We start from the raw sequence: 72,089 nt of genomic DNA on the forward strand, positions 1-72,089 counted from the left end.
TGTTGTCCCTTTGGGGCACACATCCAACAATCTTGCTGAATTTCAAGCTCTCGAAAGGGGCATTCAACTAGCTATTGAGATGCATTGCTTTCACTTGCTTATTTTAAGCTACTCGTTGTTTTGATGCACTCCCTTCTCGGCTGCTATAAGTCCCCCCTGGAATCTTTAACATTGCGGCAGCAAACTGCTCTTATCACCTTATTGGTCCATCCCGAAAGTATTATAGATGTTTACCGAGAAGCCAATTCAGTGGCTGACCGCCAAGCCAAAGAAGCTGCAAGTATCTATGAGGCCTCGATTTGGTGTGCCCAACTACCTAACTTTCTTTCTTCTGATATAGCAAGGACTATACATGAGAGATTTGTATCATAAACTTTATATTTTTTGCAATTTCTTTCTTTATTAATAAAAATGGGTAGAGGCCTATATCCCAACTGATTTACTCAAATATAAATAAAAAGTGTTTAGAAATGTAGGGCAAAGTTCTTATTTTTCTCCACACACATTATCTGTATGTGTCTAGAGACATCCAACTCTCTATATTGATCAAGTAGTTAGTTGAGCCGACAACAACATCATGTAGACATATATTATAGATTGATAAATGCAATTGGTGTCAACCAATTAAATTGTTCTTGACTAACTTTCAGCCATTCAATTAAAGATGAAATGACTATTAATCTAAGTCATAGTTGTCTAGACATGATAAATTACATATCCCAAAAAACCTTCCTCTTTTTATAAAATTATGAGTCCATACTAAAATAAAAAATAAAAATTTGTAAAAAAAAAAAAATCTTCCTCTTCTTTCCAAAAAGCCTTCTTCTAAAATCATAAGTTAGATGATTATGAATTTATGACACATTGATTCTTTAGTCTCATCATATGTTTAGCAGCCGCCACGGGAGACTTTATTGTGATATTTGACAAATATACCTATCCTTTTTAAAAAAAATCTACCAAAATAATATTTTGGATTTTTTTTTTCTAACACGATTTTTCTAATGTATTCGTTCTTAACATGCAACAAGTTATCAAGTGGAAGATGATTGTTTTGCCAAGATGAGGGACACATCTTCCACTAGTCTCCCACTACCTGAAATTCAATAAATATGATCCCTTGATAGACTTTTGTGAAAAATTGAAGGTTTGAACCTTGGCCCACTTGGCCCAAAAAGGATTTCATACCACTAGACCAAAGTTTGAGGAATTTATATGTTACCAAAGTTTGAGGAATTTTATATGTTTCCTTTTTTGTGTTTTTCTTCATGGGTTCCACCGTTAAATGAACTTGGATTAGAGGCTCAGACAGGTTCGAGGGATATTGTCCAATCCGTTGTGCTAGATTTTATTTATTTTTTAATATATATATATAGAAAGAGAGAGAGAAAATAGTATAAAACTATAATTATATTTAAAAAATGCACAACTTTATTTAACTGGTTTGACGGTTCAAAACTAACCATGCCCAAATCTTTCAAACATTCATTTGACCGGCTTTAAATCAAATTCAATTTTTTGATTTGAACAGGACTGGGCAAGGCACCAGTTGATAGTCTAACTGGTTCGACCAACCAGTCCAATCCGGCCATGATAACTTTGCACTAAACTACTTGATGTAAACGGCTTGGATTGGACACCGGCATATACTAAACATGTATACAATACATACAAGATTGTTAAAATTATCTGTAGCAGTCAAATGCGAAATAGGGTGGTTAGGGGTGTGACACTAACCACACTTAAAATTTAAACAATAATTTTTAAAAGAAAAATGACATACTTCTAACCACCCAATTTCACAATATATGCATAGGGGTGAATGTAACTTTCTTGCATCAAAATTAAATAATCTTGTAGTCCACAATCCCTGCTAGATAGGTTGAGGCTCGGTAGAAAACAATAAGTTTGAAAAATGAGGAAGCTCTTAGACAACAATGACAGATGATGAACTAGTTGGTGGTTAAAGAAACTTAGTGTTTAAAGTTGCACACTCGAACTCGAACGCTTACCCCTGCCAAGCCTGAGTGTACTCAAGACTCTATAAGTCAAAAAACAAGTATGAATGGCCAATTTTTTTATGAAAGTTACCAATAGGGATAATTAGGCTTTTGAGACTCACCAAAGTCCCGATTTACGTACAAGTGAGCGATTCTTAGGTCGACTTGACAAGTTTTTCATCACCGGAGAAAATGGTTGTCCTATGTCTTAATTAATCTAGACCCATTTTATTAAGGCAAAGCATACAATTGACAAGAAGTGATGGCGCCACAAGTCAACAAAGTTGTGAAATTAATGGTCATCGATGTTAGGCAATTATTTAAAAGGAATTTTCGCTTTGGATCTAAGAAAGGAATCCATGGCAATTTTTTTTAGGAAAATTATCAGAAATATATCTTTATTTTTGTTTAATTGGAAAAAAAAACCTTCAACTTTCATAAACCACACTCACCCAATTTTTTGGTATTTTTTTATCGAAATAGCATTCACAATAGTCGTTTTATTGTAAAGCCCTAGCATTACGGTACTTTAAGTACCGTAATGACTACCCCATTTTATACTGCTTTTAAAATGTCGTGATAACTCAAAGTATTTTAAATGCCAAAACTGAAAGAAAAAAAAAAAAAAGTGTGGACGAGGTTTATGACAATTGCGGGATTTTTTCTAATTTGTTAAAAATTAAGATATATTTCTGATAATTTTCTATTTTTCTTTTATATTAAATTAGAAGTCATGATCCTATGGTCCTTGTTATTTGGGATGAAACTTCTTGAGAAATGTGTGATTAAAAAATTTAATCATATATTTAAACATTAATCAATACTTTTGGAATAGGAAAGTAGTCCTCAAAACTGATGAACCAGTGATGCTTATCCAAAGAGAAGAACAAAAACATACTACATTACATTAACTCAGCATGAGGCTGAGGCATTAAAATAGAAAGTAAAGTTGCACCTCCAAACTTCACAAGAAAATGCAAGGAAATGAAGTTCCAGTGTCTATCGCCCTAAGATATCCTCAAAATCAATTTATTCCCTAATTATGAAATTTGAAGTGTGAAGATATGTCCAATATATCAAAAATCGAAAACAAACAATCTATAGATAATATACTACAAGACATATTGTTTTAGGGTTTGAAATTCTTTTTAAAAATATCCATAATTTTCAAGGCCAAGATCATCAATTTCAAGATTATTTTGAACCTATGTGTAATCATGGCTGTGATGCCATGTAAAACTCTGAGGGTGGGTCAAAAATGCACTTCTACCTACCTAAATTTCATAAATAACAGTCGAAGCTGATTGTGATCATTTTATATTTAAAAAAAAAAATTCCCAATGTCTACTTCCCTTACAAAAACATGGGAAGCCCTTTTATTATAAAGCGAAAAGACCTTTCCTTGCTTCAAGCATGGCCTACTTCCCACTAAACAAGCTTTTAGCATGGGCTTTGAGAATTTTTGGTGGGGATGACTAAAGTTGGCTTTTAGGTTTTAGGTGGATATAACTAAAGTTTGTTTGGCTTTGTTGATCAACTCTTGTGAAATACTCGAGCAATCAAACAACACCATCTTCTGTAAAAGGATGAGGTTTCTATTAGGCCTAGGCTTTATGAAAACAAAACAAACCCTCGTCTCAAATTCTTGTTTGGAAAGCACTTTCGGCAATAGAAATCTCCATGATGGTTTTAAAATTAATTTTCAACACCGACAATAAAATTTAAACTCAAAATATGGTACATATATTGTGGATCTATGAGCACTTATTTTTAAGGTAAAATAGACGATCTAGATAATTTACTACAATATACACTATTTTTAGAGCTTCAAATCCTCTTCTTTCTTTTTTTTCCACAACCGTAATGTAGCTCCCTCTTTAGTCGAGCACCGCCTACCAAGTGCGAGACCTGTGAAGCAGAAGTTGCGCCGGGAAAAGAGAAAATATAAAAGCTATTGGAGGCGAATTTCATCCAAACGGTGGACTACACCAAATGGATCTCTAATGTTTAAAACCAAGTTGTAAAGGTTTTCTAATATTTGAGTTGCAATTTTCAATGAGGTATGAGGTGAGGCATTATTTGTTTTGATAGAACTGCAGCCTTATCAAACCATTTTCCTCTGTAAAATGACCCAAAAAGCTAAGCTTCATTGAAACAAGGGAAACCCACATGCACAAAAAAATGCCTTTCATGCTCCATTTCTAAAATGCCCAAGGCCTAGGTTCACAATAAAGTGCGGTAGGTGAAATAGTATTATGATATTAATGCAACAAGAGAAGACCTAATGTTCCAAAAAACATAGCCAAGGATGTTTAGATATTTTTGAAAGGAAAATTACATACTTTGTAAGAACATTTAATATACGAAGGCTTATATTCACTCCCGACCATAGACTGTGAAATCAAGCAGTTGGAAATCTACTATTTACCGGGGTCCAAGTCTTACTTAGATAAAATTTCTGAAACTTTATGGCACACTGTTAGATTTCAGCATTTTGAAAAAGGTAAACAACCTTGTCTTGCAGCATGAACCCCTCTATATATAAAAGATGAGGTTTTTATAAGGCTTAGTCTTTATGAAAACAAACTAAAGCCTCACTTCAAATCTTTGTCTAAAAAGGTCTTTGAGCAACATAAATCTCTATGATGGCTTTAAAATCAATTTTAAACACCGACAATAAAATTTAAAATTAAAAAAATAAAACAAATCTTGTAGATCTATGAACACTTATTTTTAAGATGAAATGAACAGTCTAGATAATTTGTTACAACCACCAAATTTTTAAAACTTGTAATCTTTTCTTCTTTTTTCACGACCACAAATGTCCAAGCCAAGATTATCGATGTAGACGATTTCTAATGCTTGAATTATTCATGTAGAGGTTTTGCTGAATTACAATTTTCGACGAGTCATAATGTAAAGCTTTCCTAAACCATTTTCCATGGATAAAATATGGGTTTTCTATCATTGATTTTTTATTTTTTTACATGAAATGAATAATTCCCATGGAGCCCAACCAGCTGCAAAGTTGGAACTTCCCAAAAGTACCATTTATTAAAGCCAAGTGGTGGGCCTCTTTTATCTTTTCGCAGCCCTCCTTTTTAGTGTTTTTCTATTGGAAGCAACAAATAAAATAATATTTTCGAGGATGAACTACAAAGCTGAATGCATGCTGACATGTAATCCAGGGTGATCCAGTTGTATTTTATATATGAAAAGTAGAGAGAGAAAGAGAGGTTTTAAAAGTAGCTAGAGAGAGAAAAAGAACAGATTGTTTTGGCATTTAAACTGATCAGATAAAATAGGAGAGACAGAGAGAGAACAAAAAACAGATTGTTTTGGCATTTAAACTGATCACATAAAATACGAGAGAGAGAGAGAGAGAGAGAGAGCGGGAGAAAGAGGGAAGAGAGAGACGTGTTGGGTGCATGCCAAAATGTTGAATTGAGTTTGACTTGTAAATGCTTCTATTTTATTCCAAAATAAAAAACCATTCCAGTTTTAACTAAAAGCAACGCCAGCACCCCCCATCACCTACTTCGTACATCCAAAACCCAACCACATAAAAGCCTCTCTCTCTCTCTCTCTCTCTCTCTAGACACGAGAGTGCTTCTCAGAAATCACAGGCCAGCAGTGGGGTGCTCCCTTTTCTATTTTCTATTTCTGGCACTATCTCTGCAAATAAAACCTTGAGCTTGTTTCTCAGATCTGAGAGAAACCCATTCATCAGAAACCAGAAGAAAAAGAGATGGGTCACCCTTACTTACAATCAGCTCTACTGATTTTGTCAGCTTTGGCTCTCTGCTTCTCTCAAGGTAGAGCACCAACTTCTTTCCACTTCATGCATTTTATGGCACCTGGATTTCCTTTCTCTTTTCGCCACAAATTTATTGAGTCCATTTTTATTCTTTTTCTCTGTAATTCAAAGGATCTGGCAGAGTCATGATGCTCGATTCGGTTCCCAAATACGATGTTCAGGTATGTTTTGACAGTCTTAATACGTCATCCGCTTCTCTGTTTTCACAAGCAATCATGGGTATATGGGCTCTTAAACCCTTGTACTAGCTGTTCTTACGTGCTTAACTTCAGAGTTCTGATTCAATGGATAGTTTTTCTTGCACTTTGCATGCTTAGCTTTAGAGTTCTGACGCAGTAACTAAAGCCATATTTCTCGTTGATCCTTATTCCCCACCATGGTATTTGATTTATTGATTAGTTCTGTTGTTTTCTTTAGTAAATTTTGAATGAACACTTGATTCTGAAGCTAATTCATTTGTTTTGTTTAGTAGAACTTGAATTGTCATTTGATTTGCTTGACCTACTTTTATTAAGTAAACTTTACATGGGCATTTGATTCATTGATTCATTCAATTGTTTTGCGTTCTAAATTTGAAGGTAAACTACATGCATGAGATCAGAGCCCTATCTGGTGAAGTTTCTTCAAGAGGAAGGGAGACGGCAGAGTTCTTAATGGATTACAATGATCCAGGGGCAAACACCAACCCAAGAAGTGGAGCCCTATTCGCACCTCCACCACCTCTCCATTAATGAATATGTAAACTAAAGTTGATTTGTCTCTCATCTATACTTCCCCTTCACATACTGATAATAAAAATGTCACTAGAGATTACATTGTTCCTGTAAAAATTACTCTTATGAACTAAAGTTGATTTGTCTCTCATCTATACTTCCCCTTCACATACTGATAATAAAAATGTCACTAGAGATTACATTGTTCCTATAAAAATTACTCTTATGAGGTTTCTCTGCTGAATTTGCTTGTGCTTTTGGTTTATATATTTTCAATGAATGATTGCTTTGACACATAGACATGTCATCTTTGGTCTAACAAAGTGACCATTCATTTGTACATGGTAAGACAATGTTTGAAGTCTCTTTACCTACCAAACAAAATTAAAAAATATTTGAAGTTGGTTTCTATCATAACCTGCTACCAACCAAGAAACAAAAAGCCAAAGAAGAAGGAAAAGACTTTGGAAGTCAATAGCGGCTACCACCTACAATCTGCTTAAATCCCAACTGCCCATTACTTGGCAGGTCCCACCTCTCAGATTTCCCTATTTTGGGGAGTGTGTGGCATCGATTTCTCAATGTTTTGTAGTTCAATTGCTTTTGAGAAGCTTGGAATTCTATACCGTTCATTGACCTAATGCAGTTAGTCATAAATCCTTTGGTAAAATGTGAAATAAGCCAAAATAAGTTGCAAGTTCAGTCATCATAGAAGGATAATATCACTAATGCGCATCTTCTCTTAAAAAAAAAATTTACTAATTTGCATCACAGAGTGATTTCAAAATTTTCATATTAGTCACCAAAAAATATCAAGCTTTCCAAATTCAATGAGGCTACTCCGGATTTTTTTCAAACCTACAGATATTACAACCTCCAGAGTCCCGGCCGCACCAGACTCTCCTTTTTTTCAAACTTACTGGATATTACAACCTCCAGAGTCTTGGCCACGCCGGACATTCCCATAAGAAGACAGTTCAATAACATCCATGTCGCGCCCTGCATTTGGTTAATCCTCGATGATGATGGTGGTCATGATAATCATGATGATGATGGCAATGACAATAATGGTCATGGTCACATTCATGATTTATGCAAACAAGATGCGGATTAGATAATCTGTACTAAAAAATTGAGATACCTGAAACCCGACAATAAGCGCTCTTTTGAATGAGATCTGATCGAGATATCTCAGTGCGGTTCCCCTTTGCTCGATTCACAGATGCCTACATAGGATAGCGCGAAAGTTCATCAAGCACAAAATGACCCATTTAAATGGCAACTTTGTATTCATTTTTATTAAGAGAGAGATAGAGAAGGAAAGAGAGAATGGTCTCAATGCCATATTGCCAGAGCCCACCGACACACTTCACAAATTTATTTCCAGGACTATGAGAAGACTAGATCAGTATCGACATGACAGCTAAACCTCAATGATAACTTCCCAACTCTTCCTATAGTTGCACCTTAATAAGTGGTTGGAGATGTAGAATCCAGGAAGCATCCAAGAACTTGATTCAAAGACAGTGTAAATGTCATTTCAAAATGCGCACATGCGCATGAATAAAATGTGACATCAACCAAAATCCCCACGAGTATTATATAATCCAAATATAATGGCAGACATATTTCATTAAGGTAATTACCATTCAATGAAACAATGTCGGTGAGTCATACCATTAGAGCAGGACACACAACCAATGATATCTCAGCCTTTCTCCATCGCCATCCATCATTTCATTGGAATAGTGATGACTGTAATGGAATATGGTTCCTCTGATGATAGCACACCTTTCCTAGATATAAAATCACTGGAGAGCAGGACCAGTAATAACCCCAGACTATACAATGAAAGCAAAGAACACGCCTTAGCTAACAACCAAACCTCATCTCCCAATCAAAATGAATCGAACCGTCTGACTTGACTTCATACTGTCTAGCTTTGCACCAGGTATATGTGATCTGTTTCTTTTAATGATCTTGTAACTTTTGAGACTGAGCTTGGGAATAGGACAATTAAGTTTAGAACCATGATGCCTAATCTCATAGAGTTCTATCAATACTTTGGTATGTGTGAAACATGATCTACATACAAAATAAAATCGAAGTCATGATCTGAGGTCAAAATGACTGACAGTGCTCTCATGACCTGATGTACTTGTGTACCCCTATTAAGATATATACAATGATTAGTGGAAGGTGATTGTCCTAATGTCCAGTAGATGGTTCGATACATTATTTTTAAAAACTCAATAGATTGTTTAACCCGAGTCAACTTACTTACGCAACTCACCAAGTTATGATATAAAACTTAAGATCTGATAATGCCTTATATCTTAAGGACTCAGTCTCACAAAGTTAACCTAAGAAGGGACCAAGCCAATTCAAGCCGTCTCTGCATTTCAATACTCGGTGAGAATGGAACTCTAGACTCACATTGTGGCAACCACCACCCGGACCACCTCTGCCTAGAGCTTGTTCTTATAAGATTTTTCCAAAACCAACGATTGGATTTAAAACCTGTTTAGTAGACAATAGTAAATAGTCATAGAGGAATTAGAATGTCTTTAGTGAAATTTACACCAAGTTGAGGATAAAAAATAGAACTCAGCAATGCATAGGCAGAAGGAGAGAGAAATTAGGTGTAAGGCATATACATAAATGTAAGTTATCATCTAGAATCTCGAAATTCTAACTCCGATAGGAGATGATGACATAAATGTCTGAACCTTCAAACCAGTCTCTCTGGAAGAAACCAACTTTTGGTTTATCAAAAATTAAATAAACAACTAAAAAATAAATTTTTGATATTCTAGGGAAACCAGATCCAAGCCAAAACCTCATGCGAACCCCTTTGGTTACCTAAGCTAGGCGTTCAATCTGCTGAATCCCTAAGATACAAGTAACTTCCAAAGTAGATATAAGAACCCCCCCACCCCCCTCCAACAAGTAATGAAATTATGTGGCCTGAACCCAGAATCAAAACACGGGAAATAAACCGTGGAAACACCCATCTAAAACTTGTTGCCCAATTGATTCAAAACATGTCCTTGAAGTCCAATATAATTGGATACACAAGAGAGTTGTTCAGTAAGGAATGAACAATCAACTCATTTAAAAATGCAAAGAACAGAAGTACGCCATCCATAAGTTGGCAATATGCCATGTGTCGACATAGTTAAATTGCCAATTCTAGGACCCCGGACTAGATTTTGAAAACCAGCCCAGAGGATGCAAGGACGAGTCTCGAAGAAAAAAGACAGTGTATTTTTGCTTTGTTTTTCCTAAAATTTAAAGTAGAGAAGGTCTGACAAAAGATCTTTTATTGGGGTAAATACTAGCAAAAGAATTTCATTAGAAGAGATTTGAAAAGAGAGAAAGAGATAAAAGGATTTGGGAAGAAAATAAGAATAATTACTGTGGAGAGCTTGAGATGCATTTCAGCAAAACAGACTTGAATCCACAGGTGGGATTCATAACCAATTAGGACATCTCTAGCTACAGGAATCTAAGACCATATGTAGGCTTCTCCAGGGATATATTTCCATTGGTTTATCAGTTCTCCAAATGACAACCTTGGAGAAGAAATCCCAGCTATAATAACCCCCCAACAATTCTCATAAACAGGTGATTTTCGTGGGTTGTCATGCATTACAGAGGAGAGAAGGAACAGTAACCGAATATATACAAATACCTACATTTCTTGATAGTGTATCAGAATATGCAAGTATATTTGGACAAGGAAAATTTGTCTGTGAGTCAGCAGCTGACTCACCAACGTGTGCCCGTTGACTCACCAACGTCCATCTTTAAGATGGACATTAAAAAAAAGCCCGCCAGGCTAAAATAAATATAGATGTTGTACAAATAAAAAAGAACCATATTTAACACGTTGAAAATTTTATTTTTTCTTCATATTCCTGATTATCTTAACCTATATATGAATTCCTAAAATTTTGGATTAAGAATGCATCTTTAAAATAGATTTGAGAGGGGGGCCCGCATGTGTAAAATATGAGTCGGCTAACTCATAAAAACCCCATCCTTCGCAAAAAGGGATAAAAAATTATGATAGTCAAGACACAAACATTAAAGTTTATATCAGAAGACATCATCAGCATATAAATAAAGGAAATATCAGTTCATTCTTAGTTATTTTCATTTTTTCCATATGAAGGCATTGCAGCTCGACTTGGTGTGCAAACACATCCCTAATTTCCTAAATACTCGTGATTTTTTAACTTAACAAGTTAGATGATTTGTCTTTCAAGATTATGGTTCTTTGCCAACTTTACTTGGCCAGCTAAGTTTCATCCTCATTAAATTAATGGAAATACGCAATTACCTTGGTCAAACATTTAGACTACGAACAAATTAAAACAAATAAAAATCTGTGCAGCTTGTTTCATAGGTTGGTTATATGCCTTCTGTTTTCAGGTCTAGATTAAGTCCAAAGGGACAATTTGAACACTAGAGACTTTGATCATTGGGAGAAGCTACAACATCGATCTTTGAAATGGAATTTTCTTTATTTTTAATGGGGTAAACATAAACCTCTCATATTATGTGTCTCATGGGTGCCAATAAAAAAAAATTTCCCATATACTCCTTTGAAAATCTCAAATTGAGTTGTCACTTTAAGAAAAGTCATCATCATCAAAGATTCCGTTCAGTTCATCAGTAAAAGTCCTAATCAACATAATTTATAAGTTAACAAAGGCACTTAAAATCTAAAACATGCATTCCTACATCTTAGTTCAACAAATAATTTGAACTTTGAAACAATAGAGTTTAGGAAAAGCAATGCAGAGAACTCACTCAAAATCAAGCATTCAAAGACTAATATTGATCAAATACATGTGCCTTTTGATGTCTTGATCACGATGAGTAGTGATCTCAATGCAATAGACCATCTTATTAATCAATACATAAAACTCTTTGGATCTTGAAAAGCTAAAAAACTTTCTTGAAATCGAAATTTTCAATTTTCAGAGAATCATATCATCCCAATGTAACTGAAGAGAGCATCTTTTTTGGGATCAAACTCCATTGAAACTGTCATGAAGAACAAATTCATAGGCTCATTAAACAAATTAGGTGCCGTATATGATTCCATTCATACCCATTAAGAAAACCCACGTTACCAGGCGAGAGTTTCAACATAATTGATGCATTGGGCAAAGAAACCCACATTGTAAAGCAGCAAAAATCTTTTTTTTTTTTTTTTGCAAACTTGAATAAGCTAAAAAACGAACAAATAAAAATAGAGAGAGAAACAATAGTAACCAAAACACAAACCTGTAACACTTGACAATTCTCCAAAGCACTCTTACCACCCTGCAACAACAATTTTTGCAATGAAAAAAATAAAGACAAAACCGAAGTAAAAAAGAAGAGAGAAAGAAAAAGGACCCTTTAATTTCCAAAATGTACCATATGAGAGAGTATTAATTAGAAAGTGCGTGTGTGTGTTTAAAGTGAGCCAACGAGAGAGAGAGAGAGAGAGAGAGAGAGAGAGAGAGAGAGAGAGAGAGAGAGAGAGTAATCTTCCAACACTGCAACAATAAAAACTTACCAAAAAAAAAAAAGGAACCTCAAAGAACTAAAACCAAAATAAAAAGAAGAGTGAGAATGTAAAGGACCATCTAATTTCCCACTGAAACACAGAAATGAAAAAAATAGTGAGACTGGGTAGAGAGACAAAGAAAGTGTGTTAGAGAGAGAGAGAGAGAGAGGGGTGACCTTGGAGTAAGGAAGGATGTGATCATAGTCATGGCACAGGCAACCGGGGCATCCCACAAGCTTCCTGAACACAGTGTTACCCAGGGCATCGCGGCGCCACCGATCAGGATCTCGGCCCTTGATCTTCTCCGCCTTTTCCCAGCACTTCTGCTTCACATGGTACGGGAACGACCTAGGGTTCCTGTCTTCGCTCTCTTCCCTTTCTCTCTCTTCTTCTCCTTCAGTTGTTGAGAAGGGATGGTCGAAGAGAGAGAAAGCTGAAGGCTTTGGGGAAGTGGGTTCTTTTAGAGAGAGAGAAAGCGCCCTATCTTCGAAAAACCCGAACTCATGGTCAGTGTATTGCTTCTTTCTTCTTGGAGGGGAGGCGGGGTTTCTCCTCACCATTTTTTTTTGAAGCTGAGCTTGCGTTCTTTCTCTCTCTTCAAGCGGCCTTTTTTTAAGCTCTCTCTCTCTAGACCGCGCCTTGACTGCGGCCTCTCTTTCTCGTCTCATCTGATTCTCACTTACAAGCATCGTTCGTTGCTTACGTTTTGGAAAAAAGTTTATATGAGGTTGCAACCTTAAAATGTAGAACTACGGATGCACCTTAAAAATTTATTGAAAAATACGATTTTAATATTAAAAAACTCTATAATTGAGCATTTAGAGATGTAGAATATGGAAATAAAGATTTTAAGTCCTATAATTAATGCATCTTACAATATATTATTTAAATCATTTATTTTTTAATATTTAGCCACTTTTAAAATTTAAAATTTTATAATTAGATATAAAACTAGATTTTAAGATAATCTTAAAAATTTATTACATCAAAATTATATGTTATAACAAAATTTGGAGACATGCAACCTTATAGAAACCACACCATTATGTTTTTGTCCTTCATCTCATCTTTTTAAGGCGCTCTTTGAAGACCTTGCCTATATATGAGAATTTTTGAGATCAGTGTTCTGCAAATCGAACTGGACTCTGAGTGACTCGGCAACGGGCCGGTTTACGCAGCCTAACCGGATAAGCTTAGGACAGGCTAAAAATTATTAAAAAATTTGAAAAATTTAAAAATTATATTTAAGGGTGTGATTTGTACATAAGGATCAAATTAGAGCCGCCCTTCAAATAGTGTCGAGAATTATGGTTTCAATATTGGATCTTTGTGATAGACATAAAATGTATTTTTGTTTTTAATTATAAAATTTAAAGCTTTAAAAATATTGTAGATCAAGCATATCTATGAAAACTTGAAAATCTTGAAAATTGATGGTCCAAAAATACATTACAAGATTCATTATTTTTAAATTTTGAAATTTTTTTTTTCATGTTAATACATCTTGACGTAGAGATGATCAATTTGAAGATTTTTTAGCACTAAAATAACTTTTTTTAGGTGGGTTCTAATTTGATTGTTTAGAGCCACAGCTCTATATAATTTTTTCACCTTGTTCTTATATCCCGAGAAATTAATTTTCGAACGTATTCCGTCGTTCCCCATCTTCACCCCCTTCCCTTTGTCTCTCTAAAAGGCTCTCGCTCTCTCTAGAACTTCTAAGTGGACCGTCGGAGTACTTCCCGGTCTTCGCCGACGAAAAGAGCCTCTCTCTCTCTATCTCAGAGATCGGACCTCTCTCACTCACCAACCGTCCCTCTCTCACTCACCAATCGTCCCTCTCTCCAGCTTCAACGTGAGCGTGATCCCCTCTGCAATTGCTTGGACCACGCAATTCAGCTTGGAATCCTTAATCGGGTAGGGCTTTTGGTTGAATCTTTCATTTCGTGCTTTTTCCTTTGAATCTGTATCTTCTAATGCTTTTTCCTTAATTGCTTGTAAATAAGTTTGTGAAATTGCAGCTATTATTGTAATGCACTGAAATTGGATTTGTTGCGTGTTTCTTACTTCTTACTGATCCCGCATTTTGGGTTTTTAGGGTTTTTTTTTTTAATCAGAAATTCATTGGATTATTTTAGTGAAAAAAAAAGGAAATTCTTTTGATTGAGAAAATGGGATTTTAGAAATGAGGGTGGATTGATAGTGTAGAAGTTATTAAAGATATGGGTTTAACAAAACGATATCTTTAACATTGTTTACTACTGAGAGAGAAAGTAGCATTCTTGTTGCCTACTGGAATCCTGGTTTTTCTTCATTAATATTTTCTTTGCTGTTTTAAGATGCGGATTTTGTTCCTGATGATACATCAAAAAGTTTATTTATTTATTGTACTTTTATGGCATTAGCTTGTTTCTTTGCTTTTAGAGAGTGGGCTTCTTAGAGATTGATGTAGATTGCAATTTTAGATGTTCGAGAATGCAAATTCAATATTCTTATGCTGCTGTCTTGTTTTTTTTTTTTTTGGGTAGCTTGAATAATCTTTATATATATACTCATTGATAGCCTTGAATATTCTGCTAACTCAAGGATACAATAGGATATTAAATGAATGTTGGAACTTGGAACATTATCATAAAACATGTCGATACAAGAAAAACTTATTGTAGTTTCATTGGTCTTTTATCATTCAATATTATTTATGCATGTATAGCAATGTTCTAAAAAGTGGCCCCCTCAGTGCCTAGGCAGGCTAGGGGGGCCTAGGCACCTCATTCAGGTCTGGGTGAGACTTCTAGGCTAGGTGTCCAAGTGGAAGCCCATCACCTAGCCCTAGGCGGTGCGCCCACCTAAGGGTGGAAATGCCATGCCCCTTGTAAGAAGGTTCCTAAAGCTATTAAGGTGGATGTTACCCCTTGTAAGAAGGTTCCTCAAGCACTATTAGAGAGGAGATTAAACAATATTTGAATTTTGATAAAATATAAAAATGGGTAAGAAAAGGAGGCTTCCATAATAGATTTAAGGGTTGGGGTTTATGTATTTGAGGATGATGAGAGTGAGGATGAGGGGAATGCTGAGGTGGATCAGGTGGCTTTGTCCCAGACTAGGAGATGAAAGGGAGTTGCAATTGTGTCTAGGCCTAAGAAACCTTGAGTGAGGGGCCTATGAATTGTGTTTTTCCCCCTAATCTTGGAGTTACGGTTGAGAAAACAAAGAAGAAGACCACAATTGAAAACCCATTCAAGAAGAATGAGAGAAACCAAGTAAGTTTGTGCATTGCTCAGTGGATGAATCAGGCGGAAGCAATTGGCCTATTTGGGCTTAGGTTAAGGCCTCCAACCCCATATGAGGTTTCAAAGCCTCTTTTTAAAAAGAGGTGGAACTCACGAAGGGTGGATCATGGAATTGTATGGAATTATGGATTAAGGTTATGGATCGGCATGGATTGTGTTAGGTTAATTGGTTATAGATTGTGTATTTTGGTAGTACCATGGTACTTTGGTTTGAATTTGGTGTGATTCCACATAAAAATGTATAAAAATGCCAACATATGCAGTTCTTATACATAATTTGGACCTAAAATAGGATTTCTTGGACACCCACTGCCCCCTATTGAACCTGGGCTGCCAGGTCCCTCCTGGGCTTTGGGTGGTGAGGAGCCCTGTGGCTGCCTGGCTGCCGCCGTACGCTTTTTGGAACGTTGATGTATAGGATTCTTGTGAATTTCTATATTGAACTTCTATTTCTGATTATATCCCTATTTAGGTCTCGTCGATCTTGGAGCCCATTTTTGTTATCATCTAAATAGGGATGGTAAGATATTTGAATATTCTTATGTTGTTAGAGTGTTTAGATACTTTCAATATGAAGGGATTGCCAAGGCAACACAGATCTTGAAATCCATTTATGTTATTATCTAAGTAGAGATGGTTGGAAACTTGGTTATTTTATATTGTTAGATAGGTTAGATACTCACCACAAGGAGTTTTTTTGCATTTTTATTATAGAAAGATGGTGACTACCTCCTTATTTTGAATCACTAGTATCCCTGTATTTTTGTTTTTTTTTTACAGTTAATTAATTTGGATCCCATATGGGAAAAATATATATCTAGTAAGTCTGCTTTTCTAAACATGCATCATGCATGTTCCCCATGCCTTTGGTTGTGCCTAAATTTTATTGTCTTAGGTTGTGCTTGGATTTTGGCAAGGTTAAGCCTATTATGCTGAAAAAGTTATAAAAAAATGTTTAGAATAGAGAGACCACAACATACATGTTCAATAGTGTGTCATTTGTATAATAAATATGAATGATAAAACAATTATTTCAATAAATAATTTGATGTAGTAGCATGGTCCAGGAAATTCAAGTTTTTTGGTAAGTGTGCACTGAAAAAACTAAACTTAGTGCATAGTAATAACATAACGCAGTTGGAAGCATCATCATCATCATCATCATCATCAGATAAGTGCATAGTAATAATGTAAGGCAGCAAGAAGCATCATCATCATCGGCCGAAGCAAAGCGACCTTGATATCATACTTGCAACCTCATGTAAACTTTATTGGATTGTTGAGGTTCACTGTTTTGATTTCGAACTTATTGCGAGGGACGTAATTATTATATCTACAAAAATGAGTTTCTTTTTGGGATTTTGATAATGTTTGAGATGTCCAATCATCTTTACAACCTAAGAAACGGTTTTTAGCCTCAAGGCAAAAAGGGTCTTTACCATTTTATACAAAGTCAAGGACGTCCCTACCCTTTTTGGGAAAAAGCCAGAGCTTGGTCCACGCAAGTAAACTTATGTTATTAACTAACACCTTTAGTAAAACATGTAAATGGAGTAAGACTATAGGTCACATTTTAAACTTCCATGGGATATCAAAAAATCGAACCACATTTGCCTTCATTAACCATAGAATATCAAAGAAATGTCTTTTGTTCTTTGTTTGTTATTTTTTAAATTTTTATTTTTAATTTTTTGTTATTGTAATATATTTTATACGTAAATATATACTTTATTAATATTAAAATTTAAATAAAAAGTCCGAAGTCTTCCCCCCGAATCAGCCAATGCACCGAATTGCTTCATTTTTCTGACCGAACCTAAGAAGGCTCCAAAGCGAATCTGGCAACATTGGTGTGGAGAGTTCATATGCAGTATTGGAGGTGTGAAGGTTAGAAGTATAAACATATTATTCTTGTTGTTATTTTGAAGGGTATTTTTAGTATTTTTTAGTTATTGGTATTACTATTAACAGATTATCTTCGCCTCAGCTGAAGTCTTTAGCTTGAGCCCCATTGATGCAAAGTGAACCCAATCCCAAAAATATGTGAAAGAGAACTTTGGAAATGGCCCATGTGTGTAAAATGGCAAATATACACCTAATATATTTTAACAATATAATAAACATGATTGACATTTTCACAAATTTGAAAAATATGCCTGATATGTTGAAAATATGTTTTAAAAAATGAAGAGTTCTCTTAAGCAAATCTGATGTCGCTGATTGCAATTATGGTCTTTCTTACCACAAATGGAGTTTTGCTTGTATGCATCAATGAGTAATGCTTTGTTTATATAGATGGTTACATCTCTTATTCTCAATTAATGAAACTTCATTTGATATGATCACTAACGAAAAGGATGTTGGATATAGTATGCTGAAAGTTACGAGGCATTAGAGTCTGTTTGAGATAGGTATAGTGTTTCAACAAGAGTTTCTCTTCGGATATCAGTTTCAATGCAGATCTGAATGTGTCATATATCATGTTTAATCTGCTGCCCTTTTTTTGGTGCTTCCCATTTTAAAAAACTCAATGCAAATAAGTTTGTTATTTTAAATCGAGTATATAAAGGAATAGAAAGTGGGCTCATTCTTGTTGTCATTTCATTACCATGTGTGTTGACCTCATCCATGTGTTTGGTGGATTCAAGATTCTGAGATCTCTGATAAACTTACATTCTTAAATTAATATTCGAAATGTATCTTTTTTTCTTGCTCAAAAGCTCAAACGTCAGTTCCCCCGCCCCCCAAAAAAAAAGTAGGTTTGCACTTGTGACTAGCTTTCAGAAGAACAAAATAGGAGGTTTGCACTAATTTCTACCCAAAATGGTTACAGGGTTTCTGATGCAATGTCATCCCGATGTAGTCGAGTTTCCTTTTAATGGATATCCAATTAGGACCCTTGGTCCTCAAAATTTTAGCCTGAATCTCTTCTTGGTTAAAAGGATTCAAATTTTGTAATACACAAGCTGTCAGCTCCAAGCCATGGCCTTTTTCTCCAGAGGCATACCTTTTAATAATGTCTTGGGACCACTCCCAAGAAGTGCGATCCAATTTTTCATGTATTCCTAGTTTGGGAAATAATAATTTAGGTTGAGTTTGTGAAGGACATTTTATTGCATAAAAGTGCAATAATTATTAAGGTTCATGTAACGGTCAACAAGGATGTGTTAGCAAGTTTTTGCCAACACCAAGTGCAATGAAACGGATCTTTACATGCCTCTCCATTCCCTTAAATACAGTTGAGATTGGGCTCTTCCCTATCTGCTGTACTTTCTACACAATAGGGATGCCCATCCTGTTAGGTACCCATCATGGGCCTCAAAAAACAACGTTTTACTCATCTAATCTGACTGGAGTTACATGACAGTGATTTGGACAAAAAGCACTCAACTGGACCACTTTTATGCTCAGTGATTGTTCTCCTTGCCCTGGTTTGCACACACGTGCGTGCACACGTATGTGTAATATACAGAAAATTTTTGCTAAGTCCATGCGCTAAGACTCTACAACTTGGCCCAAAAGCCAAACAACTAGCTAAGGGGAATTCTTTGACTGAGAAATTCTCATTTCATCAATCCATTGCATTGTGAAGGATTTAAAGAAAAATGAAAAATAAAAAAAGAAAATATCCAATTTTGAGCTTAAAAAACCCTAGATTCAATCATCCACAAAATGGACATCTAGAGCCATTCTTGGACTCGGAATTTATCACGAGTACTTTGTGAGCTCTAAACCATTTTTTCTTTTTCAGATTCATCATAGAAATGAATAGAGATGATTTGAGAGTTTCTGAAACAAAATTTCCCCTAGCTAGGTGCAAATACTCAGCTAACTCATATAGCTTTTGCTCAGGGGCTTACGGAAGTGTTTCTGTATATGTCCGTGTGCGTGCGCACCAAAGGATTGTTTGCTCCCAAGTATTAATTTCTAAAGCATTAGTTGGTGGCCCAAAAACCCTTAATAAAACCTATCTAGGGGAAATGTTTGACCCCAACTTTTGTAAACAATCCATATTCATCCCTATGAACTAGCTCATAAAAGTTTTTGAAAAAATACACTCGAGAATTTTTTTTTTTTTTTTTTTTTTTTTTGAGGAGAGAAAAAGTGCAATCACTACAGGTCATCTGTTTGAAGAAAGAAAAAATGGTGTTAGATCAAGGTCTTAGCAGGATATGTTTGACATCAAATGTTGGTGATGTCCTCATCATCATCCTCAATTGACCAATTTAAAACAAAAAATTTGATTTTGAGTTCTTAAAGGCGGAGATCTAAAACTGACAGCTGCGTCCACTGAATTTTCTCTCTCCTAGAGGAATCCATTTTCTAGGATTTTTGTATTTTGTTTATATTTAAACTTTCCCTTAACCTGTCCCAAGCCCAGGTAAAGGAGGTGGGTTGCGTTGCATAGGCAGCCAGCATAAAACTTTGCCACATCTTATCATGAATCCTGAAGCTAAATAACGGGGATAATGCCTAGATGATGATGATGATGATTTATTTGTTTATTTGAGATTGTTCTTGGGGTTCAAGTGTATGTGCAAAATTCAGGGTCAATTTAATCTCCTCGATAGGTTTTATTTTTTGGAGTTTTTAGCAGTGAGCTAATTCTGTGTAAATTAGCTTAAGGGAAGTTTTTATGCACACACACACACATATGTACAGCTTTGTCACAAACCAGCTTTTGTTCACTTTCCTTATTTTGTTGGGTAGTGTTGCTCTATTCTCATAAGAGGACATCCTTATGACCACAAGAATCAAGAGTTCAGACTTGACACACTAGACAATCGGGTATGAAAATACCGACACCTGCATTACAAACCCTGCCTGCTGCTCGCATATTTGATCTATAAACCACTTCCTACCTTTTCCTTTTTGTGCTTGTTTGGCCATCAAGAGCTCGCTGTGTAAGCCTCTGATCAAGGAGAGCTTGCTGTATTGCCAACATCTTCACTTGTATGCTTGGTGTGCTTGACTTGCTTGTTGTGGGCTTTCTGTGTGCTTGCTGTTTTCACTATATGATTTTTGTATTTGCTACATACTTTTTCGGTGCCCCACTCGTGGTCCTGTTTTATTTTCTGATAATCATGTGTAAGGTTATACTGTGAAAATGGTTTTTACTTTCTTTTTATAGTCTTCCATGTTGTCTATCATCTGCTTAGCCCGAAAACCTACCTGACCTCCTATTTGGCTATTCCTAATGCTATTTTACTTGCTCCCAAATTCATCTCAGAGCTCTATGTCATTCACCTGGAGGGCCTTTCTTAACTTCCCTTCCCGCCCAAGCTTGAATTGATTGAGCTACCCATCTCTGAAGTGGATGGGAGATACCCCACTTCACCTCACGAAAGAATATATTGTTGTAGCCTTTTTAGTTGTGTTGGACCTTTGTAATTTGGTTGTGCTAATGCTTGCATGCTGTGTATATTTTATCCTGTGGGTTTTGCATGTTGTTGTATGTCTGTGCAACCACATGGCCAGCTTGGAAGCCCTTGGAACCATTCTTAGATGCCGTTTCAGGTCCTTCTGTTTTGGTCAATGTTCCGCAAGTGCAGCTGTTTAGAAACCACTTAAAGAATCCATTTTATACAAGTGTGTGTGTGTATGTTACCCCGCAACCCCCCACTTTGCATGTGGGCTGAAAACAGGAAATACTTTCTTTAATCCTGCATGCAAAAGGAATTTTGTGGACAGAAGCCATTAGCTGGGGCACACACAAGTGACTATCAAAGCCCCAGGTATGGCTGTCAATTGGACCAGGCTTGGTAGGCCCTTTTTTTTTCTTTGGGGCGGGGCAGGGGAAAGAATAAATCATCATCATCATTATCCGAGCCTTATCCCAACTATTTGGGGTTGACTACATGAAATTTGATTTACCAATAGGTTTAGGATTCATGAAAAGATGTAGCAAAGTTTTATGTTGGCTGCCCTACCAACACAACCCTCCTACTTTATCCGGGCTTGGGACCGGCATTACTAGCTTGGGACCGGCGATGGCGGAGTTGGCCGAAAAATAAATAGAATATAATATATTATTATAATTATATGTTTACACATTCAAAAAAAAATTTAAAACATTCAAAAAATAATTATATGTTTTATACATTGTGGCCCAACCCTGGCCATGTAGCAGCCCTAGCCCTAAGTATGTCAATGGATGTCGTGATCCATTTGATTCTATAAAGCTGGTGCATTCGTCACCTGGTTAGTGGTCCCATTCCCACTTCATAGGCTGTGATTTACAGCTTGTAGGCTTTGAGAATGATGGGAAAAATCATCATGATCTTACATATGGTATCTTTTTGCAAATTGACATGAAACTTGACCGACTCAGCATTTGGAGACCAGAAAGTCGGGGGTGATTGGGAAATATGAACGCTAAATGTTATTAGGGTCTGGGGACTCATTGATAGTGGTTTGTAGATTAGAACTGAAGTTTTCTCATTGTTTCACGTGGAATTAGACGAGGAATGCTGCGGTTGTATTGTTTATCAATTTTTAATTTAAAGCAAAATTCTGACTGTTTGAATCTCTTAGTGACTCACTTTGATCTTCAATACTTGGTGGCATTGAAGATTTTGGGACTGATTGAGCATCCTCCTCTTTGAGATTGCCAGTTTCCATGTCATTGGCTCTGTAAGGTTGAATATCTAGTATTGTTAGAGTTCTTGATTAAATAACCACTTCTAATGGTTTCCTTTTAATACTGGGAATATATTGTTTAAAGAAAATTTTGATTCCTTATTAATTCTATTTTATTTTTGTTAATTCTAACTCATACCGCCATTCCTTTGTTATTAATAGGGACCCATGAGGAGCCTTCTCTCTCTTCCCAGGTCGTCACTTACTCACCACTGTAGGAAGAGTTGCAAGCCATTCTATAGGTATTTGAACACGCAAGCCCCAACCACATCAAGCACTCCCCAGCTCCCACCCCCTCCACCTCCCCCCGAGAAAACTCACTTCGGTGGCCTCAAGGATGAGGATCGCATCTTCACCAACCTTTATGGCATGCATGACCCATTCCTCAAAGGAGCCATGAAAAGGGGTGACTGGTGCCGAACCAAAGACCTCGTCCTCAAAGGCTCTGATTGGATTGTCAACGAGATGAAAAAATCAGGTCTTCGAGGACGAGGAGGTGCCGGCTTCCCTTCAGGCCTCAAATGGTCTTTTATGCCAAAGGTCTCTGATGGCCGCCCCTCTTACCTTGTTGTGAACGCTGATGAAAGTGAGCCGGGAACCTGCAAAGACCGCGAAATCATGCGTCATGACCCTCATAAACTCCTTGAGGGTTGCTTGATTGCTGGTGTTGCCATGCGAGCTAGTGCAGCCTATATCTATATTCGGGGTGAGTATGTCAATGAGAGGCTCAACCTCCTCAAGGCCCGAAAAGAAGCCTATGAGGCTGGATTGCTTGGTAAGAATGCATGTGGCTCGGGCTATGACTTTGATGTACACATTCACTTTGGGGCTGGTGCTTACATTTGTGGTGAAGAGACGGCACTATTGGAGAGCCTTGAGGGCAAGCAAGGGAAACCAAGGCTTAAGCCTCCTTTCCCTGCAAATGCGGGGCTTTATGGGTGCCCCACCACCGTAACTAATGTTGAGACAGTGGCTGTGTCACCAACCATATTGCGCAGGGGCCCCGAGTGGTTTGTGAGCTTTGGTCGAAAGAACAACTCAGGGACGAAGCTCTTTTGCATTTCGGGCCATGTGAACAAGCCTTGCACTGTCGAGGAGGAGATGAGCATACCCCTCAAAGAGCTTATCGAGAGGCACTGTGGAGGGGTTCGAGGAGGTTGGGATAACCTATTGGCTATAATCCCTGGTGGCTCATCGGTCCCTCTCTTGCCAAAAAACATTTGTGATGATGTTTTGATGGATTTTGATGCGCTCAAAGCTGTTCAATCCGGTTTGGGTACAGCCGCTGTTATAGTGATGGACAAGTCGACTGACGTTGTTGATGCAATCGCGAGGCTATCGTATTTTTACAAGCACGAGAGTTGTGGGCAATGCACACCTTGTAGGGAAGGCACGGGGTGGCTTTGGATGATGATGGAGAGGTTGAAGGTTGGGAATGCTAAGCTCGAAGAAATCGATATGCTTCAAGAGATCACTAAGCAGATTGAGGGCCACACAATTTGTGCTTTGGGGGATGCGGCAGCCTGGCCTGTGCAGGGCTTGATAAGGCATTTCAGGCCCGAGCTCGAGAGGAGGATTAGGAGTAGGGCAGAGAGAGAGTTACTGGAATCAGCTTCTGCTGCCTCTGCTTGACAGAGAGAGAGAGAGAGAGGGAGAGAGTAATGGGTTTTCAGTTTTTTGTTGGTTAAATTCCCCTGCAGGAGCTTTCGAACAATTGATCGGCTCCTGTGAAATAAAAGGGGAGGAGCTTTGGAGATGAATAATTGTATTTATTAAGTGTTATTGAATATTTGTGTAGCCGACTCCATATTAATTGAAAATTAGTTGAGGAAGTGTTATTGATCATGCGAAAAGAACGTGGATTTTGGATTTGCTTTGGTAACATGATGTTATGTTTTGTTGGTTGGTGGTGTAAACTTACTATTTCGGATTTAATGTTATTGCTGGTTGGTGAAGGTAATATTGCTTTATTGGAAAATTAAATAATAGTAAAAACGCACTCTCTTAAATATTGAAAAACCATTTTTAATCAAATTTTTTTAACTAAAATATTGTATGATGGGTGTGTAAGGAAAAAGTTTTATATAAGGCAGGAATGATATTGTTTAAGAAGATGTGTCAAATTTATACCGTCTAATTGAAATATGTAGTATAGAACACCGCAATTTTACTTAGGAAAAAGTTTATATGAGGATGCAACTTTATAATGTAGAACTACGGATGTAATTAAAAAATTCATCGGAAACGGTAGTTTGAATGTTGAAAAACCTTTTGATTGATCATTTCGATATCGAGATGTATGAACATGAAAAATAAAAAAAATTTAAATCTCAGAGATAATGCATTTAGCACCGTATACACCATTCATTTTCAATATTTTTATGTGTTTATGGATTTGCTTGATTTTAAACATTTTTTAAATTCAAAATTTTATAATTAGATATAAAAATAGATTTTGAGATAATCCAAAGAACATTTTACATCAAAATTATATACCATGATAAAATTTGAAGGTGCACCTTACCTCTACAACTACGGATGCATCCGTGTGCCAACTACACTTTTTTACTTATAACCTCACTTTTACAAGTAAAGTTGCTGCCTTATTTAAGGGTGTTAAGGTTGCAACCTTACACAATCCTCTAATTAAAGCGCATCTTTAAATTTTATAATAGATGTAATTTTGATATAAAAAATTCTTAAGATGGTTTGAGAATCTATTTTCATCTCTAATTATAAAATTTTAAACTCTAAAAATAATTCAAATCAAGTAGATCTATAAACACATAAAAATCTTGAAAATAGACGATCCAGACAATGTGTTGCAAGATACATTATTTTGCACGCTCGAAATCGTTTTTTCTTTTCTTATTCATATATCTCGATGTTGTGATGATCAATTAGAGGATTTTTTAACATCCAAACAACCTTTAATTCTCCATTTTAATATTGCAACCTTATATAAACCTTTTCCCCTTATATAAACCATACCTTTTTGGCAATTCACATAGATAGTAGATCATGCATGAAGTCGATCATTCTCATTTTGCAACGGCTTTAATGCGCAAGAGAAAATATTAAAGAATTAAAATTTAAAAATTCACAAAAAAAAAGGAAATATTCAAGAATTAGTCACAATAAAATATTGCACAAAGATTTTTTTTGTTTTTTGAATAATTATATAACTTTATTCAAGAAAGTAAACTAAAACAACAACAACAAAAATAGCATTAACTATATAAGCTAAAGTCGAGATCAAGAACCACCAAATCCCTCTTTGTAACTCCATGTTTGGCTAACTTATCTGCCTCATTTACTTTTTTTATCTCATCATCATCATCGTCATAATCATCCAAATTTTATCCGAACTATTTAAGAACCACAACTACTTTCTCTATATATGCTCAAAAGTACATATCTCCTAAATCTCTAGGCAACCTGCTTTTTAAGATAGATACAAATGGGTATACATAAACATTAAAATTAAGGTCTAAATATTTTTTTGATAAAATTATTATTTTTAGTTTTTAAAATTTATTTATTTTTTATATTAATAATCACCATAATAGATATTATATTTTCCAAATAAATTAGGTGTAAAGTCTATCTCAATAATGAAATTTTAAGACGTGACTCATTTTTGCATATGAGCCTTAAGACTCAGAGAAATGGTGGCCATCTTTTAAATTAGCCATTTCATCCATAAATTGCTTGCGTTGTCTATTTTACCATTTCCAGAGGTGGTGTGATTATTTTTAATGACATATTTCCTAGTATATTTTCGACACAAAAAAGAAACTAAAATAAGATTAAAAATCAACCAATTTCACCTATTTAGAGCCTGTGTGCCAAAAGAGATTCACGGTCCGATGATTAGACTTGAGTAGCTATTTTGACTTATTGGACTCCCGGTTTGTCTAAAGTAAATATAAGATAGAGTTAAAAACCAATCAAAATCGATGTATGACTCATTTTAACTTTTAATTTATCAGACCGAATTATTTTGACTAAATAGACTAACTAAACAAACTGGACAAATTTTTCAAATTTTTTGTAGGAAAAAGTGTACATATAATTGCAACCTTATACTATAAAACAAAGGGTGAGGTTTGTATAAGGTGTCAACCTTAAACAATCACGGTAAGGTGCATATTAAAATTTTGTTAAAAGATATATTTTGAGTGTTGAAACTCTCATCATTGCCTAAAAATCTATTTTTCACTTCTATTATGAAATTGAAAGCTCAAAAAATAATGCAGATCTAGCATATCTACGAACATTTGAAAATATTAAAAATGGACGGTCCAGATAATGTGTTATAAGATGTATTATTTCTAAGACTTAATGATCATCTAATGACTAAACAACATTCTTCAATGGGTTTCTGAGGTGCACCTTACCTCTACAGTATAAGGTTGACACCTTATATAATTTTTTTCCTAAAAAAAAAAAAAAGGCATCTATCGTAAAATGTTGTTTTGATGCTGAAAACCCCTCTAATTGATCATCTCAACCTCAAGATGTAAAAAAATAATAATAATAATAAAGTCCCAAAATGGTATATTATCTAGACCATCATTTCTCAATATTTTCATGTGTTGGTAGATTATATGCCCGATCTATATCATTTTTTTAATTTTTAAATTTCATAATTAGATGAGGTACATCTTACTTGAATTGTTTAAAGATGAGACCTTCTACAAGCCACAACCTTTTTTTCATATTTTTTAATTATTATTTATTAATTATTTTATACGAGTGCATTAGATCAAAGTTTTTTCAGTTTTTTATATTAGATATGTAGATATGGTGCAAAAGAAGTAGATTTGAATAGTCTCGTCCATACACTCACTCAGAGTCTCAAACTAACCAACTTGCTGGTGGAGTTGGATGTTGAGCGTCATACTTACTCCATTTTAAATTTATTCATTTGTTTATCTTATTTAACAAAATCCAACTGATTCAACCCACAAATGGATTCCAATTTATTCACCTTATTTAAAAAAGTCCAACTAATTCAACCGACAAATGGATTCTAACCAAACACAGCCACTTCAATAACCAGTCCTAACCTTGGGCACTTTTCACTCTGCTCTGATTCGTCTCACTCCGAGTCCACACTTTCTGTCTTTCTCAAACAGAAAAGGTTCCTCTCCATCCCTCTCTAACCGTAACCGTAACCGTAACCGTAACCGTGTGAAGAGGAAACTTCTGAATCCCTCTTCAAGGAACGAACCTTCCCGTCATTACCCACGAAGGTAAGGTACCCAACCAAACCCTAAACAAAAAACACGCAGGCCTTCATTCTTTTAAATTTCTACGAAAAGGACAAAGCGTCTAGCTTTCTCCCTCAACCTACTTTTTTCGAATAATGCGATTCAGTCAAACCAAAACCCACTTTCCCCTCTCTTTCTCTCTAAAACGACTTTTTTTTTGTCTCTCTAAAACCCTGAGTGCATTGAGGATTATATATAATAAAAATTTATAGTCATTTTTAGCTATTAAACGATATAATGATGTATGATTATGATCTTGTTGTCAATAATATGAGTATATGATATTAAAAAAAAAAAAACTCATAATGATGGTGGCAATGAACCCGACGGATATGGGTATGGGTCTAACTTTTGGATCCTATAGGTTTGGTTCGAGTTCGGGTACAGGTCCAAAACCTGAATCTAATCAAATTCAGGTTTGGGTTCGAATCCAGCTGGACCCGACCCCGTTGCTATCCCACTTTTCCTATCTCTCTTATATCTCTAAAACCCACTTTCCCTTGCTCTAAAGGTGCGGTTTATATAACGTTGAGGCTCTAAACGATCAAAGTAAAACTCACCTTCGAATAGTATCGATCGCTTTAGTATTGAAAGTTTTTATGACGACCTAAAAATTTATTTAAAATTTAATTATAAAATTTAAAGCTTCAAAATTAATATAGATCAAGTAGATCTATGGACACTTGAAAATATTGAAAATTGACAGTTTAGACAATACATTACAAGATGTACTATTTTCTAGATTTAAAGTCTTTTTTAAAAAAAAACCCACGTATTTTAGTATCGAAATGGTTGGATTTGAAGAATTTTCAACATCGAAACATCTCTTTCTAGTGAATTTTTTAAATACACTTTAATTTGATTATTTAGGGAGTCAACCTCATATAAACTTTTCCCTCTAAAAATACCCACCAGACTTAGACTTAATTGGTTACCATTTGACAATTTGCACCGCTATATCCTCGGCTCAATTCATGCCACTCAAAAAAAAAAAAAAAAAACTACTTATCCTCCGTTCTCCAAGGGCAACCATTCTCTCTCTAAAAGCCCATTTTCCCCTCTCTCTCTCTTACGCAAAAGAGAATGTCTCGACCACTCTTTCAACGGCCAAAATTGCATTCTTCACTATTGCACCAACATTGCAGCTTCCTACAACCGTTTTCCGTGTTGATTTCTTCAAGCTTTATGCTTAAATTTCATGCCTTCAAAGCACCCATATATACCACCTTTGATTACATGTTTCCCATGTCATCCTCAACTTGTGTTTGCTCTCTCTCTCTCTCTCCAGACCAACCTCAATGGAGACCATTGCAGCAGACACATTTTCACCCTCTCTCTCATCCTTAGATTTTGTCTGGCTCCTCTTCGTTTACAGCAATTTGGTAGTGGAGCTTAAGAATTTCTACTCTGGCTTACTATTCTCCATTAGAAACAAGCTCGAATCTCTCTCTACATTAAAGGCTCTTGAAGAAAGAAACATCTCAAAGCTTGAAACCAAAATTCGGAGATCAAACTCTAAATTTTGCTCGACTAATATTACACCACATGTAGAAGACATCGAAATCGAAGCTGAGGATATCGATACAGTGATGGAGAGGCTTGGACTAACGAGACATGCAAAGGAGAGAGAAACCCATTTTAGTGAGAGAATCGAGCGTATGGGTCGGGAGGAATTCTCGAATTTGTTCGAGGAGCAGGAGCCCAGCTCCGAGGAATTGAAGGAGGCCTTTGCTATGTTTGATGAGAATAGAGATGGGTTCATAAGCCCATCTGAACTACAAAAGGTTCTTAGCAAGTTGGGGTTCGACGAAGGAACCAAGCTCGAAGACTGCAAAAATATGATCAAAGCATTCGACGAGAATGGCGATGGCAAAATCGATTTCCAAGAGTTTGAGAGCTTCATGGAAAGCAGCTTCTCCTAATCTTCTTTGATGTAAATATTATTGTCATTATTAATTTAATTTTTCTCTAAGACAGAGAGAAGAGCTCATTATTATCATCCTTGATTTAATTGATTCATCTAACAAAAATAGGATAGTGTTAATCTGAAGAATTGGAAATATAAGGTATCATTATTAATTACGTGTTGTTTCTTGTTTAAACTCTCTTTCGGTCTGATGCCTTCACCAAAAATTGGATAGTTTTATCTTTTTCTCTTTCTTTCTTTTTTTCCTTTTTACGGGTTTTTTTTTTTTGTTTTTGCTTGGGGGTTGGGTTTTGCAAGTATCAACTTGTAAAATTATGTGTTTCTTCATGCTTTCCAATAAAGAGTAAAGCGGAACAAGTTTTTAACTTACATTAAGGGAGAATTTGTAAATGCTTTGAGTTTGGATTAAATCAAACAAAATTTTTCTCGAAATTGGAAAGGGAAATTTGGGTTCCTTTGAAAGGTAATAAAAGCCAGACGAGGTTGAAAGTAAACCAGGAATTTCTGATATCTTACAAAGGATAAATGGAAGAAATCATACATTACTTGCACAAGATAAAGATGAGTAATTGAAAATCAGAGCACATCAAATTTTCTCCCATATGAACTTAATGAATCTTTAAACATTTCATGGTTTTCAATTTCTGTTGGGTGTGAAGCCCACCAAAATAAATGATAATAAGTAGCAATGCCTAAAACTATCAGTTCCAGCATATGAAATTTACAGGATCAAAAGAAAACTTTACTGAGCTTAAGAATGGCACCAGAGAGTGATGTGTTGTACCAAATATTGATCCATGACAAGTGATGCATGATTTTTTGCAAAGTTGAGATATTCTATTTCTGAAAGGATTGATCTACCCATGAGAGGTAGAAGCAAACATATGTCTGCAAAGATACAAGCAAGTTTTCAGATTTTTTGTATCGAAAGCATTAAGAGTAAGCTAAGGAAAGCAAGTTCTTAACAAGTAACATGATAAAAAAGCTATCATATATATATATATATGGAAGTCAATGCGCAACGCCAATAGGCAAAAATGAACAGTGTTTACGCCCATAGGCTTGCCGCCGTCCAAATTTTTGGACGGCATGGATAAATCAACCACAGCGGTCGATTTTTCATGCAAAAAACATGGGAAACCACAACGGCGGTTGCGACTTTCAGGCAAAACTGCAATAGCTCGTAGAGTCATCGCGAGGCGAAACACTATTCATTTTCATTTTTGCCTTATGCCGTTTTTAAGACTATATATATATATATATATATATATATATATATAGGAAGCCACTATACAACGCCTATAGGTAAAAATGAACAGTGTTTTCACCTATAAGCTCGATGCCGTCTGACTTTTTAGGATGGCATGGATTAAAAAACTGCAACGGACCTAGCATATACGCGGTGGTACCATCACAGACATAGCATGTCTGTGGCGGTAAAACAAACATATGAAACTGCCACAGACATGACACCATCTACTTTGGTTCCGTTTGAAATACCGCCATGGACATAGCATGTCCGTGGCAGGGCGAAACAATGTTCAAAATCATCTTTAGGCGTTTTTAAGATTTTTCTATATATATATGAGTAAACCTTACAATAGCTGGACAGCTATAATAAATAGTATAATGAATAGTAATATAGGTGGAATCCCGATCGTCAGATCTTCATCATGTAGTTTAGAATGTATAGCACTATATGAATTTTAATATTTTTCAAGAAATCGGATCATAATGAAATTTTAAACATGTGCACTAAAAAATAGGGCGCCCAATTAAAAAATATTTCCCAAAATATAAAATGATCGAAATACCCCTAAAAAATGACGGGGGTAATTTGATCACTTTAAATTATTGAAAATATTTTTTTAAATATATAAAACAAATAATTTTTGCTAATTATTTGTTTTATATATTTATTAGGTGCGTCTCACTAAGATGTACACACTCTCCAAATTTCAGATCATTCCAATTTGTAGAAAAAAAAAATGAAAAATGAAATACTACCGGACAACTGTGACCGTACGATGAACTTCAGATGGTGATGAGCATAGGTGAAATCACTGTTTATTTGAAATTGTTTATCAAAAATAGAAGAATCTAACAAAAATAAAAAAATAAAAAATTTATAAAATATAAATTGACCAAAATACCCCTAAAAATTTACTGAGGTGTTTTGGTCAATTTATATTTTTCGAAATATTTTTTTCATATTTTTATTAGGTGCACCTCACTAAGATGTACACACACTCCAAATTTTAGATCATTCCAATTCATAGAAAAAAAATAAAAAATAAAACACTAACGGACAATTGTGATCGTGCGATGAACATTGGACAGTGATGAAATAGGTGAAATCACTGTTCATTTTGGCCTATAGCCGTTGTGAAGACTTTTTCATATATGTATATATATATATATATATATATATATATATATATATATATATATATATATATATATATATATATATAGGGAAAAGTTTTTAAGAGCCGAGGCTCCAAACAATCAACTTTGAGCCTACCTCAAAAATTTCACTAGAAGAGGTTGTTTTGATGCCTAAATATCATCAAATTGATCATCTCAACATCAAGATGCATAGACATGAGACAAAAATCGATTTCAAGTTTTGAAAATAGCGTATTTTGTAATGCATTTTTGGAAGTTTAATTTTCAAGTTTTCATAGATATGTCGATCTACACTATCTTTAAAGCTTTAAACTTTATAAATAAAGATGAAAATGTATTTTAAAGCTATCACAAAGATTTCCAACCATATTTCTCAACACTATTTGAAGGTAGGCTCTAATTTGATTGTTTAGAGCCTAGGCTCTATACAAACTACACCCATATATATATATATATATATATGAAAAAGTTTAGACAATAGATTATCAGTCTCAAATGGTCCTTCTGAGAATGATGACATTTTCATTAAAATGACATAAGGTATATGTATGAGAAATATTATAGAAAGTTCAAAAATGAGTAAGTACATATTTTGGATTCCAGCAAGGCTAAATTGGTTATGGTGTTGACCACTGCAACACCACGACCCACTCTAAAATCCCATAGCTAACTATCCACAATAATAAGATAGGCATATCCATATTTTGGCAAAAATGTATTACAGTAAACATGCTTTTTAAGAACTATTGCACGTTAATACATATGAGGAGCCCTAGTTTCTCTTCTTTGAAATTTGACAGCGACTTGAAAAAGTAGCAATAACATGGGAACAAATTTTACTTTTAGCAAGAACCAATAGTCATCACAAGAACAACAAACCCCCCTCCCACCCCACCTCTTTTTATTTTTATTTTTTGAAACTATGGAATTGATTTGCATCCTTTAAAATTATTTTCGTTGTCGTGGCATTTGATTTGAATTTTGGCTCCATTTTGAAAATCCTCATGCCCTGAGATTCTTAAAGACCTGGACTGGAGCACCAAAAGCTATTGCCAACTTCTCACTGCAATATTTCAATATTTGAAGCATACTTCCTTTTTTCCATCCTCAACATCGTGTGGAGCATCGAGAACATATCCCGCTAATGAATTTACGCAAATAACACTTCTGGTTTTTCATAAATCTCACTCAAATGCATGTGTTTCCTATTTTTTAAACAAAAATATGTTTATTTAATCTCCGGAGTTTGCTAGCATGATCCCATTTTCATGCTTCCTCACCATCACCATAGAGTAAAAGCCTACTATAAGGGCATTACATAAAGAACATCTTTCATCTCATGATTTAAAAAACTTCCAGAGCTTCTCCTGTGGCACCACATCTAGGTTACATACTAATAACTATATATGTTTTTTTCATTTAGAAATGGAATTCTATACCAGATTCCAACACATGTCCAAAGGCCTTTTTGTCACACTGCAAGTATATTATCTAATGAGAAGCTCAAGGTGCCCTATTTCCACTTCTTCCAAACTCATGATACCTATTGTTTTCCTCTCTGTGCAAATATCAAAGAACACCGCATGATATCAGAGCAAGCCAACTTAATCTTGCTCCTGTAAGTCCTCTCATTTATCTTATTATCAAGAGAAACACGATTTGAAGCAAGACAGGGAGGGAGTTTTTCTTCTTTTTGTTGAGCATCAACAACACAGCCAATCTAGAGCTTGCACAAGACAACACATTCAGGTGTGTAAGCACCTACATATGAGTCTCTGCCTCACAAAACTGGTTCATCTCAATATAATCTATTTTTAGGTGAAATCTCCTCTGATTTGAGAAGCATCCATCTTCTTTTCAATCTTTTTTCTTTGCCATTTCATCATATATTAGGGTTTTATCTGATTTAAGAACATTATTTTGATATTTTATTTACTAAACTGCTATGGAAGAGAAGAGTTCATCAGTTATTGCTCCTCAGAAAGCTAAACTGCAAGTCCCATCAAACTTCCTTGAAAACCCTAATTTGCAAGTCACTACTGGAAATTCAGTGATAGTCCCTACCTACAATGATCTCATTTGGTTACAATATCTCTTGAAGGAACAAATTAGGTTATGTTAATTGTAAAATTCAGCAGCCTGATCCACTTGATCCCAAGTTCTCAGAATGGGACATCAATAATATTGTTGTGATCACTGGCTCCTTAGTTCTACGGAAAACATCTCTCTCAATGACTAATGTAACATGCAAGGGTTGAAGAAATATGGAAGACTTTACTAGCCTAGTTTTCTGAGGACAATGTGGCCAGTTGTCAATTTCATCTGGACAGCATTAATTGTGAGAGCAGAGACTGCACTATGGCTCAGTATTTTGATCATCTCTAAGGCATGTGGGAAGTATTGAGCAATCATGTTCAGTGACATTTGGCATTGCCATCCAGTGCTCCCAACAGGAGGACAGGCATATTTTTTAGCACTTGGCCGGGGTAGGAGGTGAATATGAGACGACGCAAGCCAAATTGTCGTGAATAAGAAGCTGTGATTCCTAAATGCTATTTATGCACTTTTATAGATAGGAAAGAGGAAACAAATAATGAACCCACAACCTCAGGTCCACAAGCATCCGAATCCAATTGTAAAGGGAAAAAATACTGCTCCATGAACAGAAAAATGCAATGATCAAGATCATCTAGAAATCAAGATGAGCAGCTTTGGTGTACCCATTGCAACAAGATAAACCATGTAAAAGATAAATGGTCATTGTTGCATTGGAGACAGCAGCTCCATCAGTGGGACAGCCCACTACTAGAGTTTCTGCTGCAAATGATCTTGTTTTGAACAAATTAGATGAACTTACTCGACTTCTTGGAAGTCGGTCATCACCCTCCATCTTCTAGGATGCAACACATAATGCCTTCTCTCCAGTTTCTTCTACACCAACCAGGCGGATTGTAGACTCAGGGGCTTCTTCACATGCAGGTACACCACTATACTAATCCTTCCTAAAATATGTTTCAAATCCTAAGTATGTAACCCTTGCTGATTGGTCAAATTCTTAAAAGAAGGAAAAACCTTGTATCTCTTTCAATTCAACTCTTTTTGAGCATATAAAGAAGCCCATTTTGGGAATGCACGATAATACACTTGAACTAATCATACAATGCCAACCAATGGCTCATACAAATTTCCGTCAAACAAGTGTTAAATATATGCAGCTTGATTTGAAGTGTGTTATAATGATTTCATTCTCACAAACTATTTTCCTTAATATAATGATGATCAACTCCCAGATGTTTGGTCTTCCCATGTTGTATTGGATTGTTTGATATTTTGATAGTATTTGGTTACCGCAATACACCTTTGTTAGCTTCTTTAGGTGAATACCCATTTCTGATAATAGATTGGATAAACATGCAACTTCTAAAGCTGCAAGACACATTGATCTATACTCTGCTTTGGTTCTTGATTTGGCCACAGCTTCCTGCATTTTGCAGCTCCATGATATAGGATTTCGTTCGAAGAATGTACAGAAAAACGGTTACTGATCTTCTATCAATAGGACAGCATTGCAAGTCAGAATTAAAAAAAAGATGTTAGTTCTAGTTCACCTTGCGAGACATATAAAAGGCCAGAGTTTTAAGTTCCTTTGGCATACCTCAAAGTCATCTTTGCAGCCTCAAAGTGTGGCTTTCTTGGATTTAGCCTACCTTGGCACATTGTATGGATTGCATGAGCAATAACTGGTCTTGTGAAGGTCAAGTAGTGAAGCCCTCCAAATAATTTCTATACTGAGCAGCATTTCGAAGTAACTCCTCTTCATTAACTAGAAATTTTAGATTCACTTGAGCTCGACATGCCAAATTTCTTAAGCATTTCCATTGCCCATTATGGTTGAGATATAACCAAACCTACTGAGTATCTATCTACTGCTATGCCGAGGAAGTATTTTAAGTTTTCGACATCCTTCATTCATAGGATGCTTGCAACTTTTCTTTTAGTTCTTGGATACCCAACTTGTTACTTTCCTAACTATTCCCTATCACCATGCATTTGAGAATCACCATTCAGATACTTCTTCCTCATCTTCTTAAATTTCTTGAAAGTTTACTTCAGGTTACTGATCTTCCTCTTCATTAGGAATAAATTTGAGGCCATTGCTAAGTTGAAGCCTCTTGAAGAGAGAAACAAAGAAGAAAGAAAAAAATCCCCTATTATTTGAATCAGATACTCACTCCTATTTCTGCATTTCTCATTAAAGGGTTTTGCCTCTCTCTAGTGTAGTCCCAAAAGGTTTGATTTTCTAATTTGGTAAATCCAGAGCACATTGCGTTGTGATTCTTTTAAAAACAAAATTGCAGATTAATTCTTTCTTAAATAACAAAATGGTTATTGAAGGAGAAATGCATCAAGACCTCAATCCCATAAAACGGAAGTTCACTGATTGGATGTTTATGATTTTTTCACCCAAAAAAATGATGACTATGATTTCAAGAATTAAAGTATACAGTTAATATGAGGACAAAGGCCAAACTCATGGTAAAAGTTACAAAGCAAGATCAATATGTAGTCCTGATAAATTTTTACAAAGCAAGATCAAAATGTAGTCCTGATAAATTTTCTTTTCAAACCACTTGGAAGTATGTTGTTAAACCAATTCCTGGATGCATTCCTTCCTTCCACACCTGGTTAGAGATAACAATAAGAGAGCTTCAAAAAGAGCCCAGGCAATCAGGCACCTCTATTGATCAAATCCCAGAGGAAACTCAATAGACAATTCAATGTACAATTTATATAGTCTATATTTCAATAATTTCAATTTCGTATAAAATAACATTTAGTTTATAGATCAATAGTTCCAATTCATACAAAATGTCATTCATATGTGATCTGAGTTTGAAGCACAAAAGGAATCAACCAACATTTTATTGAGATCCGAAAGGAAGCTAAAGAAATTACTACACTGAAATAGAAGCCAAAAATCTAGTCTTGACACATTATCTGCACAAAATAATGCATTAGACGGTGAAAATTAAAACATGTCAAAAAGTCCAATATACAAATTCAATTTTCATAATTTATTTTTGCTTATTTTCTATTTCAAGTTGTGAAACTTACTAAAGTACAATTTTGATTGTACGAGGATGGGTTATTTGGAGAATTGATTGTGGAAATGTTATGCTCCCTTGATTCCTTCACCACTTTGAGGCTCTAAACTGGTTGTTCATGTCCAAATTATCATGGTATTCTCTCTTTGGGCACAGGTTGTTTCTATAAAATGTAGCTCACACCACATTGGTATACATAGAGACCTGACAGCGCAACCAAAATATAACGGGTAGACATTGGTTACAACTGTCAGTTCTTATTATATGAAATCTGCAGAATGAAAGAGGATCTCAATAGAAGACTTCAAGAATAGTACATTGTGTTGTATCATGTCAATTGTTAATTCATGACTTGAACAATTGAATATTTGCTTCAAAGTTGAGATTTTCTGATCTCAAAGAATGATCTCCTGACAATGAGAGGCCAGGAGCAAACAGGTTCTACACCCTGTATAGATGTAAGGAAATTTTCAGATTTTTATATATCAGAGAGAAACTGTTAGTAAAAATTGATGGAGCGAATGAGACCAAACCCGAGATCAGAGAGGGGGATGTCATGAAGCTGGTGATCGCAAAGCCCGGATTTTAATTAAGAACTACCCAAAAGAAAGAAGGGTCACTTTCTAGAGGCTCTATAATTTGCCCTGTTTTTTTTGTGTCTCCTCTCTGGCTTCCCATATTTATAGGAAGAAGATGGGCCAATGTTCATCTTTCTCCAACGGGTCTCTGAGAAAAGGCCTTCCCTGATCTCAGGGATACTCATCTATTTCATCCATATGAACATTGGAAAAATGGCTTTATAAAATAAATAATTATTGCACTTTTATGAATGAATAAGTATAATGAAACATGGGATAAAGCCCACAATTGTAGGCAAGGCGCCTCATGGCCACATGTGTCAGCATCTCCCACTGGGCTATGACGATCAAGCATAATAATAAATCACAGGCATTGTCACGCCCCAAGAATTTACAATACTGATATTCCTGAGATGTGACAGTCAAAACCTATATACATCTCTTGATAGGACAAATTTACAGAGGCGAATTCTTACAAAGTAACAAAAAAAGTTTAAGCACAACTACAATATCTTCCAGAGTTGATCCTGACGAGCACTCAAAATGAAACCGCAGTTATCCTGAAAAAAATGTTTACCATAATTTGATGAGTTTGGCTACTCAGTAAGTGATCATCATAATCCTAAAAATAATCATGGTTGAAAGATATCAATATTTTCAAAAAGGAGATCTATTAACAGAAATGCATTAACAGTTTCACTTTCAAAAATGCATAATTAAGTATAATCTGAATAATTGAAATGCATATAACATTTTAACGGCAGCGCATAATTTAAAAGATTTCACAAAATACCCTACTGGCGTCCCAAGTAGGTCACCTATATACCCCATCAGCGTCCTGATGGGTCCACTTAATCCCTATCGGTGTCCCAGATAGGTCCACTTAATCCCTGCAGGTCCACTTATACCTCACCGACGTACCGGATGAGTCCACTTAATCCCTACCGGCGTACCGGATAGGTCCACTTATACCTCACCGGCCAACAGGATGAGTCCACTTGCATACTTAAAGTATTTCTAAATCTCTTTAAACATTCGAAAGCAGCAATATCATGTACTCAACATATCACTGAAATTATTAATATGAATTTCACTGAAACCAATAATAACAGTCACTTTCAATAACATTTCAAAAATAACCAGTCAAATATTTTGGGCTCAAATTTAGAAAGGTAGCAGTTCGTAAAGACATTCTAGCATAATTGTCAACCTAATATGTATAGAAAAACTCTTACAAAAATTCACGAATACGAAATTATCACAATTTATGAGATGTTAATTCGCAAATAAACATTTCACAGACAATGCTACAATCAAATGCAAAAATATCAGTTTTCAGATAATAAGGCAGTCATTTGCACATGAATTTTACAATGTCTAAATATTCAAAAAACAGTAGAAAGAAATCTCAAAATTTTAGTAAAAGCAAAACTATCACATTTATTTCTAATAATTTTATTTCTAAAATTTTCTAACAATAGAAAAGAAAAATAAATAAATAAATTTATTTCTAAGAATTTACAGCATTTAAAATTTCTAAGATCATAATTTTATTAAAAAGATTATTTTTCAAAATAATGAGGTCGCTTGCGCATAAAATTTATCGCGCCTAAAATTCATGATAATAAGCAGAAATAATTATTTCATTTCATTTTTAAAAAGAACGGATTATTTTTCAAGATAATGAAGTCACTTACCTAAAATATTTGAGAGGGAGCTTCCAATAAAAATTCGGCGAGAGAGAGAAAGAGCTCACTGCATTTCGACTAGAGAGATAAAGATCTCAAATATTTTCTAGGGTGGGAGTCCTCGCCTCTCCTATTTAAATTCTTAAGATACCTTATTATATTATCTTATTAAGTTACACATCATACATGAGGTGTAACAATTATATTACACCTAAACGTTTAAAGCCTACGTCCACTAAAGGACATGGCAAGGTAGCAAAAACTTAAACCAAAAGCTTTTGAAAGTAGTGATGATCCCTAAGGACCAGCATGCTCATATGGACCATTGCTCAGTCTATTTTCTTCTTTGTTTGTTTGTTTGTTTGTTTTTTTTTTTTTTTTTTTTTTTTTTTTTTTTTTTTTTTTTGTTGAAAGTTTAGGATTGTTACAGGCATACTCCCACTTTTGAGTATGACCTTTAAGATAATATCTTGTCATGAGGTTTTTCTCACGCTTTCGTGGATACCTCTCATAACAAATGTTCATCATGAGGATTTTCACGCTAATGCGGATTTGTCACTCATGAAAACTGACTAACTTAAACATTTTTAAGTCTCATTAAGCTAGTGTGCTTAGACAATAGGTTAACACTTAAAGCCTTTGTTAATTGGTCAACGATCATATCTGATGAGGGTAAGTAACTAACAGTTACTTCACTTTTCTCAACTACATCCTGAATGTAGTGATATTAGACATCTATATGTCTTCCTTTGGAGCTATTTGTTCCACTTTGAATTAATTTAATTGCAGTTTCATTATCACAAAACATTTGAATCGGTTCGTCGATTATTTGCAGCTTTAAGTCATCTATGAAGCAGTTTATCCAGACGGCGAAAGTACATGCAATGTACTCTACTTCCTGTATGTACCTAGCTACACACCCTTGTTTCTTGCTAAACCAAAAAACAGCTGCCCCTTCAAAGAGGAAAATATGCCCTGAGGTGGACTTACTATCGTCCTTATTCCCCAGCAAAATTTGCATCTGAATATCTTATAACTTCAAGCTTATCTGCTTGAAAACACAATTTTAGATGTTTTGCTCCCTTAATGTATAATTCTTTTTATTGCTCTCCAATGAGTTATGCCTGGATTACTTTGATATATACTAACAAGTCCTACGGCATAGCTCAAATTTGGTATTGTACATCTTATTGCATATACCAAGCTACTAATAGGTTGTGCATAGGGAACGTTAGGCTTTTCTTGCCCTTCTAGTGGAAAATCCTTCCCAGACAACTTTGTTCCTTTTTCAACAAGAGTGGACAATCATTTACAATTTTCCATTTGAAATATTTTAATAACAGAGTCAAGATATCTCTCTTGGCTCAAGCACAACATTTTTTATTTCTATCTCTAGTTATTTTTATGCCTAGGACATAAGATGCTTCTCCCATATCTTTCATCTCAAACTGAGAAGAAAGCCATGACTTAGTCTTATCAATCATTTCTAAGTCATTTCCAGCTAATAAGATATCATCTACATATAATGAAAGTATTATGAATTTACTCTCACTCTTTAAGACATACACACAATGGTCCAATCTATTTACTTCATATCCCATCGGCATCATGATATGTTAAGTACCATTATCTTGAAGATTATTTTAAATCATATAATGACTTATTTAATTTATGTACTTTATTTTCTTGGCCTTTAATTATGAAGCCCTTAGGTTGCTTCATGTAGATGGTTTTCTTTAGTTCACCATTCAAGAATGCAGCCTTTATATCTATTTGGAAAAGTTCTAAGTCATAATATGCAACGATTGCTAAAATTATTCTAATGGATATAAACGTTACAATAGAGAAATAAGTGCCGATATAGTCGACTTCCTTTCTTTGGGTAAAACCCTTTGCTACTAACCTAGTTTTAAATTTATCAATTGATCCATCAGATTTTAACTTCTTTTTAAGTACCCATTTACAAATTATAGGTTTCCTATTTGATAGTAAATCACATAGATCCCTTACTTTATTTTTCTCAATAAAATCTAATTCTTCTCTCATTGCATTGAGCCATTCTTGAGATTCGTTTGACTTTCTAGCATCATCGAAGTCAAAAGGGTCATGGATTTCATCTAGGTCAATAAGGTTGTCTATCTCCTCACTCATATAGACATAGAAATCATCAAGGTATGATGGAGGAGCTCTAGACCTTTTTTGACCACTTAACATTGGGTGTGTGGGTACTTCAACATCATCATATTGATCAAGGTTATCCATATCCACTATAGGTAGTGGTTCTAAGTCATCTACAATATTAAATGGATTATCATTATCTACTACAGGTAGGTTTTCTCCAATAAAAAATCTTCTAGGAATTCAGCATCTCTGCTTTCAACGAGTCCCTTATCTTTATGATAAAATCGATATCCCTTTGAACTTTAGGGTATCCTATAAAATTACAAACTAGAGTTTTATTTTTTAACTTATTTCTATGTTAATATCGAATTAGGACATGTGCAATCGACCCCCACTTCTTTAAGTTGGTTAGATCAGGATTTCTCCCCGTCCATAATTCATAAGGGGTAGAATCTATTGCCTTAGTTGGAACCCTATTAAGAATATACATGGATGTGCTTATTGCTTCGCCCCAAAAGGTCTTGGGTAGACTAGCATGAGCTATCATGGATCTAGTCATATCTAAAAGGGTTCTATTACTCCTTTCAACTATTCCATTTTGTTGTGGCATATAAGACATAGTGGTATGTCTTTTAATACCATATTCTTAGCAATAATTATTGAAATCTTCGGATGTATATGCACCTCCCCTATCAATTCTAAGAACTTTAATGTTCCGACCCAATAGGTTTTCTACTTCTGTTTTATATATTTTAAAGTTTTCTCAGGCTTCTGATTTATGGTGAATTGGATAAACATATCCAAACCTAGAAAAATTGTCAATAAAAGTGATGAAGTATGACATCCCTCTATGAGTTTTAACATTGAGGGGCCCACAATGTCTGAGTGGACCACATTCAACAACTCATTAGCTCTCTCTCCTTTATTGAATAATTTCCTAGTCATTTTTCCTGACAAGCAGTGCTGACAGGTTGGAAATTCCATGTTATTAAGATTTTGAATAAGACATTTCTTTATTAACCTATTTATTTCGTCTTTTCCTATGTAGTCAAGCCTAAGATGCTAAGTGTATGCATCAACTATCATTGCACAATCAACATAACCAAAATAAGTAGAAATTTTACTATCATCTTTCTCATTTACGTGAAGAAGGAACAAGTTATGATCATCAACCAAGTGTCCCCAAGCATAATTTTGTCAACGCTTTCCGATTGATACTTTCAATGATCGAAAGCGGACTTCAAAACCCTTTCTAATGAGCAATGAGACATATAATATTTTGCCTCATAGAAGGGATAAAATATACATTAATTAATTCAAGGTCGATTGCCCCTACATACAACCTACAAGTTCCAACACCTAATGCATCAAAATAGGTGTTGTTCCCCATGTAGATGTGTTTCTCCCCAACTTTTATTTCTTTGAACTCCTCAAAGAGGCTTGCAATATGCCGATTAGCGCCTTACTCTACCCACCATCCTTTGATGTCGTGGTCTACAAGCAAGGACTCAGAGACCACGAAAACAATTTGTGCCTCTTGCTTCTGTTTTCGTTATGCTTTGGATTTTGCGGGTTTCTGTTCTGCGAGCAACGGTTTTTGAAGTGACCTGGCTGACCACGTAAGAAGCATTTTGGTGATCCTTATTTAGTTTCTTGGTTGTAGGGCTTAGTTCCTCTGTTTTTGAACTTATTGTTCCTCTTATTAAAATTCCCTTGAAATTTCTGGTCGTTAGGTTTGCTTGGGTTGGTTAGATTTGGGATGTCCTTGAGCAAGCATAAGCTTACTCCTTTGATCTTATATGTTCTTACGCTAAGGCTAGTTTCAATTCTTGAAAGTTCAGCCATTACAATTCTACTAGTCCTTTGCTAAGTTATGTGTGAGCAACCTAATACTTTCTAAGTTCTAAAGAACCTAAACAAGCCACCAAAATATTAAATATGTGGTCAATGCATGTACAGAGCGAGCTGCAAATATTTCATAAACAATATCAATTATTAAGTGCTGCCTTAAAAAAAACATTTGATGAAATAGGCAAGCTCCCAATCATAAGTAAGCACTACAATTATCAAAGATAATATAAATTCCCCTTTTTTTTATTTGGGGGGCATGAGCAATATCAATATCACGTATGCGTGAGCCCTTATACTAAAAGAGCAATATCGAAGGGAGGAATAGCAGGCAATAAAAGAAATATTTAATGCGATTGATAAAAGAGGATCCAATGTTAGGGATCTAAACCAGTAAATCTTTATATTAAAAAAAATAGTGGTTCAGCTGAAATTGGGCTTCCGGCCAAATTAGGCAGATAAGGGAAAACACATAATAGTAATAAAAATACAAGATCAAATCAAATTAAGGCGTCAAATAATTGCTCTCAAATTCTAGTAGTGTTTTTACCAAAAAAAATAAAAATTTCTAGCATTTTTGTCCACAAAAAAGACGGAGTCACTTTATCTGTCCCTTTATTTGGGATAAATTTTTAAAGCGGCTAGGTGAAATCCCCTCTCCTCCTTAGAGAGAGAAAGAATAAAATTAATAATTAAGAAAAGTGCAAACAACTAGGTTTTCCTTTGGTTGGGTTGTCCTCGTTGAAAAGCCAACTTGAGGAGTTCCTCCAAGTGATTGAAGAATAAAAGGGCAATTGTACAAGAAAAGATCTTACCGGTTGGGATTAATATGATAATTAATTAGCGCGATGAATCACTGCATATACCGGTGATATATATATACAAAAGAACAAAAGAGGGAAGAACATAAAATTTTATCACGCATAAGTCGAGAAAACAAAATTATCCGATCACAATTTTTTTTTTTTTACACAGCAAAGAAAATTTTTACAGCAATCATGAATGAAAAAATATATCAATCATGAATGGTAAAAAAAAAATTCTTTAAAGGGACATTGGCCTAACCTCTCCATAAATATTAGGGCTTCAAAAGAATTTTACAAGAAACAATAGGCTACGCATACACAAGAAAATATCATGCGTCGAACATGACAAACACGATGTGAACATGGAGAGATGATAAATCACAAAAGCTCCAACATTAAAAAAAAATTAGAACAAAAGGGAAGATGGAACCTGGATCGCTCTGATACCAACATTAGTAAAAATTGATGGAGTGCGGATGAGACCAAACCCGATATCAGAGAGGGGGACGCCGTAAGGCTGGTGATCGCACAGCCCGGATTTTAATTAAGTACTATCCAATAGAGAGAAGGGTCACTTTCTAGAGGCTCTGTAATTTGCTGTGTTTTTTTCTGTCTCCTTCTCTCTGGCTTCCCATATTTAGAGGGAGAAGATGGGCCAACGTTCATTACCTCAAAACATAAAAGATGGGCCAACGTTCATCTTTCTCCAACGAGTCTCTGAGAAAAGGTCTTCCCTGATCTCAGGGATACTCATCCATATGAACATTGGAAAAAGGGCTTTATAAAATAAATAATTATCATACTTTTATGAATGAATAAGTATAATGAAACATGGGATGAAGCCCACAATTGTAGGCAAGGCCACGTGAGGTCTCATGGCCACACGTGTCAACAGAAACTACCAAATAAGATTAGAAACAAAATCTCAATATAACATAAGAACATAGACTACTAATCTCATGTAGTTTACCTTGTTCTAAAAGGAGCTCAGGTATCCCAAGCTCATAAGGAGTTCCTGAGAGAGCCAATGTGTTTTCTTTAAAATTTCACTCTAGTCCAAAGAATTAACAAAGACTTCGGAAAAAAAATAATTGTGCGATCACCAAAAGTCACCGCAGGAACAAACTCCCTCCTTGAAACTATGGAAACGATTAGCATCCCTTAAAATTATTTCCCTCTTTGTGGTATTTGAGATGAACTTTGCTGCATTGTGGCAATCTTCACACACCCTTAGATTCTTAATGACCCGGATTGGTGCTCCACGGGGTGTATGCATAAGACCAAATGCTATTGCCAACTTTTCACTGTGATATTTGAGGTACTCTTCTTTCTGTTCTTCCTCAACATCATGGAGAACAGAAGTGATGTCAGGAGCATATCCCACTAATTTGATTTGCACAAAAACCTCTTCTAACTTCTCATAAATCTCATTCCATTGCATATGTTTTCTATCTTTCGAAACAAAAACATGGGTTTTGTTTCTCAGTTGAATCCAACTCACACCAGGCTCTTTCTTGACATTGTTTTCCTTCATTAATCTTCGCACTTCGATAGCATGATCCCATCTCCTCACCTTCGCATAAATATTAGATAACAAGACATAGGTTCCTGTGTCTTCGGGGTATAGTTGGATTATATACTCAGCAACTCTCTCCCCTAAACCAACATTTTGATGGACCAAGCAAGCACTCAATAGAGTCCTCCAAGCAACAATGTCCCATTGAATTGGGACCGATGACATGATCCTCTTAGCCTCATCAAGCTCCCCAATTCTCCCTAAAAGCCCAATAATGCACGTATAGTGCTCCAAACCTGGGGTGATCCCCAATTCTTTCATTCGGTGACTTAAATAATAAAACCCGTCATCCTTAAGAGCCAAATGGCCACATGCACAAAGGACCCCAACAAAGGTCACATAGTTGGGAACCACTCCAACACATTGCATTAGTTGAAATATATGCAGGGCTTCACTCCCAAGTCCATGATGGGCGTATCCCGTTATCATCGAATTCCATGAAACTGTGTCCTTCCTAACCATAGCCATAAATACTTTATCTGCATCCACAATGCTTCCACTCTTTGAATACATATTAATCAAAGCATTCCCAACCATTTGATGGGATGTGTAGCCAGCCTTCCATGCGTGACCATGCATCTGTTCTCCATGATGCATAGAAGATAGCTCAGCACATGAATTCAAAGCCACAGCATATGTAAACTCATTCGGCTGAACCTTTGAACCCATTTGAGAAAAAAATCTCAAGGCTTCCTCATAACACTCGGCATGCAGATAAGAGGTCATAATTGCAGTCCAAGTAGCCACATTCCTATTTTTTGAATAGCAGAAAACTTTTTGTGCATCATCCATCATACCACATTTCCCATACATGTCTATGAGTGAAGTCGTGACATACACATTGGTCTCAAGGTTTTTCTTCACCATCATGCAATGCAATTGCTCTCCTAATCTCATATCTCTCACACTGGCACAAAGATTAAGAATTGTGAGACAGCTGATGTGATCCCAATCCCGGTAATCTCCTACAACAGTTCTAAAACAATCAAAAGCTTCCTTATCATGACCACTGCATAAAAGCCCCGAAATCAGGGAGTTACACGAAAGTGTATCTTTCTTTCTCATGCTTTCAAAAACTTCTTTGGCTTCTCCTGTGGCACCACAATTAGAGTACATAGTTACAAGTGCATTGTTCACATAGGGATAGAACTCTAACCCTGATTTCAATACAAAAGAATGGGACTGTTTGCCTTGATCAAGAGCCCGAAGTTGAGCACATGAACTGATAACTGTAGCAAATACAAAGTGATTTGGCCTCAATTCACTGGTACCCATTAATTCAAACAAGGAGAAGACCTCTCTAGGAAGCCCACTGTGGAGATAACCAGCCATTATTGCACCCCAAGAAACCACATTTCTATCATTCATTTTATCAAACAGGTAGCGAGCATGTTCAACTGCATGGCATTTGCAGTAAATATTAACAAGACTGTTTGCTCCAATTAAATGAGAATCAGTGCCACTTCTAATCATCGCGCCATGGACCATCTTACCAGAACTCAAATCCCCATAATCAGCATAGAATTTCAGCAATTTATAACAGATTTCCTTTTCGCAAAATGGGTTTCTGAATTCGGAGTACTTTATGCTTATATCTCCTGCTATATTTTGGTGAAGTCCGTGAAATTTAGCAGCAAAATGATAGATGGGTCCGTTAAAATTGGCTTGAATAGTTTTAATTTTGTTCATGGATAAAAACCCAATTTCATTTGAAGCCTTTTGTGGAATTGGAACGTCCATTTTGTGAAAAAATCTCCTGCATATAGTAATATTGTTCACTTTATTTTTCTAGAATAATAGCGGGAAAATTAGGAAATAACGTCCTTTTAAATTTTATTAGGGATAAAAGTGACAGGTGCAAATTCTCCACATTTTCAAAGTAGCCCCTTGATCATTCTCAAACCCCGCAAGAAGATGCATATGTGATTTCCTAGAATATATTTTTATCTTCAACTATAAATTTAAAATATATAAAAATGATGCGTATCGAACACATCAATAAACATTTCAATTTTTTAAAAACAGATTGTCTAGAGAAATAATTGGAAGATGCACTATTTTCAATATTTGAAATCCTTCTTTAATATCTATACCTAGTGAGGTTGCGCCGACCAATTGGACGGTCTTCAAGCTCTGGAACAACCTTTTCTAGTGGATTTTGATATGCACTTTTTCTAGTAGATTTTGAGATGCGCCTTTTCTAGTGGATAGACTCCTCTTTTTCGAACCTCGCTAGAAGATGTCGTATAGTGAAACATATGTAATGGCTTAAAAATATATTTTTATCTTTAATTATGAAATTTAAAAATATATAAAAATGTTGCAGATCAAACACATACATCAAAAAACATTTAGAATTTTTGAAAATAAACAATCCATAGACTTCATTGGAAGATGCACTACTTCCATTATTTAGAATCCTTGTTTAATATCTACACCGATTGAGGTTGCACTACGAATTGGAGGGTTTTCAAGTTCAAGAACAACCGTTCCATAGAGTCAATTTTTCTTTTTAAGTGCTAATAAAAATAGAGGTCGTTATCTTTAATTGAAGCTCAGGTGGTAGTACTATCACGACCCCGGCTCCATTCTCAAAAAAAGGTTAAGTTACCCGTACCCTTTACTAAGTAGGGAAACACTTCTACCTGTTTTAAAATTGTTGCGTGAGGTTGCAACCTTACACCCCCCCCTCCCCCCTAACTTTATCATAAGATGTAATTTTGATGTTAAAATTTTTTCAAATAGTACAAGAATGAATTTTTATCTCTAATTATAAAATTTTAAACTTTAAAAATGGTTCAAATCAAGTAGATCTATGGACGTAGATCTTGAAAATGGACGGTCCAAATAACGTGTTGTTGCAATGTGTATTATTTTTAAGACTTGTAGAAGTAAAGTCGTGGTAATTTATATTATTCAATTTATTTTGATTGTGTAAATTTAACACTATATTAAAAAAACTTGTCACTATTTGATATTGACTTACAAAACATCAAATCTATATTATCTTGAAAGACATCAAACCTATACCGTCCAACTTAATACTATAACATTGATGACCGCATTCAATTTTCGTTTTCGTAAAAGTTAAGTATATGATTTTCATTGGACATGTCCGCAAAGTTTCAAAACATTCAAACATCTGTGAAAAATGATAGATTAGAGGTTAGAATTTGTCGAACAACCTCAGTCCTTCGTGTATGCCAGGAATGAGCTAGGGAAAGCCCAAAACCGGATCCTCTAATGATCGACACAAGCACATGAATACACACAATATGAGATTTTGGCATGCAAAAAACTTAAAAGAGGTGTAGCACTACTAAATGTTAGCTGCCGATCACTCAAGCCCGAGCCCTAATCCTAAAACTCATGCATTCGAAGAAGCATTATAAACTTTTGCAGTAATTGACACAAACACATACACACACATGCATACCAAGAAAGTCACTTGGTCTAGGTAGAAAGAGAGCTTGTCGATAGATAAACTCGGTCCTAGGCATGGCAACAAGTTGGATCAGGTCCCGGTTCGGGTCCAGTTATGGGACCCATACTTGATCGGACTTGAACTCACGATCAAAACATATAATGTGGAACCCAGACTCATACCTGACTCAAAACTTAAAACAATTGTTTCACATATTGGGACCCGAAAAACATTATCCGATCCAAACCCAAAATCGACAGGACCCAGGCCTAAAACGGGACCCAAATAGTGATCAGGTCCAAAATTTGGACCCGGACCCAACCCTCTAGATCCAATTTTTGGACCCTATCCAAACCCGAATTGAGTAAGCCCTCGAGTCCTGGTTTGGGTCTGGGTCCGGGTCCATTGCCACCCCTACTTGGTCCTCGTAAAAAAAGAGAGTGTGCTTGTTGAGAGGGAAAAGTTGGCCCCTGTACAAATAGAGAGTCAGTTGGCCTTTCTATCACAGAAGCATTTCTTTCCCCCAAATATAGAGGGAGAAAAGGTGGAAAGTTTGGCACGTGCATGCCTCCTCAAAGGCTGAATCAGCTTTTCCAAAGAATGAAAGCCAAAGACACTTTTGGCATTTTCTCAGGTGAAGGCCGGTACCTCATTATGCACGGCCGCACGTGCACAACCCCTCTCTCGCACGCTTGTTTAGAGATGACACGTGCCATATTACACATGGTTAGGTCATTGTTTGTACCATCATAAAATCTTGCAGGTTGTACAGGCCACGTGCGTTAATCGCCTTCGCACATGTGTGGCCACAAGGAAATTTACCATTGATTTTTTTATGGGTGTGGCTGTATAGAGCCTAGGTTCTACACATTAGAGCCTACCTCCAAATTTTTGTTCTACATTGGAAATTTTTGTGTAAGCTTTAAAATATATTTTTATTTTTATTTATAAAGTTTAAAGCTTTACAAATAATGTAGATCGATATATCCATGAAAATTTGAAAATCTTGAAAATTGACAGTCCAAAAATACATTACAAAATACACTATTTTCAAAACTTGAAATCCATTTTTTTTTTCATATCCATGCATCGTGATGTCTAGATGATCAATTTGATGATATTTGGACATCAAAACAACCTCCTCTAGTGAAATTTTTGAGATAGTTATTTGAGGCATGGGCTCTATATAAACTTTTCCTTTTTTTTCATTCAAAAAAAAGGGGAATATTTGCATTCAAAAAGTCAGTGGGCTCACACTATTTTTGTGCGGTCTCCCTACAATATATATATATATATATATTTGCGATCTAAAATTTTAGGATTCGATAATCTTAACCATGACACTTATTTAGATTTGAAAATTTTCTTTTTAAAAAATTATAAATCTTATTTTATGACTTCCCTTCTTCACCGTCCATTTTAAATTTTAGTGGATATAACATTTCTAACATCCATCTTAGATATGAACATTAGATAGACTGCAGACCGCACAACAATAGGGGAATCGAGTGACTTACCAAAACCGTGTCCCAAAAAGAAAAATAATTATATGGAAAAGTCAAATCTATTTCATAGTTTAGTAGGACCATCCTTTTGTTTAAGGGTGCACTTTGCATACGGATGCATCCGTAGGTATAGAGGTAAGGTGCACATTCAAATTTTATCATGGTATATAATTTTGATATAAAATGTTTTTAGGATTATCTCAAAATCTATTTTTATATTTAATTATAAAATTTTAAATTTTAAAAATAGTTAAAATCAAGTAGATCAATAAACATATGAAAATCTTGAAAATGGATGGTGTAGATAAGATGTTGTAAAATGCACTATTTCTGAGACTTAAAAGCTTTTTATTTTTCATAGTCATATATCTCGATGTCGAGATGATCAATTAAAGGATTCTTCAACATTAAAACTACCATTTCCAATGGATTTTTGAGGGGCATCCGTAGGTCTACATTAGAAGGTAGCATCCTTATATAAACTTTTTCCTTTGCTTAATAATCCACCCATAAAAAGGAAGGGGAATTTTGACATTTCATTTGTTTATAGGAATTAAATACTCACTGACTTGGACTCGGACTCATCCTAATCAAGTCATTCAAAATTTATGGATCCAAATTGGGAATCAATAGGAACCGATCGATTCCTAGTCGAAATCGAGAATCCGTCTTGTCTTGACGAACCATCAAATAACTAAGTTTGGTAATCGGGATCGGTCGAATCACCCACTTCACTCCTATTTTATTTTCTATAGTAGTTGCCAATCTTTTATTTTCTAAAATTAAGCTTATTATTTACTTTTTCGACCAATACTCTCAATGAAGAAGTCTTCATATTGTTGTTTCCCCAATCCATACCGGTTTTTTGGAAAACCGTTTCACGGAGTTGATCCGATTTTCGAAATACTACTCATATATGTGCCAATTCCAGAGGGCAAATTCCAAATTTTGATTTTTGACCAAGGCTTGGACTCGCCTAAGTCACTCCGACCAAATAGTGAACCTTTATAAGTAGTTCCAACTCGTCCAAGTCACTCGAACCCAACCAGGTGCTAGGTCTAGACGACCGGTCCAAAAATTGAAGCATGTCTGCCCAAGCCAAAAATTTTCACAACATTATTACTAAGAGAGCCTTGTTGTCCGACTCGTCCGGTATCGACTCAGACTCAAGCCAATTACTACGTCCAAGTATCGACTCAGACTCAAGCCAATTACTACGTCCACTACTAGCTTGAGCTCAAAGTATGAATAGCTAGCCCGAGTGAAGTCTAAGTCCATTTTTAAGTACTAATATTTCAACTTGGATGAAATTTTAGTGAGGCCTAGGCTTTAAAAAAAACAAAGTAAAACTTCATCTTGAATCCTCTTTCGTAATGCAATTTGGGCATTAAAAATCTCTATGATAGTTTTAAAATCAATTTTCAATATCCAATTGTAAAATTTGAATTTCAAAAAATAATATAAATCTTGTGTATCTTTAAAGACTTATATTTAAGGCGAAATGAGCAATCAAAATAATTATTATAATATATAATATTTTTAAGGTTTGAAATCTTATTTTTTTTATCCACAATTTAATAGTCATAGTCACAATGATCGATTTAAAAGTTTTCGGGCTCCAAAACTACAAACTTTTTTTTGAGTTTTGAGGTGCGACTTTCTTGATCGGGCTTGAGGCCTACAACCTTATTAAAACATTTTCCCTTGGAAATTAAAGAAGAGTACAACAGGCAAAGAGATTCTGGTCTCGTGGGAAGTTCAGCTTTTGAGCTGTGAATTGTGTGATGAGATGAAGACGTCACCTCCTCCTTCATTTGCAGGCTATAACCTCAGTCTACCATTCTAGGGTTTCATTCAGTCTACCAGTCTAAAATCCTGACAAAACGTGAGATACGTCTGGTTAATACTATGTCCAAGTATTTAAGCCATGGTATTAAACGTTGGTCAAAGTTTACTTTGAACTAGTGAACTGGTTGAGGTTTAGTGCACTGAAACTGGTTTGATCTCTAGGCCAGTCGATTGGATTATATTTTTTAAATAATAGTTAAAAATATAAAATATATTAAAGACGTGTAGCTTTCGACAGCTTTAGATTTGTCCAAATTTTTTTTTTAGTAAGTTGAATCGGGCAAATGAAATTCATTTTGATAGGTTTTTTTTACTGATCAAAGGTTTGATCGGTTAGAACGACTTGGTCCAGTCTTATTTAATAAGTGATTTAAAAAACATGACTTCAGGAATTGCTCAGTTCGAATCTGAAATCCATCGTATCGTTAACGTTATGCATATATGTAGAAAAACAGTCGAGTTTAGAAAAGAACCAGTAGTTTCGTATAAAAAAATAATGATTCTCTATAGTAAAACAACGATCTAAGCCTTTGATTTACCAATTCAAAATGGTTTTCGGCTGGTTTACTCCTTTTTCATAAGTTTTTTTTCGCGCGTTCACTATTTTTCTCGTACAGTAAAATGGTGATTCAGACCGTCGATTCACCAATCCGAATCGATTTTTGAGATGGCTGATCCGGGTCACCTATTCATTTTTTAAGTCAATGGGTTTAATGACTATGCTTTAAATTTTGAATTTAATAATTTTTTAAACATTGTATAGTTGTGTTTCGAGTGCTTTTGATGTGCCAGCTTAAAGACCTGTTCACATGCATCCTACCTCCAAAATCCATTTTAGAGATAATAATGATGGATCGATAAATAAATAAATTGAAAATTTTAAAATATTTATTGTTCCATGTTTGCTACTCATTTTTGCCAAAATGGCAAGAATACATGACTAAATTCCTGCGAATTAGGACACCAGGTGTCAGCTCCAAATTTCGGGAAGCTTTCGTCCAAAACTTTGTTTGATTGAACCCAAACTTTCTTCCTCCATAAATTTGTGGTCATAAAATCTGATTATTCCATTCAATATCTGATGCTACAGGCTACAAATCTCTAATTTTAGACACCCCAATTAAAATAAGCATTGAATGAAGAACGCAGAGTACGACCTAAGCAAATAATTTATTTATTTTTTTGACAAAATGACTTTCACCCCTCTCCTCAAAACCTTCATCCCAATTTAACCCCTTGAATTCACCAAAATGTCTTATCTCACCTTAAATTTACATTTTTAAAATTGTTCGCTCCTTAATTGTGTTTTTTTTTTTTTTTACAAATTTGATCTTTTTATTTTGTAAAATTTTTTCTTCCCTTTCTCTTATGTTGCCTAAAATCAATCTTACCTCTACTCTATAAATTTAGACATGAAAAAAAAAAGAATTTTTTTTAACATTATGACCTATTTTACAATTATATCAATATCGTTTGAACTTGAAAAATGATTAATCAAGATATTTGTTACTATTTTCAATGGTTATTATTATTTATTTTTTAAAAAACTTTATCAAAATACTTATAAGAGATGAAATATTTAACAATTGATATATTATTATACTTATTAAAATAATATATTAAAAAAAATTATCAAAATACTTATAAGAGATGAAATATTTAACAATTAATATATTATTGTTGTTGTTATTATTATTATTATAATTATAATTGTTATAAATTATTTATCATCAATAAAATTTAGAGTAATGATCCTATGAGACCCTCCCACACCCATGTGTGTAGGACCCCAAGGGATCACCATTAAATTTAGCACAAATCTGTATAAAAATCCAGTCCCACACCCATATGATAACTTTTCTAGAGATCTATGCCAAATTTAATGGTGACCTTTTGGGTCTTATACACATAGGTATAGGAGGGTCTCATACGATCATTACTCTAAAATTTATATATCAAGTCATAAAAAAAAATTTGATGACTAATGTATGAGTTTGGTATTTTATAAAACAAAAATATCAAATTTGTAAAAAAATATAATTAAGGGGCTAATGGTCCCAAAATTTAAAATTTGAGGGGATTCACGGGATTTTGGTTAACCCTGAGAGTTAATAGGACTGGAAATTTCAAGGAAGGGGTTAGAGGTCATTTTCCCTTTTTTTTTTTATGGTAAAATTTATTGAAATCACCATATATGTGAACTATTTAGAGAAATTATAAAAAATATATTATTTATTGGATTATTGGAAATAAATCCAAAACTTTCAAAAATCTCATCCATACCTTTTTATTCAACTTTTTGTATTTTTTTACCAAAATAGTCTTCACAGTAATCTTAAATCCGTGATGACATCACCGTAGATTCACTACCGTGATGCCCATGGGAGTTCAATGTTTTGAGGCATCACAGCTGTTTAGTGATGTTTAACAACCATCACTGCACTTAACACTACCGTGATGGTTGAGAGATCATCATGGTTATTTTATGATCGTGATGCTTAGGTAATAGTATAACGGTTAAATTAGATTGTGATAGTCTAATAGACCATCGTGGTTTTTTAAGTGCCGTGATGGTTTAAAATTATATTTGACTTACAACCGGCCATGGCCATCACGGTTTTCAATTCACCGTGATGCCTTCACGGTTCTAAGATTACCGTGAATGATATTTTCGTCAACTCATCTAAAAAAAAGGGTATGGATAATGTTTTGGAAGATTTGGAGTTAATTTCTAATAATCTAAAAAAGTTCTATATTTTTTATAATTTCCCAACTATTTATTCCCACCTTGATTGCGTATATTCTGATGTGATCTTTTAAACTCAGTAAGAAAAATTTAAAGGTGTATTCCTTTAATATTTTACATAATTTTTAATATAACTTCTGATGGTCCATAGAAAAGCATATCATGGTTTATTGTTTCAAAACTTCGGGTCGCTGATCCATATTGGGAGAGCAGGACTGACATGGTTCCAACTCAGAATTGAGAACCGATCTGCTTCATATGGACTCACCCTATTTTGTCTTCATCAGGCGAGTCTATTATGGAATTGGATGATCTAGATCACTTGAATAACAGTGTTCTCACCAGTTTTATATTTTTATTATGTTTCAATTACTATTTAACTTTTTTGAGACCAATTCTCATACAGGAGAATTGCCTTGATTCGCTTTTTAGGAGCCTTAGCTCACTGATCTGAATTGGACTTTCAGAAAGTTGGTTAGCCCAACTGATTTGGTTTTTTGAAACACAGGTTTGAGATTTGAATAATTGAAAAAGGATAAAATGTCACTTTAGCTTGTCTTATACTTATATTTTGGTATATTTCTCTTGTAAAATAGATGTCAAATTTATGACAAATATACTTAAGATATCGGGAATTGCACTTTTTTAATTTTCTTACTTAGTTTAAAAGATCACATCAGAATACACGCAATCAAGGTTGAAAATAGTTGGGAAATTATAAAAAATATAGCATTATTTTAGATTATTAGATATTAATTCTAAATCTTCCAAAACATTATCCATACCCCTTTTTTAGGTGAGTTGACGAAAATATCTTTGACGATAGTCTTAGAACTGTGAAGGCATCACACTATTGTGATAAATTTCTCTTCTATTTTACAAGATAAATATACCAAAATATAAGTATAAGATAAACTAAAGTGACATTTTATCCTTTTTCAATTATTCAAACCTCAAACTTGTGTTTCAAAAAACCAGATCAGTTGGGCTAGCCAACTTTCTGATAGTCCAATTCAGATCAATAAGCTAAGGCTCCTAATAAGTGAATCAAGGCAATTCTCCTGTATGAGAATTGGTCCCAAAAAAGTTAAATAATAATTGAGACATAATAAAAATATAAAACTGGTGAGAACATTGCTATTCAAGAGATCTGGATCATCCAATTCCATAATAGACTCGCCTGGTTCTGACAAAATAGGGTGAGTTCATATGAAGCAAATCGGTTCTCAATTATGAGTTGGAACCATGTCAGTCTTGCTTTCCCAATATGGATCAGCGACCCGAAGTTTTGAAACAATAAACCAAGATATGTTTTTCTATGGACCATCAGAAGTTATATTAAAAATTATGTAAAATATTAAAGGAAAAGTCCACAATGAGATCGTATGCCTTTAGTATATGGTGGACACAATTAATCGTGATCATTGGATGTGGAATTTGATGACTGCATTTATTCTTTTGACCAAGTTCAAACTTCAAAGGAAATTTTTTGAAACTTTGCAACATATCCAAGCTATCATATTTTATATTGGATGGTTGTAATTGTGACCTCCATAATCAAAGGTAAAAATGTCTCATTATATACAATCCTAGTATTAAATATATTCAGTTTTCCTTTTATAATCCTTATGGCCAATAAAGTATGGATGAGGTTTTTATAAGGCCTAGGATTTTTTAAAACAAAATAAAGCTTCATTGCAAATCCTCGTCCAAAAAGTACTTTTAGTGATGGAGATCTCTATGATGGTTGTTAAATCAAATTTCAACACCAATAATAAAATTTGAAACTCAAAAAATGGTACAGATCTTACGGATCTATGAACATATAGTTTTAAGGTAAAATGGACTATCTAAATAATTTGTTACAATATACATTATTTTTAGGGGATTGTATATAATGAAACCATTTATCTTGGGTACAGGGAGGTCACAATTGGTTATAACCATCCGATGTGAAATTTGTTAGCTTGGATGTGTCATAAAGTTTGAAAAAAATTGTTTGGAACTTTGAGCTTGGTCAATGAAATAAATGTAACTATTCAATTTCACATCCAGTGGTCAAGATCAATTGTGACCACTTTATACTAAAGATAAATAGTCTCATTATATACTTTCTCAATTTTTAGAGTTTGAAATACTTTTTTTTTCTCGCAACCATAATATTCAAGTTGATCGATATAAAGGTATTTCAATGCTTACGTTGTAATTTATGATAAGTTACGAGGTTAAGATTTATTTATTTTGATAGGGCTGCAGCCCATCAACCTATTTTTTCTTGGCTTGATTGGACATTTGTACACGTTACTTGAGGTAAAAGTTTTGACTCATGTGACTAGGTCAAAGAAGAGTATTGCTTTATTAAAAAAGAAAACCTGATTTTAGTTTACTTTGCAATGGAAAACTGTTTGGGCTTGTTTGTGCAATTTGAATAAAATTACACGCATTGTGAAGCAGTCGGACTCTTAATTCCTTGTGCATCATTTTTACTCTTGATTTGAAATTAAGGGGAAATATTTAATATTATGAAAAAAAAAAAAGAATTATAAATAAAAGTAATGATATTATGAGACCTTCCTACATCCATGTGTATGATATCTCAAAGGATCACCATTAAATTTGATACAGATCTCTAGAAAAATTAAGTCTCATACTTATATAATAAATTTTTTAGATATTTATATCAAATTTAATGGTGATCTTTTGAAGTCCTACACACATGGATGTGGGAGGGTCTCATATATTATTACTCTATAAATAATCGTCAAATAGAAGAACATTCTCTATTGCTCCGGTGGAAGTATAAGTTGAAATGCTTGCTGCCATATTTGTAGGATTTCAAATTTTGGGGATTTTATTGCTTTGATTGGTGGAAAATATTTAAAAAGAAGGTTAAACTGACATCGGAATATTCCAAAATAAATTTACTGTATTAGGATTGGAAGGAAACTATCCTATATTTTGACGATCAGATCTAACTGCCGGTAGATTCAGAATTGTTTGTTCTTTTTTTCTCTTACACTACTTTTGTAGCAATTCTGAATCGAATCAAAAAACTCATATCAAGAAAATCCTCTATAGCGGATCTGTGCTCAGAGTGCAAATGTACATTTTCATATGCAAGCATGTGGTAGATCTTTCGCCATGAGAATTTTACAAATCCAGATCAGACTCACCAAGGTCCGAGTCTCAAGTGTGAAGACAGTTATTGCTGAAAATAACATAGCGATAGGGAATTTTCCGCCCTTTTGTGGTTTCTTCCTCCAAACTTACCAAGGTCTAGTCCAGTCTAACGCTGGAAAGTTTCAAGTCAGATCCACAATGTTTGAATCACGTTTTTAATAAAGGAATAATGAGTAATTTACAAAAAAAACATAAACTATCAAAATACACCTAAGAAATTAATAATTTAGCATTTCACTATTTTCAACTATTTCAACTCATGCTCATCTAAGTTTTTGATCAAAATTTTAAAAGGAAATAAAAAATAAGAAAAATATTAAGGGCGTATAAGGTGTCAACCTTAAACAATCAATGCAAGGAGCACTTCTAAATCTTGCAAAGCGATGTAGTTTTAGTGCTAGCAATTCTTATCCCTAATTATAAAATTCAAAGCTCCAAAAAAATGTGTCAATCAAGCATATCAATAAACATATAATTTTTTTGAAATTTGTGGTCAAGGTAATGTGTTACAATATGTACTATTTTAAATATTTGAAATCTTTTTTTTTTCACGTCCATATATCTCAAGGCCGAGATGATCATTTATAAGGAGCTTTCAATGTCAGAACAACCGTAGTTTTTTTTCAAGCGACATCAAAACAACATTTTTGGTGGATTTTTTTAGGTGAACCTTACTTATGTTGTATAAAGTTAACGCCTTGTACAAACTTTTGTAAATATTAAATCGGTTATATGTTTGGGATGAGGAAAAAGTTTATAACAGGTTACAAGCTTATGCTATTGATGTAAAGTGGACTTAAAAAATCCAGCAGAAAAGACAATTCCAAAGTTGGAAAATCTTGTGATTGATAATCTTGACATCGAGATGTTAAAAAAATAAAAATAAAAATTTTAGATCTTAAAAATAGTGTATTTTGTAATAAGTTATCTGGACGGCCTATTTCCAAGTGTCCAAATATCTGCTAAATCTGCACCGCTTTGAAATTTTGATTTCACAATTAGGATAAAACATAAAATTTCAAACTATAGTAAGATTTCATACGCCGAATCTATAATTTAGAGGTGCGGCTTGCTTGCTTGCATGCTATAAGGTGGGCACCTTATAACCTCCCTCACCCGTTGTGTTATTTTCACGAAAATAAGAGGCGAGTTACAATTTATAGCCGGACTTAAACCTGTACCGTTTGCTACTTTGCAGTCTATGGAAGTAAGACTGACTTTTTAAGCTGGCGGTGGAGGTGGCGGTGGCGGTGGCGGTGGCGGTGGAGGTGGAGGTATGGTATTTTATTTATTTTCCTTATTTCCCTTTGCGTTGGCCGAGATGATACATAAATTTTGGCGGATGCGTCTAATTGTTCTTTGCAGGTTCTGTGGAGAGAGAGAAGAAAGAGTGCAGAGAGAGAGAGAGACGGCAGCATTTCGAAATCAGTAGGGATTTGTCTCGTGCAGTGAGCCCCGTACACGACGTCTTCTTCAAACTTCTCGGCCAGAGGCAAGAGAAAGCGAGAGGTGGAGAGAGAAACCGGGGGTTGAGAGAGAGAGAAGATGGCCTTTTCCAGGAAGTAAAACCTGTCATCTCTCTCCTCCTGGAGATTTCTGCACCATTTTTGCCTGTCAAATTACGTATGGTAGAGAGAGAGGGGCCAGGTCAGGACCATGTCTGAACTCTGAAGTCTCTAGAGTATGCTATGCACGAACGCAGCTGCAGAGCCATGGCCTCCCTCTCTCTCTCTCTCTCTCTTGCGCCATTAATGCAAGAGCAGCACAACAAAGGCGTCCTTTGCATTGTTGGACCTTCTGTTTCTGCTTTCCACCAGCCCTTACGGCCCTCATTTACTCCTCTCACTCTCCTCGTAAAGTCCCATTTCCTCTCTCTCTTCTTTCTCTCTCTGAAAATAAATTTTGATTTAAGCTCAAATAACGGTTTTCATGGCGAGGGCTCTAATTCTTCGCGTGAATAACCTTTTTAAAGTGAGAAAAATAGGTACTGCAACTCCAGTAAACGGGTCTTCTGGGCTCTAAAGAAAGAAAGTGTGCGACTTGGTTTTGGGCTTTTTACAGAGAGAAACTGAGCAAGCAAGAAAGAGGAGCAACTTTTCAGGAGCGAGGGGGTCTGATCTGGGCCGTACGTTCCTCGAGCCGCTTGGTACATCTGGACCGTCCAATCTAGCGCACGTGCCGTGTGCGCAGCTCCTACGGCCTGGGGTTGATGACGTGGCCGTGCATGGGATCCCCTTGGAATAATATATTTGATTGCGTCACAAACGAAAGGACAAAAATATGATATGATGGAGATCCAATGAGGACGCGCACCGTGGCGATTATCGAGAGGGAGGAGAGCGTCTTAGGTTGTTATAGCGATAGCCGGGAAATTTTGAATAGTACGAATCAGGGACCACGGGACTACAAAACTATTTAAAAATGGGGAAAATGTTGATTTTTATGGTTACTGAGATTAAGGTTTTAGGAGGTGGGGACAAACAAGACGCCTTCATTACTCCACCTCTCTCTCTCTCTCTCTCTCTCTTGACTTTCTGTCTTGTGTTTCTCTCTCTAGACTCTAGATTTTGACACTTCTTTCTCAGCATGCCAAGGGGCGAGTTTCTGTCATCTTTATATTGTACAAGGTGTAGAGCAGTAGTTCTCACGTCGATTTGAAGATCTATTTTCATTTGTAATGGTACAATTTAAAATTCTAAAAAATGGTACAGATCCGATAAATTTATAAAACTTTAAAAATCTTGAATGAAAATAGGCGGTGTGGTTAATTTGTTATAAACAATTTTTAGGACTTGAAACTTTTTGGATACTTCATACGCTCAAAAAGCAATTATTTGTATTTTTCATATCCAAATATCTCGAGCTCTAGATGATCAACCAGAGGTTTTTCTAATGTTGGAATAATATCTTCTAGAGGCTTTTGAGCTGCACCATATTTTACTAGTATAAAGTCGACATTTTGAAAAAATTATTTTAATTAAAAAAATGTTGATTTGGATTGACAATTAGAGGGGATCAATGTTAAAAAAATTGACTCAGCAAATATACTCGGGACCCGGTCGAGGGGTGTTACTTGGGAGTCCTAATAACTTATACCGGTAAACCAATCCAATATATCCGAGATGAATATACAAAAATATTGTACTTTAAGTTAAAAAAATTGAAAACTCGCTTCGTCCATGGGCCGAAGCTGAGTTACCCGGTCAAGTTTTATAATACTAGTGGGGACCAATCCACACTTCATATATTCCCACTCATAATTAGAAATTGATCCATATTTGATAAACTCACTCAGTTATGTCCGAGAATAGTGAGAGTATCAAGGAACCAGGTGATCCATATCAGTTAAATCTCCCTACTCTCACATTTTTATTTTTTTATTTTTAAAAATTTAAAATACTATTTATAAGCTTCGGACCGACTCTCACAATGGCGAATTAGTCCCTCCAGTATAGATAACTGATCTGGATTGGTCTAGCTTATGATTGATAGTGCTTGCTGTCCCAGTTCTGAAATATAATCCCTCTCCCTCTCTCCATACTCTACATTAGCATAATTTATTATGCATGTCTCTCTCACATTGCTCTCTCATCATGGTTGTTCTTGTGAACAGATATGACAACCACAAATTATGGATATTGGGACCTACCAGTGTCTAATTGTATATTACACCCATATAAAAACTGTATCCTATATAATTTTAGCAAGTATTGCATGTACTTTATGTATAAATGTATGATTGTATTGTAGTCTAGTTCAATTCATTGAATACAAAGAAAGATTGTTTCTCACATGGTATCAGAGCCTGGTTCTCTGATACCCTTAATGATCACTCACCCTCTCACATTTCTTTCTTGGTCTACTTCTCTGATTCTGTTCCCAATTCTTATAGTTATTCCACTTGTGTCCCCTCTGAAGCAGAGGACAGAACTTCACAATTCATGCTGACAGTCTTTATCAGAACCCTGCACCTACTGATCCTTTGTTGCTCTCTGCTCTTAGACGAAGCACCCGGGTATCTGTCTCACCTCTCTAACTTGTTGACTATGAAACCTTTTTACCTCAACACCCATCATTCCTTGCTTTTTGTTCATTCTTATTCCTGGGACCTGGCACCTCTCCCGAAAAGAAAATTTGTTGTAGGTTCTTGATGGATATATAAAATTAAAACTAACGCAAATGGCAGCTTTGAACGATACAAAACTCACTTAGTGGTAAAAGGTTATAATAAGCAACAAAATTTTGTACTCTCGTTGCTCATATGACTATTGTTCATACACTAGTTCTTAGTAGCTTCTATTCAACAATGGCCTTTCTATCAATTAAATGTAAAAAATGTTTTTCTCAATGATGATCTTGATAAGGGAGTATATATGAAGTTACCTCTTGACGTTGTGGATTCCAAAAAACGAGTGTGTAAACTTCGATGGGCCTTATATGGACACAGACAAGCACCTTGTGCTTGGTTTGAGAAATTTTGTAATGAAGTTCTTTCAGTTGGACTTCGACAAAGTCATTATGACCCAACCCTCTTTGTATTTGAAACTTCTGAAAGACGGGTTCTTTTGTTACTATACATGGATGACATGATTATCTCTAGGAATGATATAGGCACAATTCACAAAATCAAATAGAAGCTCAATAGAACATTTGAAATGAAAGATTTGAGTTAATGTGGTATTTCTTTGGATTAGAAGTTGCCTATTCTCCTCGTGGTTATCTGCTTTCACAACTAAAATATGCTTCAAAGATTGTTTTTCAAGCTCGACTCAAGGATGATACAAAAAGAGAAGATACCCCTCTTGAGGTCAATGCCAAATTTTGGGCTATAGATAGAGAAGCTCTTTCTGCCCAGTATTTTATAGGCAAAAAGTTGGGAAACTAATATATATGACAATTTCACACTTAGAAATTGCTTATGCAATACATATGGTTAGTCAATATCTGAGTGCTCCACATTATCGCTGTTGTTTTGCGCATCATTCGTTATATCAGATATACCCATCACCACGTTTTATTCTTCTCATCCTCTACCTCACTTGAGCTCCGGGCCTATACGGACTCCGATTTTACAGGTAATTTGACTGATCGCAAATCTACCTTAGGATTCTGTATGTTTCTTGGTGATTCTCTTATCTTTTGGAAAAGCAAGAAACAAAACTGAATTGCTCAATCAACTACAAAAGCAAAATACCGGGCTATGACACAAACCATCACTGAGATTGTTTGGCTATGTTGGCTGCTCGAAGACATGGGTGCCACTATCTCTACTCCTATCCACTTTATTGTGACAACAAGAGTGCTATTTATATTTCAAAAAATCTGGAGTTCCATAAGCGTATGAAACATATTGAAGTCGATTGTCACTATATTCAACACGGATATCTAGTAGGTACAATTTCTTTACCATATGTGCCCACCACAACCCAACTCACGGACTTCTTTACTAAGTCTCATTCCCTGCATCATTTCTCACAATTTGTTTCCAAACTCTCCATGATTATGTTCAAATCATCTCGAGTTTGAGGGGAGTGTAAACAGATATGGAAACTACAACAGATATGGCAACTACAAATTATGGATACTGAGATATGTTAATGTCTAATTTTTATACCATGCCCATATGGAAACTGTATCATATAGTTTTAGCAAGCATTGTATGTATTCTTTGTATAAATCTATGATTGTTTTATAGTCTAATTCAATTCATTAAATGCAGAGAAAGATTGTTTCTCACCGTTCTCACTCTCAAATCATGGGGTGCAACGACTTGCCCATTGAAATATTTTCATGTAAAACCCTAATCTGGTAGACCATTTGTAAAAATTGAGGGAAAATAATAATGAGCTGGATCTAGGGAAAAATGAAAAAGAATATCAAGATCTATGTGATTCACGATAGATGCGATTATATTTTCCAGTGGAAACGATCAATAATTGCGCAATACAGCTCGTAAAGGTACATTATAGCTCTCCTTAAAAGAACTCTCAGTAAACAAAAAGTACATGAGGATTTTATCATCACCACCATCAGTATCCACGTTTTATCCCAACTATTTGACATAAAGACTTAGGAGTCCTAATTTGATTAGTAGGAGGTTTCCTTGATTTAGATTGGGTCAAAATCAAAGCCAAAATGCATCCAAGAATCTTTCGGAAGATTCCAAAAAATTCAAATAATATTTCTTAATTTTTCAAAATTTTCTTAAATTGATGGAGGAAATGATGGCCGTTTGATCCAGTGGGCCGACGGCATGAATTGCATCATGGGACTCAATTGAAATTTCTGTCAAACAATTTTGTTTGGGCCACAACTTTCAAACCGTGCATCAGATTTGTGCAATTCTTCGACTATTGAAAAGCTTGTGATCCCTTCCATAATTTAGAATCAGGTTTGATTTGATTTGAGTGAGTTTGGATAGATCTATGATGCTAGAATTTTAGGGTGTCGGTTTCAAGATTTTGGGTGTCAAATTGGTATTCGAATTAGTCTTATACATTTATTAGACTCTAATAGGTTTAGGATGACAAGTTTGGGGTGTTAGGTAGGTTTAGAGTTTGAATATTTGGCTTGAGAAGGTGACTAGAGTGCAATGTTATAGGTTTTAGGGATTTAGGTTTTAAAAAATTTAATAAATTAATCAATTTCAGGGGTGCCAACAAAGTTTTCAGTATTGAACCATACCATCTAGTAGTGAGTCCAACACATTATAGAACATTGAGAGGCAATTCTCTGCTATTATTCTCAGTGACTCATTCCTTTCCATTGCTCAAACTCGCTGCAAGCGTAATAACAACAACAAGAACTAGTTTTCATGTCAGAATTTTTGAAAACTACCTTGTTTGTGCATCATAACGACTCAGAAGCACACCAATCTTCAATCTTCAAAGAATTTTCTAACTCTTTGCAATGAAATTGAAGAAGGCATATGCAGAAAAGTCACTCATTGCAGGTCTACTCTTACTCATTTGAATTAGGTGCGGATTAGGTAAAAGTATTGACAAAAGTACCGAAGTGTTTGACACTAGGAAAATCGCGGCCCAGCGTGGTGAGAATAATAATGGATCACTATCAAGTGACAGTTTATCTGCAACTAAGGATTGGGTCTTGATGCACCGTTTCTATTGAAAGCTTATATCTCAAAAAAAAAACCGTAGGCACAGTTATCTGGCCCAGTGTCCGATGAATCGAACCGGCCTAGAAACCAGCAAAGGGCAGGGTCCGAGTAATCGGCCTAACCGGTAGGTCTTGGACGGTCAGAAAAATGTTTAAAAAAAATATAAAAAAAATGAAAAGTATGATTTCATTAAGCACATCCAAATGAAGTTGAAATCGAAATTTATGGCCAAGAATATTTTTGAAATTTTATAAAAAAGATAGAAAAATATACAAATAAATAGCCATGGCCAAAACACTTTCCAATGTTTGCCAAAATGATAAAAAAAACATTAAAAACAAATACCTTAATTTTTTAGATTATATATATATATATATTTAAATTTTTAAAATACCTGGCCAAACAACCAAAATGAATCAAAACCGGATCAACTAGTGCCCATTTCTTGTTTGACCGGCCAGTTTTGAGTTGGACCGGCCGAGTTTGCAAAAATTGATTGGAAAATTGTTTCATGCGGGCTGGACCAGAATTCTACAATATGCGGTTTAGACGTATAAAACATTACCATCTTAAAGATGAATGCAAATAGGTGGTCCATCTAAAAATAAGTGTAAGTAACCGTCCTAATGTTTTCTTAATATAATTATTATTTTTAATTTTTTTTTTTTTTTTTTTCATATTCATGATCTCTATGATAAAGATTATATATTCGTTAACAATTAAGATCAAATTATATTTAAAAAATATATTTATTGTCAAGCTCGCATTTCTACAATATACAGGCTGGCCGCATAGAAACCACATCCCAATTGATTTGACCTATCATAAGGAAAATTAATCCAAACTCAAGCACCAGAATAAGTATCGATCTAAGTGAGATAACCACCAGATTCAGCCCTTTAAACTCGAGGATTAGTCATGTGCTCAAAACTCACATCAGCGTAGATTGATGTTGGTTACTAGGTTGAAAATTCAGGCAAAAGAGAGCTCATAAATTAGAAAGATAGGCAGGTCGAACCAATGCAACCAACCAACAACTAATTTTTACTGATATTTTTGGTCTGATGTTCTAATGGGTCTTCTCTACTTAAAAAAATATTCCAATATGGGCTTGAAAAAAATATATATCTCGAGATTAAATAGAAACGGTCGAATTTTTTAAGGGTGCTAGGAAACTTAAAAATTAAAATTTTCACTTTTAAATATAATCACCTAGTGATTTTTTAGGGGTTCCAAAAAATTTGTATGATAAAAGGCTTCCTAAATTAATTTTTTTTGGCCCAAGGAGAAAGTGTACAGTAGGCTCCTACAGGAGCAATTAATGATTGTGTTATGTGAAGCTTGATGTTCTCCATATCTAGGCCACCATCGAGCCTGGGTCTTTTCTAAATCTTGTCTTGTGACTCACACTTTTGTCCCTCTGTCTCAGAACAGTTTATGATGAGAGAGAGAGTGAGGAGAGAGGAGTAAAAGAGAGGTTTGGTTGTATAGAGAGATGTGTAATGAGTAAAAGAGGGGTTTGTTTGTTTGTCTTGTACCGAGAGAGAGAGAGAGAGAGAGAGAGAGAGAATGCATCTCTCTTTTTCTATCACGTAGGTACAAGGGGACAAGCCCAACAGAATCTTATGAAGCAGCCCTTCTCTTTATATGGTGGGTCACTCTTTTTGCGACTTTTCCCTTCCCCTTTTTAATTCTATGCATATGTCCCTCCAAAATCCCTGATTGCCTAAGATCCTAACCCTTTTTTCTTTTTCTCTCTCTCCCAACTCCCCAACTCTAAGTTACCACTGCTTTTATTCTCTCTCTCTCTTCATTTACTGTATATATATATCCTCATTTCCTTCTTACCTATCTATTTCTTACATCCAGTCTAGCGGTTTTATGGTAAGTGATCCAACTCAGAATCACATCAAAACCGTAACCAGAAGGCTCGTGATTTCGGGCCAAACAAATCTCCAACTGGCTGAGTTTCCCAATTTGCCGGTTCTTTTCTCTTTTTTTTGTTGTTCAATGGAGCCTTGTGCATATTGGGAATTAGGCCAAGTTAGAACGTGGGGTTTGGAATCGAAGCCCAATTTTATTTTTAAATAACTGCTCCATCCATGACATTTTTTCTATGTTCGAGATTCTTTTTTTTTGACAAGGTTACATAGGAATGGAACTTGAGACGTAATGCTATGAAAACCCAGTTGCTACAGCCTTGATCCAAGCCCGATTCCTAACCTCGAGTGATAATTTTCATCTCTCATCTAGGCTACGATTTTGAAATATTATTGCATCATGTCCGGCAACAAGTTGGGCTTGAGCTAGGCCCAATAGTTCTAGTTTTTACAAAGCCTGCCCTGGCTTTGACCGGGCCGAAGAGGCCTTGGCCCAATCATAGCCCTGTCAAGGCTAGGCCCCATTAAATACAATTCAAAAAAAAAAAAGAGAAAAAAAAAAAAAAAAAGGCTGGGTTGGGTGCTGACCTTGTCGTCACCCTACCACAAGCCCTACCCCTGCCCTGCCCTCGAGCAATGGTGGCCCGGCCCTAGCCCGGTCCTCATGCAACATCTTGTGGCCCAAGTCCTTGTTTTTTAGGGCCGGGCAGCTTGGCCCATTGTGGTCCACCCCTACATGTCACATAGGCAGCCTATTCACTAAAATTCTCCAAGTGAACCGGCCAATATTTCCCTTTACGCGAGTCCTTTTGGGATTTCACTTCTTGTGTCAAAAAGATTAAATGCACGCGTAGGAGCATATTGTACATTTACCCCCTGCAGTAAAACCCTATGCATAGGAGTTTCAAGGTCTCATGGCTAGGGCAGGATTAGGTTTTGTTAGTTCAATTCGGACCTCGCAAGCCTGCCGCAGCCTGGCCCCGACCTTGATGTGCTTATGTCCTGGTCCAGGACTCCTGCCTGACCCATTAGGTCTAGGATTGTAGTCCAAACCCAGACCCAAATAAGGTGGATCCAGACCCGTTTCATATAGGCCCCAAATTTGGGATTTTACTAAAAGAGAAAAAAGAGAAAAAAAAAGAAAGAAGAGAAAGGATCATTCACACTCAGTATCTGCATTGAAAACACTTCTTAAGACTGAATGGAGACTATCCAAATTTCAATATTTCAATGTTTAAAATCTCAAAATCTTATTTTTCTTCTTTGAAAAATACGGATACGGTAAATGTAAAAGGGGGAATGAAAATTTGAGAAGAAATCCTTCGAATTAATATTTTGCATGAGGGCGCAAGCATTTGGTATGCTCCCACAAAACTCGGCTATACTTGTTTTCCTAAAAGTATGCATTTATGCTCATGTGGGAGAATATATTGTACATTTACTCCCTCCGGTAAAACTTGAGAAGTTTTTTTGGTTCAGAATTTTGAGAATCACAAAAAAGTCACTGGATGATTATATACAAAAGAAAAAAAAAATTAAAATTAAAAATTTTTAACACTTAAATCTAATAGTTAAAAAATAGGGACTGTTTCTGTTCAAATTTGAGTTATTAAAAATACTACTAAATTAAAATTTACCCAAACAGGTAAATACTAATAGACAATTTGTTTTTTCATTAAAAGAAATTTATCCACCACAAATCCATTAACCAAGAAAAAGGAAAAAAAAAAAGTAAAATGCCCACCATGATTTTCATTTCATCAATATTGTGAATTGTGAACTTTGGGCATCGACAAATGCATGAGATAAGTAAGCAGATGTTGCACGTGCGGGAAGTGGGCCCCACTTATAACAACTTGCAAACGGCATGGCCCCACGTGGATGGAACACGTGAGAAGTGAACAGTAACAACCGGCCTTGATCCGGCCAAAGCCAAGATCGCATGATGAATGCAAAGATATTCTTGTGATGCGATGCGATGCGATGCGATGCGATGCGCGCTCTTTCTCTCTCTCTAGAATTCTGATCTCTAACTTCTCTCTCCATTGCTATTTGTTCTCTCTCTCTCTACATCTGTCATCTCATCTCTCTATACTTCTATTTGTACAGTGGTTTTGAAAGCTAAGGACCACCAGCCCTCTCTCTCTCTCACTCTCTATACGTCTCTGTTTTGGTGGTTTTGAGAGTTGAGGACCACCGGTCTCTCTCTCTCTCTCTCTAAAGAGTGCTAAATTACAAGATTTTGCCGGAGGATTGGGCCCATCTTGTGACGAGGTTGACTACTAGGTTTGCATTCACTCTTTCAACGAAATTTCAGGACAAAATTATTGGACTAATTAAGATTGGACTTAGAGCTTTAGTTGTTATTTTGGGGTTAGTTTTGAGTTAACCTCCATTTCTAATTTTAAAGTAAATTAAGGGTTGAAGGTCCTTCTCTCTCTATCACTCTTTTATTTTTAAGCGGTAGGAACGAAACTTAAAGGCGCAATACCCTATCTTCCAGTTTCAATGGGCATTGGGTACATGTCATGTCAAAGTCGAATAACAATAGTTGCCGATTTACCATCCATTATGCTAAAAAAAAGGGGGAGTCTTAGTGGTAGCACCACGTACCTAGTTGCTGCATTGTGGTTTCTAATACACTACCCATAAACATAAAAAAAGAAAAAACTTACCCCCTAATCTATATAAAAAAATGGGTAGGGAATTGTGTTGCTATTGAATTACCCAAAAAATAAAAACCATTCGTTCTACAAATAACCATATCTTTTACTGAATAGCCACCCACGTCTACCCAATGACCGTACATCGAATGGCTGCCTCTCCAGAAGACTACAATCCAAAGATCTAGACGTTCATGATCCCGGAGGTTTCTCAAATCCCCATTGTCAAACATTGTTTTTCAACCCGAGATCTCCAAAAGACTAGGACGCCTAAGATCCATACGTTCCAATCCTAAGGATTTCTCAAATCCCTATTGTCAAACGTTTGCCCTATAGTACCTTTTTTTTTTTTTTTTTTTCTTTTTTGTCTGTTGATATGTTAACCGTGGGAACGAAGGGTAGGACGAGTTGTGGTGCTATTAATTTCAAAAACAAATTCTTTTCTAAAGAATATGCCAAGACCCTATATTTGATGTGAATTTTTAAGTTATTTGTAAGGGGTATATGGGTGAGAGGAAGTGTATATTGCATGGAAGATTCCCAAAATGTAGAGTGAGAAAAATGTAAGCAACGAGGAAGTTATGTAGCGCAAAAGTTTAGGTTAAATTTCGTGATGTTTGGGTCAATGAACATGAAGTGATGGTCTACAGATCTCAATGTCTAGATTCCAGACCAACATATCAATGCAGCCCGACACTAACAAAGCTTTTAAGGATGATATATCAAACCATAAATCCCAGAGAGAGAAAGATCATGAGGAATAAACCCAACATGAGAGAGAGAGAGAATAAGCAGCACGGTAGAGACAGTAAGGTCCAGCGCAAGGGAAATAAACACTTTATTTTGAGCTGAGAGAGAGAGAGATTGTTTTGAGGTATGGGGCTGCTGGTCTAACTTTCTCAAGGTCCTCTAGAAACTGCTACCAACTTAGAGAAGAAATATTTGAATAGTATTATTATTATTGTGGAGGAATCCTACTTTCCCTCTGTAATTTTTTTTTTTTTTTTTTGTAGTTGACAAATGCAATATCGTAAACAATTGTGTAACCACTAACCGTCTAAAGACTAACAAACTGAAAAGCAAGGTTATATCATAGTATAATGCCACTACAATTCTAAAAAATCATGTTTTTGGCATTTGTATGACTCTAAATTTTACACACACATTCTCTTCATCCTCATAATCAATCTTATGGGGAAAAAAAAAAAAAATCAATTTGTACCCTAGATATGGTAAGAATTAGTACACTCCAACAATAAATCTCGACCGTCCACTTAGTGAATTTCAAGATCTAGGCTTTGCCAAATTCAAAATTACTTTTTTCTTTTTTAGCCTTTCTAATTTAATGATGATAACACTATTTAAAAATTTTGAGAATAACAAAATCCTTTTGTGGCCTATACCTAATCTTCTTACAAAAAATGGAGGGCTCATATTAATTGGGCTAAAAAACCACCTTTTAGGGCGTTTTTTCTAAATTTTGTTTTTTGTAAGTATTCTTTAGAATAAAAAGAGTATACATCTAAAAAATTGATTCAAACAAATATCTCTAACATGATTTTTTAATGTGGTTGCCTTATATTATGATACAACCCTTCCATAAAATCATAGCTCTAAACTGAAGCCTCAATGTTTGTTAAGCCATCTCTCAAGGAAGATATTAAACATTTACATGGGAGAGAGATCTTTTTAGAAGAGAGAGAAAGAGAGAGTGATTAACTTAATGGATATGGTTTAAGGTTGTAACCTGAAACACCTCCAAACTTTTGTAATTTTTATATCGAAAATTCAAACATTACTTGGATCTCTAATTATAAAATATTTAAATTAAAAACATAGTGCAAATCAAACATATCTATAACGCATGACAAGAAAATAAACCGTCTATAGATAAAGGGAAAAGTTTATATAGAGCCTAGGTTCTAAACAATCAAATTAGAGTTTACCTCAAAACTTTAAGTAGAAGAGGTTGTTTCGATGCCCAAATATCATCAAATTGATCATCTCAACATCAAGATGTATGGACATGAGAAAAAAATGGATTGCAAGTTTTAGAAATAATGCATCTTTTAGAAATTCAATTTTCAAGATTTTCAAGTTTTCATAAATTGTTCGATCTACAATCTTTTTGAAGCTTTAAATTTTATAACTAAATATAAAAATATAATTTAAAGCTATCACAAAACTTTCCAGTAATAAAACCATATTTCTCGGCACTATTTGAAAGTAGGCGCTAATTTGATCGTTTAGAACCTAGGCTCTATACAAACCGCACCCATAGATAATGTACTACTTTTCAAACTTGATATCTGTTTTTTTTGTCTATAACTATAAATGGTGAATTAGATATTTTTTCAACATCAAACC

General features: G+C 35.2%; 4 protein-coding genes and 1 long non-coding RNA gene across 6 annotated transcripts; 3 read left to right on the plus strand and 2 right to left on the minus strand.

The window, feature by feature from the left end:
- Positions 1 to 5,696: 5,696 nt before the first annotated feature.
- Positions 5,697 to 6,747, plus strand: LOC148782646 (uncharacterized). The gene is made up of 3 exons (XR_016055092.1): positions 5,697 to 5,815; positions 5,929 to 5,978; positions 6,396 to 6,747. It is a non-coding gene; the product is annotated as an uncharacterized LOC148782646 (long non-coding RNA).
- Positions 6,748 to 7,267: 520 nt separating this feature from the next.
- Positions 7,268 to 12,749, minus strand: LOC18422469 (HNH endonuclease). The gene is made up of 4 exons (XM_006827222.4): positions 12,273 to 12,749; positions 11,829 to 11,867; positions 7,672 to 7,756; positions 7,268 to 7,529 (listed from the first exon to the last, which is right to left on the minus strand). Exons 1-4 carry the CDS (start codon positions 12,654 to 12,656, stop codon positions 7,447 to 7,449), a joined length of 591 nt encoding a protein of 196 aa, XP_006827285.1. The 5' UTR covers positions 12,657 to 12,749; the 3' UTR covers positions 7,268 to 7,446.
- Positions 12,750 to 13,723: 974 nt separating this feature from the next.
- LOC18422470 (NADH dehydrogenase [ubiquinone] flavoprotein 1, mitochondrial) lies at positions 13,724 to 23,878 on the plus strand. The gene is made up of 2 exons (XM_006827223.4): positions 13,724 to 14,013; positions 22,188 to 23,878. Exon 2 carries the CDS (start codon positions 22,194 to 22,196, stop codon positions 23,655 to 23,657), a length of 1,464 nt encoding a protein of 487 aa, XP_006827286.1. The 5' UTR covers positions 13,724 to 14,013; positions 22,188 to 22,193; the 3' UTR covers positions 23,658 to 23,878.
- A 4,721-nt stretch (positions 23,879 to 28,599) lies between these two features.
- Positions 28,600 to 29,223, plus strand: LOC18422471 (Calcium-binding EF-hand family protein). Its single transcript, XM_006827224.4, has one exon. The coding sequence runs from the start codon at positions 28,600 to 28,602 to the stop codon at positions 29,221 to 29,223; it is 624 nt and encodes a 207-aa protein (XP_006827287.1).
- A 6,852-nt stretch (positions 29,224 to 36,075) lies between these two features.
- Positions 36,076 to 47,754, minus strand: EMB2744 (Pentatricopeptide repeat (PPR) superfamily protein). 2 transcript variants are annotated; one of them, XM_088866156.1, is made up of 3 exons: positions 44,754 to 47,754; positions 37,797 to 37,880; positions 36,076 to 36,319 (listed from the first exon to the last, which is right to left on the minus strand). In XM_088866156.1, exon 1 carries the CDS (start codon positions 47,097 to 47,099, stop codon positions 44,883 to 44,885), a length of 2,217 nt encoding a protein of 738 aa, XP_088722282.1. In that variant the 5' UTR covers positions 47,100 to 47,754; the 3' UTR covers positions 36,076 to 36,319; positions 37,797 to 37,880; positions 44,754 to 44,882. The 2 variants fall into 2 exon arrangements, with proteins under 2 accessions (XP_088722282.1, XP_011623351.1); XM_011625049.3 differs by lacking the exon at positions 37,797 to 37,880.
- Between the last annotated feature and the right edge of the window lie 24,335 nt (positions 47,755 to 72,089).

Source organism: Amborella trichopoda, chromosome 4 (genome assembly GCF_054954075.1).
Source record: "Amborella trichopoda isolate Santa Cruz 75 chromosome 4, AtrichopodaSantaCruz75HAP2 v2.0, whole genome shotgun sequence".
NCBI classification, from domain to species: Eukaryota; Viridiplantae; Streptophyta; class Magnoliopsida; order Amborellales; family Amborellaceae; genus Amborella; species Amborella trichopoda.

Excerpts from the sequence above, each read along its gene's own strand:
- LOC18422471 (XM_006827224.4), top strand. The coding sequence starts at position 28,600 with ATGGAGACCATTGCAGCAGACACATTTTCACCCTCTCTCTCATCCTTA.
- LOC18422470 (XM_006827223.4), top strand. The coding sequence starts at position 22,194 with ATGAGGAGCCTTCTCTCTCTTCCCAGGTCGTCACTTACTCACCACTGT.
- EMB2744 (XM_011625049.3), bottom strand. The coding sequence starts at position 47,099 with ATGGACGTTCCAATTCCACAAAAGGCTTCAAATGAAATTGGGTTTTTA.
- LOC18422469 (XM_006827222.4), bottom strand. The coding sequence starts at position 12,656 with ATGGTGAGGAGAAACCCCGCCTCCCCTCCAAGAAGAAAGAAGCAATAC. Across the intron at positions 11,868-12,272 it reads ACATCCTTCCTTACTCCAAG|GGTGGTAAGAGTGCTTTGGA; the intron begins GTCACCCCTCTC and ends TTGTTGTTGCAG. Across the intron at positions 7,757-11,828 it reads AGAATTGTCAAGTGTTACAG|GCATCTGTGAATCGAGCAAA; the intron begins GTTTGTGTTTTG and ends TATCCTATGTAG.